Source organism: Onychomys torridus, chromosome 19 (genome assembly GCF_903995425.1).
Source record: "Onychomys torridus chromosome 19, mOncTor1.1, whole genome shotgun sequence".
Taxonomy (NCBI): Eukaryota; Metazoa; Chordata; class Mammalia; order Rodentia; family Cricetidae; genus Onychomys; species Onychomys torridus.
Window position 1 is genome coordinate 41,184,289 of NC_050461.1, and position 72,089 is coordinate 41,256,377.

At 44.1% G+C, this 72,089-nt stretch overlaps 1 protein-coding gene and 1 non-coding gene across 2 annotated transcripts; both read left to right on the forward strand.

Annotated features, from left to right (window-relative positions):
* The first annotated feature begins 19,076 nt into the window (after positions 1-19,076).
* Positions 19,077-49,021, forward strand: Stx11 (syntaxin 11). Its single transcript, XM_036169212.1, has 2 exons — positions 19,077-19,113; positions 47,526-49,021. Exon 2 carries the CDS (start codon positions 47,531-47,533, stop codon positions 48,392-48,394), a length of 864 nt encoding a protein of 287 aa, XP_036025105.1. The 5' UTR covers positions 19,077-19,113; positions 47,526-47,530; the 3' UTR covers positions 48,395-49,021.
* Positions 49,022-65,007: 15,986 nt separating this feature from the next.
* Positions 65,008-65,090, forward strand: Trnal-uaa. The gene has a single exon. It is a non-coding gene; the product is annotated as a tRNA-Leu (tRNA).
* Positions 65,091-72,089: the final 6,999 nt, after the last annotated feature.

A 72,089-nucleotide genomic window follows, 5' to 3' on the forward strand; every position in this document is an offset into this window, starting at 1 on the left:
GGCAGGTGGATCTTCGTGAGTTTGAGGCCAGCCTGGTCTACAGAGTGAGATCCAGAAAAGGCACAATGCTACACAGAGAAAAAAACCTCCAGCTTTGCTGGGCTTAGAACTCACATTATCAGGCTTGTAGGGCAAGCACTTTGACATGAATCATCTCACAGGCCCACTCTCCTTTTACTATTATATTATTACTATTATTATTAATAATCTATGTGTATGGGAATTTTGCCTGCTTGTATGTTTATGTTCCGTGTATGTGCTGTGCCCAATGAGGCCAGAATATTGTAACAGATCTCCTAGAACTTGTGGTACTGGGATTTGAACCTGGGTTCTTTAGAGGAGCAGCTAGTGCTCTTACCTGCTAAGCCAACTCTTTAGCCCTCACTCTCTTTTTATTAATAAACTCCAACCTTGCTTTACACTGAATGGTGCTGAAATTATTTCCTGTGTTATATATCAAGATGTCAGTGGAGATCTCTAAGAACCCTCTATGCAGCTTAGCAATGGATGTGGAACTTACATCTCCTGCTGTGGGAGACAGAATCAGGAAAGGTGTTGAGCAGGAAAACGAGGTTATCAATACAATCTACTACTAACCGTGCTAGGAAAAGGGCCAGCAGGGTGCAGGTTTTGAAAGACCCCCAGTGGAGATCTTCCCTCAGGAGAGACCCCAAACCCAAGGAACACACCGAGACCACGGATCAGATGCAAACAGCAAGAGGGTTTATTTGAATACACAGGTACCTGGGGCGACAAGTCTCTGGGAGGACTTGCGCGCCTTCCTAGGGGAAGGGAAACTTCTTATAGAATCCTAGGGGCAGAAGCACGGTTACAGAAGCGAGAAGCATAGTTACAGGGTTCCCATTGGTTGATTCAAATAAGGCCAGGGTGAACTTGGGGGCTATCTTTAATTTTCAGAAATGTGCAGCTGTTTGTTCTCCAAGGCCAGGTAGCCAATTATAGATATCTTGTTCTGACTCAAGGTTACTTTCCCAATTATCTCTCTCAAGGCCGTTTCTTAGGCTAAGTTACTGAGACGGGGGGGGGGGGGGGGGCATTTCAGTTTTAGGCAGACATATCCAGAGGCCGTTGTGGCAATTAGACTAGAGAGGTTAGTCCTAGTTAGCTTTCTATGGCTGTGATAAACACCATAACCCAAATCAATTTGTGAATAGAAGATTCATTTCACTTTACAGTTTAGAGCCCATCATGAGGGGAAGTCAGGGCAGAACCTGTTTACAGGAACTGAAACAGGGGCCATGGAGGAGCACTGCTTACTGGCTTGTTCTCCTTGGCTTGCTCGGCCTTTCTTAGACAACTCAGGAGAACCACTTTGTCCAGGAGCGGCGCACTGTCTGCAGTGGGCTGGACCCTCTCACATCAATCATTAACCAAGAAGATGCCCCCACTGGCTTGTCTTCAGGTCAAACTGATGGAGGCATTGTCCCAACTGAAATTTCTTTCCCCCTGCTGTGGATATGGCTCTGTATAAATAAAATGCTGTTTGGCCAGTGGCCAGGCAGGAAGTATAGGCAGGACAAGAGAGAAGAGAATTCTGGGAGGTGGAAGGCTGGGGTGGAGAGACACTGCCAGCCCCGGCCATGACAAAGGCCACTCCATGTAGTTAAAAGGGAGGTTTATTTTGTGGGGTAGCTTACAAATGAAGGGACAGGTTGCAGGGTCTGGGAAAGGTATGGCACAGTCCGGCAGTGTTCTCTGGAGAACACTGCTCGGTCTACCTCCAGCGTCCAGGGTCCCAGAACCAAGGGAAGCTTCTCCTGTAGATCCTGGGTCTTCCGCTTCCTCCCTCTGCCCCGCCTTGTGGGCGTGACCATTACCGAAAACTCAATGGGGGTTGGAGCTTCCAGGCCAAGGCTGGGATGGCTGCCCGCGACATCCCCCGGATCATCCTGACTTAGATCAAGTTAACCAAAAACTAACTGGCACAAGAGGGGACTGGGAACAGAAACAAGGCTGTGGGATGGATTGAAGAAACATGGGACACCCTTCCCCAGAGATGCCCAGGGTCCTTGCAAGTCTCTCTCTCTGTCTCTGTCCCTCCTTTCTCCCTCTTCTTCCTCTTCTCCCCCTCCATCCAGCCCCACTTCTTCCAGCGAGAAGGACTCGCCTTGTGAGACTGTCACCGTTCTCATATAGGTTTGTTCCCCTGTAACCGTGTGTCCACGCTTCCTTTGTTCATACCGCAGACGGTCACTTCAATAGATGAAGCAGATGTGGCCGAGGGACGTAGTTCAGCTGGTCTGGTGCTTGGCTGGCACGTATGAAGTTTCTCCAGAGCCACATACAATGAGAGTAGTGGTGCATACCTATAACCGCAGCACTCGGGAGAGCAGGCAAGCATCTCAACATCATTCTCAGCTGTCCTGACTCCACTTCTGCTACATGGATGTTAACGGATGCAGTCGTATGCAGGCAACCCCAGCTTCTGGGGGTTCAAGAAAGTAGTGGCCATATCATGCCAAGAAAAGAGCATTCCCCAACACTGCCATGTCCTCCGGCTTGCATTCTCTCTGTTCCTTCTCCCAGGATGGTCCCTGAGTCAAGAGGGGGATGATAGAGAAGTCCCATTTACAGCTGTGCATTCAACAGTTACTTATTCTTAGGCTTTTGACCAAGTATGAGTCTTTGTAGTTATTACGGCCCACTACACAATAACGCTTCTCTAATCAAAGCTGACTGCGGCACTAGTCTGTGGGCATAAACACAATCATTTAGAAGGCGATTTGATGTACAAATCATGTCCATATAGCAAAACAGTAGCTGTCGCTTCCCCATGAGGGCCTGCGACCTCCCCAGCCATGAGCTTTTGATCCAGTGCACAGTACCCGACATGAATTCCCTCCTGTGGAATAGGCCTCAAATATAACCAAAAAGTGGATTAGTTATCCCCATAACGTATTTGCCACTATTACATCGCCGTGTTCATTGTGTCTGGCTAGTCAGCAGTGTAGGACACAGGGTCCACAGCTGAATAAGACTGCTGATGGCAATCTCTTCTCCTGCACAGAGTCTCCTGGCACTATGAGGACTATCTAGCCGAGACAAAGCTTCCAGTTCAGCTATACTGTCTTTTCTGTGTCCTGTGACTAGGGGTTGTAGTGTCTTCAGCAAGGGGTCTTACCATCTGGTTCTGGTAGGCAATGAATAGCAGTGACAATTGCCATGTATAATAAATAATATGTACGCCTATGTCTATTTAGGTATTGTAAGTTCAAATTCAGTAATTACTCCTGAGGATATGACTTTGCACTTGTGCTTTCCTTTGACCTTCAAAAATTACTGCAGACTCACAGAAAGCTGTGCCAATAGTTTAGACGCCAATGTGTTCTTCTCCCCCAATGATGGCATCTTATATACATACAATAGCAAAACAGGAAATTGACTTTGGTGGGTTACTAGTAACTAAACTATAGTTACTCACCCCTTCCACACTAAAATCAAAGCCAATTCACCGTTATGTGTGCGTAGGTGAGATTGAATGAAAGTCTATTAAATGCACAAAGACGAAGTGAAGAGATCCGGGGGGAAACCCATGCTCTCAACAGCCATGGCAGGAAGTGTTTCTCATCCAGGCTGCAGCCAACAGAAGCTGGGGTGGCCAAGGATGCCACAGCTAGTGTCAAAAACCTAGTGTTATCTAGAGGGAACAGAGAGATGCCTGACTTTACCTCAGTTTGCCCCTTAGTGTTTTGTTAACAAGCACTAAAACTCAAAGCAGCTGGCAGAATGGCTAAGAATAGACCTAGGATGACAGAGAACTACTAAGCTAGTGCCAAGGTTAATGTCCAGTTCTGCCAAACTCTTCATTTTGCCAAAAGAGCCTAAAGTCACTATGTTGAAAATTAATCTGCCCTAGGTTTATATGTTTTCTTGAAATCAGTTCTTTGTGCCAGTGTCGACACATGTGCATCACTCACGTGACAGCTACTATTAATTTCCTTTTTTTTTTTTTTCTCAAAAGGAACATTGCTATAGCCTAGCAAAAAAAGGCTCCACTTTCAACAAAAGTGACATTCTTACTCTGCTACTCATACATTTTCTGCGTGTTAGTCAACTTCTGAAAGTGTTCTGAGTCACTGTAACTCAGGGCCTGCTTCTGAAAATGCAATTCAGCTGTTCCAGAAGGGAAATCAGATAAGGGGTTAATTTGTTATTTAAGTAATAGCACAGGGAGACACACAGCTCAACACAGCCAATGCCCTTTATTCAAAAAGTCAGTGGATTTCAACTCAGAGTCCAGGCTATAACAAAACCCTCCCCAAGCACACTGTTGCCTTTCAGTATGATTTAAAATGTCAAGCATATATTTGACTATTTAGAATGGATTTCCTTCCCACCTGTACACAAGTGTTTGTATCAAGACTGCTCTAGGGCCTTGAGCTAAACAAGCCTGAGGACTTTTCCGACCTTAAACAGAGCATGCTCAGCAATGCACAACTTAAACATGTTTGGGGATGCACCAGTCCCGAAAGTGTTTTCCTATAGGCTCCCTGTAAAAAACACCCTGCTTCCTTTGTTCAAAGACAGCCCTGCTTCCAGGAAAACTCCAGGAAGTTTCCCTCACTCTTTAATCTTTCGGTTGTATTGGGGTCCCACTTAGCTCTGCTTAGGAGACAAGAATGACTGTTGTAATAGCCAAGACTTGAGAAGGGGTCCTTCAGTTTCTTAGTTTATTAGAAAACTTTTAGAGTTATAGGCACACAAAAGAGTTTAGGAGATCTAAAATGACACAGTGTGTGGGAATAAAATGGATGGCGTGAGGGAATGTCCTAGCAGTAACTCTTTGAGCTCAGAGGCTCAAACTTTTGTATTTTTGATGTTTTTCCATATCAATTTTTTAATTGAAATCCAGTCTGATTCTTTGCTGCATAGGTAGAAAACCCTGTTAAGAGAGCACATGTGCTTATGACTAGGATAGTGTGGTAATAATGATGCTCATAGAATTAGCAATTGCTACTACACTCAGCAAGATACCCATTTCACCTTGCACAAAACCTAAGACTCAAGGAAATAATGGCTGTTCAGAAAAAGACAAGTTAAGTTTTGTTTTATAGTGAAAGTTTTTGGTTATGGAAAACAGATCCCAAAACAAAAACAAAACAAACAAACAACAACAACAACAACAACAACAAAAAACCAATGATAATGGCTTACTTACCTTCCAGGATCTGTCCTAAGTGGTCTGTCTGCATTAGTTATCACACTGAATCTCATAGTTCCTATATATGATGTACTTTATTGTTATAGTCTGAATGTGAATTGTCTCCTGTAAGTCTCACCTGTTGAACATATGATTTCCACTGGTGGTGCCATTTTTTTTTTTTTTTTTTTAAGGCTTGAACCTTCTTTGAGGGGTGGAGCCTAGCTGGAAGAAGTGGATCTCTGATAGGCAGGCTCTGAGAGTTATTTCCTTTTTGCTTTGTTGCTCTACTCAGATGTGGGCAAGCAGTAGGCTCACACCACAATGGACTGAATCCCCTCAAACCATGAGATAAAGTAAATCCCCCCATTCTTCAGTTGTTTCTGTCAAAGATTTGGTTGCAGGGATGATCAGAATAACCAACACACCTATGGTGCAGACTTTCTGCACGCTTTGACATCTCTGAAATCAAGATGCATCTCTCCACTGCCAGCATAGGTCAGGCATCAATCTGGATTGAGTGATTAATGTTTTCAGAGAATGTGCTTTTAAAAGGTTATATACTGCTTATACTATTGTGTGAGTGGGCGGGTATGCCCTCTCATGATGTGGTGTGTGTATAGAGATCAATGGATAATTTTGTTGAGTTAGTTCTTACCTTCCACCTTTATCTGGGTTCCCAGGATCCAACTCAGGTTGCCAGGTTTTTTGAGGAAAGGGCCATTCTTTACCCACTGAGGCGTCTCACCTGCCTCAGAGGGTGTGTGTTTATTTCAGGCAGACAACTTGATATAGCTTAAACTGGATATAGCTTTAAATCAAGTTATACTTTGTCCTGCATGGGTCAAGTGAATTCAAACTTTAAGTTTCCATGACTGGCTGGGGGGAATCCCAGCTGGCTGGGCCAGGGTATTCCACTCATACAGGGAAACATGGCAGGCAGATGAAGTGGCGGGTGGCGGTGTGTGGAACAGTCATCCACACCCAGGCACTGCATCCACATGGAGAGTTTATTATAATAGATGAAGAGAAAACTAGAGAAGAGGGAGACAGGAAGAAAGAGAAGGGAGGGAAAGTGGAAATGTGCACATCTTGTGGGAATGGGGAAAGAGAGAGAGAGAGAGAGAGAGAGAGAGAGAGAGAGAGAGAGAGAGAGAAGAGAAGAGGAGAGGAGAGGAGAGGAGAGGAGAGGAGAGGAGAGAGAGCAGAAGAGAAGAGAGAGAGCAGAAGAGAGAGGGGAAGGGAAGGGTTTTTTCCTTAAAATGGAGCTTTTACATCAGGACGTAGGGCAGCCCCAAGGGGTGGCTTCCCAAGGGGACAGGTCAGGATACTAACATTGGTTTCCAAGGAGAGGGTCAGAATACTAACAATGACTACCAATCTTCTGCAACCTCTGAGGGGAATTTTTTCCTCCTAGAGTTAATACTGAGATGCAAGTAGGGTGTGTTAGTTGGAATTTTCATCACTGTGACAAAAATATCTGAGATAAACAATTTAAATAAGGAAGCCTTTCTTTTTCTCATGATTTCAGGGGACTCAGTGCATGGCTGCTTGGGACTGATGTGACATAGAGTTTCATGGTGGGAGAAGATGTGGCAGAGAAGACTACTCACTTCATGGCAGCCACAAAGTACAGAGAGAGACAAGCAGAACAGGGTAAGATAAACTCTTATCCGTCTCCTTCTCCCTGCCATGGGCCACTCACTCCAAACCAGGCCTTACCTCCATGGTTGGACTGGTTACTTCTCAATAGTCCATTCAAATTTCAAATCCATCAATGGGTCGACCTTTGATTCAGTCTTATTCCTCGTGATCTAACCCTCTCTGCATGCGTCCTCAGAGACTCACCTAGAGGTATGGTTTTTCTAGCCTTTGAGCTATCTCTAGCATTAACCAAGTTGACAGCCAAGATTAATCATCACATAGGGCTCAAATTGGGACCATATGGTGTTCCCAAGGAGAAGATGTCAACAGATGAAACTAGGCAAGCCTAGGAAGCAGATTTGAGAAAGAACGTCTCCTCAAAACGTCTCCCCCCTCCCAGTCCAACTGATAAGCATGCTGATCTATTATGACAGTAGCAACACCCAAATGTGTGATAGCAAACAGAGCTGTCTTGTAACATTTCTTTCCAACCCCAAACACATATTTATATTCACTTGCCATTAGTACATGTGTGCTTCCTTTCCTGGTGACAACAAATCCAAAACAGAGCTTGCTTTCATGTCTGATGGAAGTGTGATTCTATGCTCCACCTTCTGAGGACATTCCATATGTACTTAAAACCTGTCCTGCAAGACCCTTGTGGCCAGGAACTGAAAGTCAGGTTAGAAGGAATATATGAGGTCCTTTAGCAAGGGCCTCATGACATACAAACTCAGCACCTATCACCAAGTGCCAGGGGTAACAGGATCAAAGAGTCATCAGAAATGGAGTCCTCCAAAGACACAATCCTGAGATTCTGGGAATCAAAAAGAAATGCAATCATTTGCTTCATTAGTATTTAAAAAATGCAAAATTGTCTATTCGCCAGTATTTTGTATAGTAATAGAAAAGTAATAAAATGCATTTTCAAACTTAAGAAAATGATTGAGACAGACACGTTTCCTTACTGTTCTTTCCTGTGTGATGGGTTTTATTTTCCCCTCTACCCTTTTATCCTCTATGTATAGAAGTCTTCTGTTATAGAGCTTCCATGTCAATTTATTTTCTTAATATCATATGAAGTAGAAGAACATCTTGCAATGAAAGATGTATATAGTTAAATAAAATGTATTAATAGTCCCATTTTACAGATTAGAGAATTGAAACACACAGAGATTAGTTAACTCGGCCAACATCCCCCCAAGCAGCATGTGGTGGTATGGTTGGTACTGAATACTGACTTCCCCATAAGCATCATGTTGTGGTGTAGTTGGTATTGAAGACTGACTTCCCCATAAGCATCATGTTGTGGTGTAGTTGGTATTGAAGACTGAGCTCCTCATAAACATTAGCTGAACGGTTGGGGATTTAGGTCAGTGGTAGAGCGCTCGCCTAGCACGCGCAAGGCCCTGGGTTCGATCCTCAGCTTAAAAAAAAAAAACAAAACATGAGCTGAGAGAGTCTGACAGCTGCTGATGAAGGATCATCACCCACTAACAGAAATATCAGAAGCAGACTTGGGCAGAGGAAGAAGACAGGCTGTGACACAGACATGCTGAAACCTTAGTCAACCTGGCAAGAAGTGCTGGGGCAAACAGTGCTCATCAGAGAGCCCCTTTAAAAGATGAAGTTGCACAGGACACTGGCTGCCTGGGGATGGTGTCCTTGCAGGTGAAGTGGCTAGGTCTGTGGCTAAGTCAGACCTGGAGTGCATGGACAGCTGGAGCTGCCAGCTGACTGCATTTCTAGCGGTCAGACATCAAGTTGTCTCCTGAGAGGTGGGGAAACACAAGCTTGATACAATGCCTGTCTACAGAAAAAAAAAAAACGTTGGATGGATGATTCAACCCAAGCAGTCTGGTTTCAGAGCTCACACTTGTGTGTGTATGTGGTTTGTAAACGTATTTTAAAAGTATGTGTTAATTATACACAATCGTGGGTTTCATTATGACATTGTGGAACATGTACATAATTAATGTATTTTGATTAAATTCACTCTACCACTCTCTCTTGTCCCCACCCACCTCCTTCTAACCCCCTCCATCTTCCCACCAGTCCCTCATTCCGTCTGACCCTTGACTCAACCTAGAAAAGTTCATCAGGGTTGCTTCCAGAAATCTGAATGATTTAGAAGTGGCTGAATCACTGGGGAAAATGTCACTCCTTCCACCAGTAACTATTGACTATTTCTAAATATCCAGTTAGGAGAGAACTTTGTGAGTCCCTCTACCCTCCATGATGGATTGTTGATGGGCTCAACATTGTGCAGGTCTTGTGTAGGTAACCCCAGCTGCTGAGTGTTCACGATGGCAGCGGTCATGCAAGCCCCAGACTCATATTTCTGAGTGCTGCCCAAAGGAAGCATCAGGAGCAGACCCTGGTGGGTCTTCAATGCCAGGCTGGAAACAGGCCCAGGACCAGTCTCTCTTCCTCTAGGCCACACTTTTTCATGTAGCACAGGCCGGCACTCCTCACTAGTGTTGAAGTTTGCAGTGGTCTGCTCGACCTACGAAACTGAATTTTCACTTTGCTATTTCGTTAGACTACATTCTTATTTTACATTTTATTTTCAAGAGAGTTTTACATTGACTCATCAGTAAATCATGGGTGTATGATTTGAGAGATGAGTATTAATTAAGAGGAAGTGTCATAATAATGATAACACAGAGTGTCTAGGTGGGAGTGGTCACTCATGGGAGTGTCCACTGCCCTCAGAGTAAAGAGACTCATGTCGATAACAGGTCCAAGACCAAACACCCAGCACACCTTTCTACCTTTAGAGTAAAGCTTTGTGGTTTTGTCAAAATAACTTTAAATCAGGTCTGGTTTGGGGGGGATCCTTCTAACTTTGTAGTTTTAATGTGGGGGTTGATTTGCATCTGAAGCTGTGAAACAGCCCACAGTCATAAGGTATTTACAGCATGGTCATGTTCAAGTGACATTATCTTTAAATAACTTTATAGTGAAGGCAAATTATCTACACTGGAAGCTGTGTGTTTTCTTTTCTTTGAGAAGGCCCCACTCCCTCGTTAAGTCAAAGAGATGTTATACTAGGACCATGGAAGTAACAGCACATGTTCAAATCAGGGCCAGCCCCCAAAGCTGGAGTGTTGTCGGTTATGGGCACTGATTGGCACAGGGGCATTTGTTCCGTACGTGTTCCTTTGTGAGTTCAGAGGGAGAGTTGTGGGGCAATGTCCTGTTTCTTAATCCATCTTTGTTCATCGCTGACTTGTAGGACTCAGGGTTTGAAGTAATTCCCTGCAGTCACCTGCTTTCAACACACAGCACTAGTGTAGTGGTGCAAGGCCAGGGGTCCCCTACCACAGCATCCTTTTCAGCCGCCCACGGTGAATAAGGGGAGAAATTGTAGACCCAGAGGAGTGGCTGACAGCTTCTCCTGGGCAAGGGTGTTGTTCTCAAGGCCACATCCTCGCTGGAAGAGCCCACCCTTTACATCTGTGGGTTCACTGTACACCTGTTGTGTGTGTGTGTGTGTGTGTGTGTGTGTGTGTGTGTGTTTTACAGGCAGCCTAGTTTGGCCTTGAACCGACCGTGTTGTCAAGGATAACCTTCAACTCCTGATCCTCCTGCCTCTAGCTTCCAACAGGATTATGCCCACCACACCCAGTCTTATGGGGTGCTGGGGATAGAATCTGGGGTTTCATAAATGCTAGTCAAGCATTCTGAGCTACATTTAACGGGTCTATATCCCCAGCTTCCACATCCTGTTTTCATCATATCACAAATTCACAGGAGACACAAGCCCTCAGCAGAGAAGGAATCTTTCGATCTGGGGAATGTGTGAAAGGGAAATGAAAAACAACTGAACTTATGGAACCATAACAGCAGGGTGAAATGGATCAGGAGGAGAAGGAAGAGAAGAAACCAGTGTTCAAACCCAAAGTAAGGCTTTCTGCTGGAGAAGCCTGTCTTTTCTAAACTCAAGGCAGGGCTTCACCTAAATGAACAAAGGGCGAGAATGTGAAGATGTTTTGCCCGTTTGTAAAAATGATACTGACTGAGAATAAATTACTCCCATTCAAGATCCACTTAAGAAAGATCTGGCTTCTCTTCTGGCTGTTATTCTTGGATCCTTCATCGGTCCGTAAGAACATGGACCTTTGTGCTGACCCTGAGGCCTAAGCTTTGTGTGAAAGACCTGGCTTATGCACTACAGTGTGTCTATATTTTTCTGTTCAAGTTTTAGAGCGAATATTAATTATGCATGGCAATGGGTTTCATTATGACATTTCCATACATGCACATAACACACTTTGATCACCAACACCACCACCCTGCGACAGCCCTACCCACCCTGTTTTGCTTTGATCAGCTCTGAAAAGGGCTGCAGTGTTGCATAAAGAAGTTTCCAGAAATTAGCATTGAGCAACAGTCTCATCAAACATTCAGCAGCTCAGGCAGACTCCTATCTGGGGGAAATCGGCTTTTACTAAAAGCCAATGAGCTGATATGCCATGATGTCTTTAGATGATAACTGAAAAAAAAAAATCCATTCTCTTTCACTGAGAACTTTTGTTCTCTTTCTCTGTGGGTACAACCAGAATGTGTTCAACTTCAGGTGTCTTACAATATGCAAATACACTAAGAGAAATATTCATTTATTAACATTTTTGCTAAAATAAAAATAAAATAGCATCATTTCCAGAGCTGACAAGGGTGAAATTTAACCAAAATAACACAGTGAAATCCATAGACTTTGAAAACATAACCTCGGAAAACCTGGTAGAAATGGGTAAATGCTTAAACACGTAATCTACCAAAATTAAATCAAGAAGATTTAATTAAACAGATCCATAATGAGTATTGAGACTAAAACAGTTCTTCGATAAAAGGTCTAGTCATGAAATAAATAAATAAAAAAAGAAAGAAAGAAAGAAAGAAAGAAAGAAAGAAAGAAAGAAAGAAAGAAGTAAGGAAGAAAGAGAATGAATCCTACGGCCCGTTTAAGAATCATATTTCTTTCCTTTTTTTTTTTTCTTTTTCTTTTTTTGTTTTTTTTGAGACAGGGTTTCCCTGTGTAGCTTCGGAGCCTATCCTGGATCTCACTCTGTAGACCAGGCTGGCCTCGAACTCACAGAGATCCACCTGCCTCTGCCTCTCCAGTGCTGGGATTAAAGGTGTGCGCCACCACTGCCTGGCAAGAATCATATTTCTTATGCAGCCTATTTTCTTCTCCCCCAGATAAAGGTCTTTCACGTAAAATTTAAGGTGGCTAATTCTGAAAAACAAATGTCCAAATATTATCATAAGACAAGATCACAGAGTCGGGCGGCAGTGGTGGTGCACGCCTTTAATCCCAGCACTCGGGAGGCAGAGGCAGGCGGATCTCTGTGAGTTCGAGGCCAGCCTGGTCTACAGAGTGAGATCCAGGATAGGCTCCAAAGCTACATAGAGAAACCCTTGGAAAAACAAACAAACAAACAAACAAACAAAAAAGACAGGGACACAGATGGATCTAGAGATCTAGTCTATCTAGTAGCCAAAGCACTTTCTGCAATGAAAGAAAGCTCCAGTGTGCACTTCCCAGCACAGTGATGCTCATCCTCGTGAGCAGAATGCTGCTGACTAAAGTGGCTGCCTACAGCTACGGTAAGAGAGCAGGTCTAAAGTAAGACAGGTCGGAATCCCAACAGACTGCCTCCGTTAACTTTATTCCCCAGGTCTTTTTCTTTCAAAAAGCACCGTGTGTGTACTCTGCAGTGTATCCAATAAGGAGAAATCAAAGACAGGCTACTGAAAGAATTATCGTTTGACCTGGTGAGTGTACTTTGGAGTGGAACTTCAAAAGAAACCAAAGTGGGGCCTGAGAGATGGCTCAGAGGTTAAGAACACCGACTGCTCTTCCAGAGGTCCTGAGTTCAATTCCCAGTACCCACATGGTGGCTCACAACCATCTGTAATGAGATCTGGCACCCTCTTCTGTACACATAATAAGTAAATAAATCTTTAAAAAGAAATCAAAGCAGGACTGAAAGATGTGTATGCATCCATGTTCTTAACATCCCCCTCCTCCTCCTTTTCCTTCCCCCTCCTCATCACTTTCCAGTGCTTGGATCCAAGGCCTCAAACTCTAGGCAAGTGTTCTTCCACTGATCCCTACTCCCTGGCTTTGGCAACATAATTCATAATAGCTAAAGGGTAGACACAACACAAGGTATTTTCCATAAGGAAAGTCAGGGGTAGGTACATGTGGTGGTATTGTGTTCCCCAAAAATATTGTGCACCCTAATAAACTTATTTGGGGTCAGAGACAGAACAGCCACAATATTAAACATAGAGGTTAGGTAGTGGTGGCACTTACACCTTTAATCCTAGCATTCCAGAGGCAGAAATCCATCTGGATCTCTGTGAGTTCAAGGCCGCACTGGAAACAGCCAGGCATGGAGACACACGCTTTTAATCACAAGAAGTGAGCCTTTAATCCCGGGGAGTGATGGCAAAAACAGAAAGATATATAAGGGCGTGAAGACCAGAAACTAGAAGCATTTGGCTGGTTAAGAATTTGGCTGGTTAAGCTTTGAGGCTTTGAGCAGCAGAGTTCAGCTGAGATCCATTTGGATGAGGACACAGAAGCTTCCAGTCTGAGGAAACAGGATCAGCTGAGGAACTGGCGAGGTGAGGTAGCTGTGGCTTGTTCTGCTTCTCTGATCTCCCAGCGTTCACCCCAATAACTGGCCTCAAGTTTGATTTTATTAACAAGACTCTTTAAGATTCCTACTATAGGTATACAATGGGTTGCTATTCCGATTTGGATGTATGCTCCAAGACGGATGAACGGTAAAGGCATTGTGCTAAATGGAATAAGCCGGTTGCAAAGGACATAATCCATATCAATAAAATATGATGGTGGTTGCTGAAGCCTGGGAAAGAGGAGAATAGGGAGCTCGTGTTTAATGGATACAGAGTTTTAGTCAAAGATGAAAAAGTTGCACAGCCATAGGGGATCACACCAACAGTGTGACTGTATTTGATGCCACTCACGTGTGCATCCTAAAATGGCTGCAGTATAAAGTTTATGTTGCACAGATTTCATCACATTCTAAAAGGCCAAAACACAGATTGTCTTCAAGGAGTTCTAAACCCAGCATGGAAGAGAAATGGAAGGTCATGATAACTCCACGGTGTAGAGATGCAGAGTTGCCTCTTAGCCAAAGGCTGTAGAAGTGCCTTGTACAGTTCAGATGGCTGGATCTTCCGATGGGTCTGTGAGCCCCTTAGACACCCCAGTAGTGTCTCAGACTCATCCGATCAACTGCCCTCTTGACAACTTGACAACATGAAGGTGTCAAAAGGGAAATTCTTAGGCTGAGGATGTAGCTCATTTGGTGCAGGGGTTGCCCGGCATGCATAGCTGGGGGGTATTCACCAGAGACTCCTCAGATATGGTTTAAGCCAATAGAAAGTCTTTATTAGCCGGCTGGTGACTACATTGGGTATTTGGGATCCCAGTGTAGGACTGAGCCTTTCTCAGGATGAGCATTTCAACACAAAAACCATGTTCTAGGCTGACATACTCCAGTTAACAAGAACCATTAGCCAGAAGCAGAACTCCAGAAGTCAAAAAGTAAGGTAAGTATATTTAGGGACTTCACAGGACGACAGACTTTGATGGATCAGGCCTTTGTTTTAGTTTTGGCAGGTGGTGGTGTCTACATGCTGAGTTTTACAGCCTTAATGGCACTTTCATTGTGGAGTCAGTTTGCTAAAGTCTGGGAACCTACCAAGGTCTGGGGCCCTGTTACATGCATGAAGCTCTGGATTTGATTCTCCACATAAACTCAGGCATGATGGCATGTGCCTGTAACCCCAGCACTCCAGGAAATTGCTCCAGAAAGGTCAGAAGTTCAAGGTCATTCTCCATACACAGTAAACTTAAGATCAGTTTATGCTACATGAGACTCTTTCTCCAAAAGTGTGTGTGTGTGTGTGTGTGTGTGTGTGTGTGTGTGTGTGTGTGTGTGTGTTTGGGGGATGACTGTCTGTTGGGGGAAAAATTTTGTGTAGTTTTGTATGGGTATGTAAATGTGGATGCACATGCATGAAGACAGTGGGTATCTTCCTCCAATACATTCTACCTTATTTTTTTCAGTTGCTTGCTGAACACAAAGCTCATCAGGGATCTGCCTGACTCCACCTCCCACCCCCATCCCAACTCCTTCATTCTATGCTGGGTTTACAGAAGCAAGACATGGTGCCAACCTTCTTACATGTATGCTGTGGATCCAAACACAGGTCCTCATGCTTTCATGGCAGATATTTTATTAATTGACCTACACTGTGGAACAATCCTTTTCTACACTTGTGGTTTAGAAACTCGTCTACATACACTATATTTCATTGGTTGACCTACGCTGTGGAACAATCCTTTTCTACACTATGAGTATGTATTACTCTCATTGGTTAATAAAAAGTCATAGGCCAGTAGCTGGGCAGGAAGTTAGGCGAGAAAGCCAAACTGAGAATGCTGGGAAGGAGAAGGGCGGAGTCAGGAATTGCCAGCCAGATACAGAGGAAGCGAGATGAGAATATCCTACTGAGAAAAGGTACCAAGCCACGTGGCTAAACATAGATAAGAATTATGGGTTGATTTAAGTGTAAGAGCTAGTTAGCAATAGGCCTGAGCTACTGGCTGAGCATTTACAATTACTATAAACGTCTTTGTGGTACTTTGGGAAGCAGCTGCCAGGTATTTGGGAGTTGCTTGTGAGACAGAAACTTCTGTTTACAACTCATATCCTGAGAGCCTGCCCCTCCACACACTCACACCCAAATGGACTTTTTTATACTCCTCTATTCCCACATTCTTACAACATTTGAGGTGGTCTTCCCAACTCTGCGCAAAAGCCCCTTTTATACTAGTTGCTCTGAGCAAACTTAGGACTTACTTTTGATTCCCCTTTCCCAAGCCCTACATCCTTTTACCAGTGAGTCCTCTTCTTGTGAACATGGCCAGAACTTGATGGCTTCTCACTTGTTCCATCACCATGGTTTTCTATGACTCGAGATTTTCCAGAGAAGCCAAACCAATGGCAGATACAGAGAGCTGTCCTGTACATATGCCTTGTGCATTGTAAGGAATTGGCTCGTGCATTTATGGACGTCCCAAGAGCCTCACCTAACAGACTGGAGACCCAGAAGATGTAACCACACAGGTCCAAGCTGGTCCTGAAGACTGTGGGGAGGGGAGGGCACAAGAGCCAATAGGGGAGTTCCAGTCTGTGCCTAAGTCCAAAGACAAGAGGATTCCAAGGTCTCATTTCAAAGACAGGCAGACAAAGGAATTGACCCTTAGCCTTCTTGTTTGATTTAGGCCTTCAGGAGTTGGTACAAAGTCCAGTTGCATCAGGGAGAGCAATTTGCTTTACTGAAGCCACCAATTCAAATTTAATTCCCATCTAAAAATCACCTTCATGGTCACACCTAGAATAACGTCTGAGCACGCTGTGACCCTGTCAAGTGGAGACATAAAATTAACTGCCACTGTTTCCCAACATAACCATGCACTTCTCTTTGGCTTTTAATCTATCCTCAGCAGAGCTGTGGAGGGTGGAAAAGCCATGTCATGCCACCCTTCTGCTGGAAAGTCTTCAGTGTTATCACATCTCAGTGGAAGCCGAATTGAGACCTTGAAGACTCACATGCCCTCTCTCCATCCTCCGCCCATCTCCCATTACTCTGCCCTTTACTTCCCACTTGCACTGATGGTTCTCCTGGAAGGCGAGTATGTTCCAGCTTCAGGGTCTTTACACCTACACCTTGCTAGGCCCCAAAGGTCCTCATCAAAGTACCCACAGACCCTGCTTCCTCCCTCAGAACGTAGAGCACCCATCTTTGTCTGGTTCTTTTTCAAATAATCAGGGCTAGAGGTTGTGGGTCAGTGGTAAGATACTTGCCTCCCATCCTTAAGGCCCTCTGTGTACACAGCAGCACACGTTTAAAAACTGGTTTTTAGGACAGTTTTAGATTTACACACACAACTGATGATGTCCCTTATGTTCTGCTCTAGGTTTCCTGTCTATCACAATCTTCCATTAACAGATTCATCCTGGCTGATGAGCCAGCCTCCCTGCTTCATCCATAACTAAAGGTCACGTTCTCATCACACTACCCTAGTGTTCTGTTTTCGTTTTCTTTCAAAGATTTATTTCTTTTTCTGTTATGTGTATGAATGTTTTGTCCTTGGGCACTCTGTGTGCCTGGCACCCACAGAGGCTGAGAGAGGCCTTGGATCCCCTGGCACGGGAGTTATGGACGGTTGTGAGCCACCATGTTGGTGCTGGGAAACACACTCTGTAAGAGCATCAAGGGTCAGGCCAGTCTCTGTTTTTGTTTAACTCCATCTCCCACCTGCTACCTCTAGGAGACTCTTATTAGTCTTCTGGTCCCTTTCTTTAAATTAAAAAAAAAAAAATTAATTTCAAAATTTTAGCTGGGCAGTGGCGGCACACGCCTTTAATCCCAGTACTTGGGAGGCAGAGCCAGGCGGATCTCGTTCGAGGCCAGCCTGGTCTACTGATTGATATCCAGGACAGGCACCAAAACTACACAGAGAAACCCTGTCTTGAAAAACAAAACAAAACATGTTTAAATTTTTCCTTTGACCTTTCAACGGCTGTGGGACCTGCGTCTGTTCTCCCACCCACCCACCCACCCACCCAGCCCCTGCCCCAAGTGAATTTGTGCTTGTGGAGGCCAGAGGCAACCTCAGACTCAAGGTCAGGACATTACCTTCTTTGAATCCAGGTCTCTCATTGGCGGACTGGCCAGGTGGCCCCAGGTGTGCTCCGGTCTTGGCATGAGTCAGAAACCACATTTTTTTGTTTGCTTTTGTTTTTCCAGACAGGATTTCTCTGTGGCTTTGGAGCCTGTCCTGGACTAGCTCTGTAGCCCAGGCTGGCCTTGAACTCACAGAGATCCACCTGCCTCTGCCTCCCCAGTGCTGGGATTACATGTGCCACCACCACCCGGCAGCAACCACATTTTTATGTGGGTTCTGGAGAATCTAACTTAGATTCTCAAGCTAAAGGGCCATCATTTCACCCGTTGAGCCGCCTCCCAGGCCCGTAGCTAGGGAGATTTAAAGTGTTTCAGGACTTCATCTGGTATGTCCGTCCTTCAAGAGAAGACTAGGGTATAGAGAGAAAAGCCTCGGGAGTGAAGTTCCATCTCCACCAGCATTTTCAGAGCGCACCCCACCAATGTTCTTTCTGGTCTTGAGCACTGGGTGAAGTGCATGCCAGCTCTGTGTGGTAAAAACTACTCTCCCTTTTTCCTACTACCCTTTGTTGCGGGCCGGGGGTGAGGGGAGAAAGCCCCTCTGCACGGCCCACAGAGTGCAGAGAGACACTTCGTTTCCATGAGAGCCGAGTTTCTGCCTTAGTTTCTTGGACTCGCTCTGCCCGGGAGATGGTCATTCTGGCCTCGCCATTTGTGGACCTACTTTATCAGACATCTTTTCACATTAGATGAGTAACTTTGGGTTCCCATCCCTCGCTATCTTGTCCCCGAAATTCTTCCTGCTTTGGGCATCCGGAGCTCTTTTGGTGGGTGGCTTCCTAGCATCAACGCGCGAATCATTGTTCTTTGCTGATGGTTAGTTTTCTCCGTGTTTGTCACGCCGTTTCCCACCTCCTCACTGTTTCTGAGTCTCCAGTAAGGTGCCAGGAATACTCCCTGTGAGTGCTCCACGGATCGCGGGCGGGACGGGGCTGGTGGAAGGCGGGGCTCAGGGTCTCGGTGCTCCACAGCCTCCGGTTCAGCCTTCCCGCTGGTCCTCGCTGGCGCAGCCACACCCACGCTTGCATCCCAGCCTCGGAAATACTCTGGACTGCAAATGTCATCCGTGGTGCCGGCGGGGTTTCCCCGGGGGAAGTCCAGCCGATCCCGCCCTGCCCTGAGTGCGAGGAAGTTCCCGAGTGGTCCACGTCGTCTCCCCTCACCTCCCCGCTGCCACCCGCAACATCTGGAGGCGCTTAGGCGGGGAAGGGGGCCTCGTGCCTCAGTTCCCGGCACCCCGCAGCGTGGCGACCGGTCTAGGGGAAGGAAGCCGCGCGCCTAGCCCAGGACGTCCCCGGGGCGGGGCCTGGTGCCCAGCTGTGCAGCCTCCGAGCGGCGGGGGCGGGGCCAGCGGCGTCCAGATGCGGTCGGTGTGGCGCAGGGCTCGGACCGCGGCTGAGAAGCGCCCCGGGAGCCGGCGAGTAGCGCAGGGAGCAGAGCCGCCGGGACACGCGCAGCCAGGTCCCTCCCGGCGTCCCGACCCTGGACCAGAGCCCCACCGGATCACGGTTCGTTCTGTTCTGGGAGTCCTCTTGGCTCTCTAAACTTTTTCAGCATTGGGGGCTGGCTGGGGGCGCGGGGCGGGGGGTGGGGAGAGGCTCGTGCTGGGCCAGGGCTGGGATGCTGAGCAGCAGCAGGTGGGTTTGGGGTGTATTTCTCTCTGCGCCTCCAGGTACCTTCAAGACGAGGCTCTTTGGGTTTCTCACCTAGAGCCGAATGCTTTTCAAATGTTTGGGAGTATAACGCTTCATCAGAAGTGCTTCAGAAATGACGAACGTGGACTGACTTTATAGAAAAGCTACTACCTGAGCCCGTCTTTTGTTTTCAGTTGAGTTTTGTTTTATTGAATGGAGGAGGTTTTTCGGTTTGGCCGCCACTTTCTCAAACACATCCGAATGGGCACTTCTCGACTTGAACTTGACAGTAAGACTCAGGAGCCAGGAAATACAAGAACATTGACACCTCCTTTGAAACAGCTCTCACGGCTGACTTTGAAGAGTTATTTTGGGATAGAGACCTGGTGGCTTTGCTTAGAGAACCACAACACGGAATCCTGTCGGCTTTTTGGCTCCACGAACCCCAGCTGAGACGTGCGTTTTACTTCCTGTGGCGCTCTCACACTTGTTCGAGCCATTTCTCAGCAGAGGGAGGAGCTGTTGTTTCTACACGGGTATCCAAAAATGAGTCACCGGGCTGCTCTAATTGCGAGACTTTGTGAATAAGCCTTTGAAAAGTGAGGTTGGATCCCTGTACTTAGAATACCACCAAGAGATGAGACCTGTCAAAACTGGGGCAGGAGGCCCAGGAAGTAACTATTCAAGTTTTCAGTTTCCTAAAACGTTTGACGGGACAACATGCTTGCCAGCCAGGGTCACTAGGCTGATCTGAGATAACCCTTAAAATCACATGCTTTGCCACAGAAACTCAATAGAAAACTAAGTTCATTATCCAATAACCATTTGGTTGTTATTGTCAATGCTTGGTAGGAATAGGGCATTTTGTGAAGTGCTTGTAAGTCACTCTGAAATTAAAAATATTTCAGATAGTTTACTTTTCCCCAATTAGTGCTTTAAAAGACGTTTACAAGCTTTTGAAGAAGGTCGATACTAAGCCAGATACTAAGACATTAAGTCTCACTGTGGCTGGACAGTGGCTCTTAGAAATGGGTTTCTTTATCTAGAAGCTCTGTAGAAACAGGAATAACTGTGTCCCCATAGCTGATCTGAGGTCAGCTCTAGACACCAGTTACAAGGCTCTGATCTGTTCCAGCCTCTTCAACAAGTTCCATGGGCACAGTGCTGTTCTGGCTCACAGCTGAGCAGATTCTATGGGCCATGAGAAATCTATACCCAAAGGAGGTGCCGCCATGTGGGGGATGAGTTGAAACCTTGAGATTCAGAGTGTCCTGGATCATTGCTGGGACAGCAAGGGAAGGTTGGAATTCCAGTCACTTGCTTGTCTTTGTAGACAGCCTATTTTTCGTTCAATACATGGTTTAAAAGCATATTAGTGAGACATGGCTTTTAAGTGTTTGAATTAACCGTGTTTCATGTTACTTAGTAACTGTGGAAGGGTAAACGCAGTCTGTTATCAGCCCTGGGCAGTTGTGGGCACTCACTCTTAGTTATGTGTCTTTTTAAAAACACAGTGACTAATGAGCAGTTCATAACTGTAGACCACTAGAGCGAAGCAACTTTCTGCTCATAGGCTTATACAATTGTGGCTCCTCATCTGAGGACTGACTTGATGTCCATGACTTTAGTTACCTGAGTTCCGATACACTAAATAGAAAATTCCAGGAATAGTACTATACTTTGATTTATTTTGTTTGTGACATGGTCTCATGGTGTAGTCCTGGCTGGGCTGGAATTCACTATGTAGACCAGGCTGACCAAGAATTCATGCATATCTGCCTGCTTCTGTCTCCTGGGTGTTCCTCTTAAAAGTGTGTGCCACCACACATGGCAGTAAGATACTTTGAGAGAGGGAATGCATTTGTACCAAATTAATTATGCCATATATATGCCGTTTTAATTGTTCTACTACTAATTCTTACTCTGAACACTTTATGAATTTCAACCTTATCTTAAATATGTGTGTACAGGGAGCAGCATAAATATGAGTCAGGCAGTCATTGACCAGAGTGTGTTGGGCAGGATCCCTGAGGATTAAGGTGGACCAAACTTCTTTTTTTATTATTTATTTATTTGTTTGTTTATTTATTAATTTTGGTTTTGGCTTTTTGAGACAGGGTTTCTCTGGTAGCTTTGGAGCCTGTCCTGGAACTCACTCTGTAGCCCAGGCTGGCCTCCAACTCACAGAGATCCACCTGCCTCTGCCTCCCGAGTGCTGGGATTAAAGGTGTGGGCCACCACTGCCCAGCTTATTCTTTTTTTTTCTTTTTGAGACAAGGTTTCTCTATGTAGCAGGCCTGGCTGTCCTGAATTTCACTTTGTAGACCAAGCTAGCCTCGAACTCACAGGAATTCACCTGCCTGGATTAAAGGCGTGCACCACCACCGCCCAGTTATGGATCAAACTTCCTCATCCTCTGAGGTAGCTAACTAGTAAAGGACAACTTCTCCAATTAAATCAACTTTAATCTCTACATTTTATCTCTCCCTCCACAGCCACGGAGTCATGTCGTCTATAAGAAAGGAAAGATAAAGTATATTATACATTTTGTTCCTGAGTTTTGGTCCAGGTTGACTCCTGACAGTGTAAAGAAGCTTCTCTTAAACAAATGAACCTGTGAGGTGGTGGTGGTGCATGCCTTTAATCCCAGCACTCAGGAGGCAGATGGATCTCTGTGAGTTCAAGGCCAGCCTGGTCTACAGAGTGAGATCTAGGACAACTAGGGCTATTACACAGAGAAACCCTGTCTTTAAGACAATGAACCTGACTGCAGACAAGGGTTGTCCTGGAACTGGAGCCGTAGGTGGTTCAGCAGAAGGAACAGCCATGCTGAGGATTGAAACAGCATTCTGTGGTCAGGAGACTCCAGCTTGTTTCCTGGGAGTGGGCTGAAGGAGAGCTGAGGGGAAGGCAGAAAGATGAAGGTGGAAAGACAGAAAGACAGGATCACAAAGACCACGTGCCACATGGGCTCCAGGACTTTATTCCGTGGGAGCCTCTGAGGAAGCAAACCACATCAGGTACATGTTTAAAACAAAGCAGGCTCTAAGGAGATGGCTCTGTCAGTAGACCGCTTGCCACACAAGCATGGAGATTTGAGTTTGATCCCCAGCACCCATGCAAAAGGTAGGCCCCTGTAATCTAAACCCTTGCTAAGTGGAGACAGAAGGGTCCCAGGGCTTGCCAACCTCCTAGTCTAGCTGACTGGATAAGTCCAGGTCCAGTGAGAGAGCTTAGGCACCCACAGGCGTGCTGACACATGTGTACCAACGCATACATACACATGAATAAACACCAACACACATACCCTTGGAACGGGCTGGCTGAGAGCTACATGGTCCCAGGGAGATGACTGTGATATTGAGTCAAGAACATGAACAAGGTTAGAATCAAGTGGTGGGGAGGTACAGAAAAGAAGGAAGGAGCCAGGAGAGCTCACACGCAGAACCCAGCTGCCCCTTGAGAAGTGGGCTGGGAGGAAGGGGGAGAAGATGAGACCTGTATTTCTGGTTAGTGACTGGGCTAGGAGCATCCCACCCAGTGGAAGAGCTAGTGTAAGCTAAAGGTTGGTGAGGCGCTCACGTACTACTTGTCACGTAAAATTTTACATGCCTTGTTGAAATTTTTGACCAAACAATGAATAAGATTTTATGCTGCTTAGTTTTTGTGAACCTGACCCAAACTAGAGTCATGTGGGAAGAGGCAACCTCAACTGAGTAATTTCCTCCATCAGGTTGACCAGTAGGCATATCTGTGGGACAGTTTAGTGATTAACAGTTGATATGGAAGGGCTAAGTCCGCTGTGGGCAGCACCACCCCTGAGTAGGTGGTCTTGGGTTCTGTTTTAAAACCAAGCTGAGCAAGGAATGAGGAGCAGGCTAATAAGGAGCATTCCTTCATGGTCTCTGCTTCAGTTCCTGCCTCAAGCTCCTGCCCACCCATCAGTGATGGGTTATGACCTAAGACAGGTAAGCCAAACAAACTCTTTCTTCTGTTACATTGCTCTTGGTCAGTGTTTTAGCATAGCAACAGAAATCAAACCTGCACCAATATATTGAGTGCTTGTGTGGACCAGGCACTGTTCTAGGCTCAATAAGTAGATTAAGTCTTTTGTTCCCCACTGGTATTCTGTGGCAAGTTCTCTAACTTCTTTAAGGAAGGTTAATGATTGGCAGCATTAGAAATTTATCCCATATACCTGGCTCCATAGTTGGCATTATTGAACTTTTCTACATGCTGGCATGCTTTCTGAAGAAATAAATGAATGAATAAATAACATTTTAGACTTTATACTAAACTCAAATTGCCATCTTTTTTTTTTTTTTTAATCACAATTCTTCCCCGAGCAGGAATAGCTCCAGTCATAATATGGACACTTCATGGCCCCTATTTTGCTGTGTCGCATCTTTCTCTTGTTTTCCTTCCAAGAAATATGTGACCTACCTAGGAATACAAACACCTGGGGGTAATCATAAACTCCCCCAGTGTGGTTTGAATGAGAACAGCTTCCATAGGGTCATGGATTTGAATACTTGGTCCCCAGTAGGTGGAACTATTTGGGAAAGATTAGAAAGTGTGGCTTCCTTCCTTCCTTATTTATTTGTTTGTTTGTTTATTATTTATTTATTTTGGGTTTTCGAGACAGGGTTTCTCTGTGTAGCTTTGAGCCTTTCCTGGAACTCACTCTGTAGCCCAGGCTGGCCTCGAACTCACAGAGATCCACCTGCCTGGCTAAGTGTGGCTTTATTTGAGGAGGAGTGTCACTAGGCGTGGGCTTCAAGGTTTCAAAAAGCCCATGGTATTCCCAGTTAGTGTTCTCTCTCTCTCTCTCTCTCTCTCTCTCTCTCTCTCTCTCTCTCTCTCTCTCTCTCTCTCTGCCTCATGGTCGTAGATCAAATGTGAATTCTCAGCTACTGTTCCAGCACCATGCCTATCTGCCTGCTGCTATGTTCCCCACCATGGTGATAATGGACTAAATATCTTCATGGAGACTCGGGGCATCTGAAGGTTCTCAGAGCTCTTACCCACAGAGCTGCTTCTTAAGGACTGAATGTTCAGTTTTTCCCGTTTCGTTGATGTGTTTGGTCAATAGAAAGACTGGCCCAGGTACTAATCAACAGGCTGTGGGTCTCATAGTGAGAGAATCACTAACAAATGCAGCAAGGGACATGAAAACTCCACATCTTACATTCCTGGCTTATGACATGCCTGCTGAGGCCTATTTCATCTTGGTTTGACTCTAAAACAGGTATTCTCCTGCCTCTTACTCGAAGAATCTCACATAGTGAACAGACTCTCCTGTACTCTTATCCTCTTGGCATTAGCTGGCAAATGTTACTGTCTGCTGAGATCCTGCTTTGTATTTGGGACACTTGAGTAGATTCCATTGGTTCTCACAAAGGTATTCTCACCAACAAGCCACCCACCACCAAGTCCAGCCCCAACTCTACACCATTCTCATTGTTTGATGACTCGACCTGCTCTGACTTGGGTAAATAGTTTTTCTTCAACACAGTATTGATCACCTTGACTTTGGATCCTTTAAAGATATAGACATTGAATTAATGCTGTACACAAACTTAATAAATGCACCAAGTTTAAAGCTCTAAAATGTTCGGATATATAAAATGTGGTGCCTTTCAATGTTGTCTTCCTGTGTGAATTAAATCTTTAGACACTTCTTCAGACTTATTAGGAAATTGATAGTCACTTGTATGGAGGGCACTATGGAGCCTTCTTGGGCAATACAATCCACCTGTCTCTTGGTTGAAATTCCTACAGCTGCCTGTGGTTCCTTAAGTACTTCTCTCAATAGAAAGTGAAAGATTTGCATTACTATTTCATGTGGGTTTGTTTTGCTTCCTCAATTCTGCTGAGAGTTCCCTGAGAGTGGGCCCCTGCTATGATTGGCTTTGGCAGGTTCCCTCAGAGGCTCCCCACACTTGGCCCCCACCCCCATGCTAGCCATTCTGTGACTTTTGCTGATAACAAAGCCATCTGTCAGAGTAAGCATTTGTGGTCTACTCTCTGAGCCTGTGGACACTAGTGTATGTCATTCAAGTTATTTGTAAGGCTTACTAACTGGTAACTTTTAATGCAAATTGCTTTTGGAGTTGGGACTCGCTAGAAGAGACAATGAAATGTCTTTAGCGTTCACTAAGGATGTTTTCCTTTTCAGTAGTTACTAAGATCCTCTGGACACAAGTCTCCTGATAAAGTATATCTTCTTTGTGTACTGGACTGACTGTCTTACTCCTCCTTCTCTTCAAAGACGCAAAGCAATATTCTTGGCAAAACTTCCTGGTTAATAATGTGACTTCCAGCTTTTTGGAATAGTCGCGGAAACAGGACATGTTCTGGCTTCAGGTTCAGCATCTGAACAGCGACAAACCTGCCTCTCTTCCCGACTCTATTCCTCACTTTCTGCTCACACCTATTGGCCTAGTGGCCCACAGTCTGATCATAGATGAAGTAGGACAGTTTATGAGATGAATTCCATAATATCATTGCACTGCCCACCTTGGGCCCTCTTTATTCACTGCATCAAACTACATGGAACAGCATCTTGTCGATACTTCTTGGCTCTTTGTTATTACAGAGTCCTTTCACGTGGCATAACAGCCTGGAAGGATGGAAATAACAAATAGTATCATTACTGTTATCACTGCCTCTCTCTCCCCAACACCTATCTAAAAATCTTTGAAAGGCCCTGAACAGTCTAGTGAACCCCACTGTGTGGCCTGTAGGTTATAAATATCAGAATTGCCTAGGATATTTCAAAATAAGATGGGGTGGGGAGACAAGAAGGAGGAGGAATGGAAGAGGGAAAGAAGGAAGAGAGGAAAGAAATTTCTGCCCTGGCTTTCTCCCATCTCAGATGGAGAGACGAGACATCAAATTCCTTGAAAAGCTGTGCTTGAAGGAGGGTCCCCTTATAGGAATCAGTAACTACTAAGACAGGAAGTTCCAGAAAGTCTTCTGCAGAGTAAATGTTGAGGTGCTGGCTTTAAACCTTAATGACCATCTAATAGCATGAAAGAGATAGCTTGGGAAGGAAGATTAAACATTCATAGATGCAGGAAAACACATTGTGTTGACTCACAGAAATGGGTAATAATTTTTCTTGGAAGGGGAAAGCACTTGAGAGCACATTGATTTTTGAATCAGATCTTTGCAGGAAACCTCAGTCGCGGAATAACCTGGTAGATGAGGGCACTTTGCTGTTTTCTTCATCCCCGAGAAGGCTGGCAGGTGTCATTCCTGTGCCCTCCATGCATGCTTCAGGCCCCTGTGCAAATTATCTCTGCCTCAGTTTCCTCTCCTTTCCCCTGTCAAGATAACTCCTAGTAAGCCACTGGGAGTTACCTTAGGCCCAATGTTCTCTAAGAAGACTTCCTGTTCTCAGAGTCTGACATTCCTCTGAGCATCACCTAACATTCATCTCTCTGTTTTCAAGAGTTTCACCACTGTGAGGGCAAGGACTGTCTCTTTCACCCAAGACTCATGAAAGTGACTGAAAAGAAACGTTCTAGTGACCATGTTTATTTGAGAACAATTTATCAAGGGTCCCCATGGTAGATGCTCTAGAGAACATTGCAAACACAGCGGTCACAGACTCAGGCACAGCCCCGGACCCCATGGAGGTTGTAGGCAAGCAGAACCTGAACAGCAAGAGACTGTGTTGTAAACTGATCAGCAGGGCAACATGGTGAATATTAGGAAAGAGGAAACAAGGGGAGTGTCAGTTCATAGACCCAGGCTGAGGTCAGAGGAAAGGTCACATTCGAAAGAAGCCCCGTTCACACCCAAATCAAAGCTGGGAGGGTGGCTCTCATTCTAAGGTGACCCTTTCCAAGGAAGGGAGATGGGCTGTATCTAGATCAAAGTTGAGATTCCTTCACAAGTGCACACACATTTGTACATGTGTGTGTGTGTGTGTGTGTGTGTGTGTGTGTGTGAGAGAGAGAGAGAGAGAGAGAGAGAGAGAGAGAGAGAGAGAGAGAGAGAACATGTTGGGAGGGTGATGCTGCAAAGGAGAGAAGAGATTCCTTCAAGTGAAGAGTGAAATCAATAGGAAGGAACAGAGAAGGAAGTTTCTGAGTGTTTCATGCAATCGGCTCTTGTTAGAAGTTGGTCTTGACGTCCCAATGTGTAACATATAGTGGCAAAAATCAAAATCAAACAAACAATTTAGAGCTCAGAAATGCATGCATTGGTAAGGTAGACTTTTTTAAATTAATTGTAAGAATACAGGGCGAGCAAGATGGCTCAGTGGGTAAGGGCACTTTGTCACCAAGCCTAATGACCAGAGTTTGAAACCCAGGACCCATACGGTGATGAAAACAGATACCCACATTATGCATACCTACACACAAAACAAATAAATGACCGTGGGGCTGGGAAAGGCAGCTCCACAGTTGAAAGCACTTGTTGCTCTTGCAGAGGACGCCAGACTGGGTTTCCAGCATCCGCATGGCTATTCACAGCACAACCATTTGTAACTCTAGTTCCAGGGGATCTGACACCTTCTTCTGCACTCCTCAGGCACCAGGCATGCGCATGGTACACACACACACACACACACACACACACACACACACACACACACACACACACGCATGCACGTAAAATAAAAATAAATCTTTAAATAAATAAATATAATAGAAATAGCTTTTAAAATATTTTTTTTTAGAGCCAGTTGATGGTGGCACACGCCTTTAATCCCATCACTCGGGAGGCAGAGGCAGGCAGATCTCTGACTTTGAGGCCAGCCTGGTCTACAGAGTGAGTTCTACAGGCACCAAAACTACTCAGAGAAACCCTCTCTCAAATAAACAAAACAAAGTGATAATTTTTTTAGACTCACTATTATCAACAAAGAGGTTGCTGTGCTTGGTGCAGGAGCATCACCCTTGAGTTTTTGTCCTAAATGACCCCAGGGGTGAAGCCCATGTGCTCAGCGCTGTGTCTGTTCTGAATTCTCGTCTGTGAACTCAGTTTCCGAGCAGAAGAGAGAGGTTGCAATACCTGTGTTGCAATGGAGAACCTCCTTCCAACTATGCAGCTCAGGCTGGGTCCTTCCTTTTTCTTGTTTTCTGGCCAGTTCTTGATCTTTTCTTATTGTCCTGCTGGCTTGTTTTTCCTCCTTTATTACAAGCTTATCTGAGGACAGGAATGATGCCTTCTTTGTAGCTAAAGTTTTCTCCAGTCCCGCCTGTGCCCACAGCCACTCAGACCCAAGTAAACACACACAGGCTTATATTTAAAATTGTATGGGTGGCTTAATGGCTCAGGATTCTTGCTAGCTAGATCTTACATCTTAAATTAACCGATTTCTTTAAATCTATACCTTGCCACTTGGCTTGTGGCTTATTGGTATCTTTACATCTTGCTTCCTCTGTGTCTGGCTGGCGTGTCCTGACTCTGCCTTCCTGTTCCCAGAATTCTCCTCTCTCCTTGTCCTGCCTGTACTATACTTCCTGCCTGGCTACTGGCCAATCAGTCTTTTATTTATCAACCAAATGAGAGCAACACATTCACAGCATACAGAGCGATATCCACAGCACTTCTTGATTTTTTTTCTTAACTATTAGGATTTAATGTTTCAATGGCTGATCATGATGTATTACTCACTTTACTGTGGCTGTCACAAAGGACACTTGAGGAAGAGACCATTTATTTTGGCTTTGAGTTCCAGAGGGTTAGAGTCCGTGATGGTAGGAAGCGTGGCAACATGTGGCAGGTACGTGGCTGGAGCAAGAAGCTGAGAGTTCACATCTTGAATCTTGAACACACCACGGAGAAAGTAAATTAGTAGGAGGTGGGGCTTTTTGTGGCACAAATCTTTAGAGGGTCTTATTAATAAAAACAAACCTGGTGCCAGGTATTGGGGTGAATGCTGGAAGATCAGAGAAACAGAACAAGCCACAGCCACCTCACCTCACCAGTTCCTCAGCTGATCCTGTTTCCTTAGACTGGATGCCTCTCAGCTGAACTGTGCTGCTCAAAAGCCTAAAAGCTTAACCAGCCTAGTTCTTGGTTTTCACACCTTATATACCTTTCTGCTTTCTGCCATCACTCCCTGGGATTAAAGGAATGAGTCACCATGCCTGGCTGTTTCCAGTGTGGCTTTGAACTCACAGAGATCCAGGTGGATCTCTGCCTCTGGAATGCTAGATTAAAGGCGTGAGTGCCACCATTTTCTGGCCTCTGTATCTAGTTGCTGTTCTGTTCTCTGACCCCAGATAAGTTTATTAGGGTGCACAATATTTTGGGGGACACAATATCACCACAACTTTTAACTCTGAAAGCCCACCGCCAGTGACATACTTCCTCCAGCAAGGCTACACCACATAATCCTCCCTGAGCAGTGTCGCCAGCTGGGAGTCAAGTGTGCAATAGCCAAGACTACAGGGGACATTTATCACTCAAGCCACCAAACATTGTTAGTAGTATTTTGATTGGTAAATCATATTTGTGTATTTATGTGGTACTTTGTGACATTTGATGTACATGTGCAATTGCCTGATTAAATCAAGCTAATATGCCCCTCATTTTGTTTGCTTACCTCTATGACACAAAGTGTAGACATAAAATTTAAATTTAATTCCTTCTTTTTTATTTACTTTATTCATTTATTTGCATGTGGTATATGTATGCATACACACACACACACACACACACACACACACACACACATACAATGAGTATGTGGAGACCAGAGATAGACATCCTGTGTCTTCTACTACTTATTCTCTACCTTAATTTTTTAATTTATTTTTGGACAGTTTCATATATATATATATATATATATATATATATATATATATATATATATATATATATATATATAAAAAATAAATTGAATTTTCCCCTAAAAACTGAGATACTTTTTAGTTGTTAAAATTTGTGCCTTAAGGAATCAAATTATAGGCATTTCATCTTGTCTTCAAAGGTTAACATTTGACAGTGGGAATGTCCTACTTAGTCAGCATGTCTTTGTTGATATCAGACTGGATAATTTCTCAAGTTATTAATTACTCTGAACTGAACCTTGAGCGCTATGGGCATTTGTGTATCTGGCTCGCTGATACTTACCTATCTGTAGTCCACCACTGTTACCCTCAGCATAAGTGCAATGACTGTTTTCCATTTTTATTACTTCAGTGTAGTCTTAGTAATGAAAGCACAGACAAGCTTGTATTCTTATTTCCCTCACTTTGGGCTAAGTTGCTAAGTCTAACTAGCGCCTCATTCTTCTTTTCTGCCGTGTGAAGATTTCTGGTTTCATGGCCTTTTTTTTTTAAAAAAAAAAGATTTATTTGTTTATTATGTACACAGAAGAGGGCGCCAGATCTTATTACAGATGGTTGTGAGCCACCATGTGGGTGCTGGGAATTGAACTCAGGACCTCTGGAAGAACAGCTGGTGCTCTTAACCTCTGAGCCACCTCTCCAGCCCAGTTTCATGTGCTTATACTTGCTTTTCTTTTCCTCTGGGATTTCTTCATACTGTTATCATTATTCTAAAGGACAGAAAAAGATTTGTGAATTTTCTGCCAGCGTTTCTCTTGTTGATTTTGCATTTTTAACCTCTGAGACATATTAGAGTTTATGGTAAAGATTATGGAGAATTCAGTTTGTGCCAGCCAATTATGACAGCCTGATTTGTTTAAATTATTATTTTTCTGATGTATGTGTGTTCACTTACCAGTGCTCTGTATGTAATTGTGATGTTTCTTGGTATTTTACTCATAACCATTTATCTATATTTTTATATTACAGAGTGCTATTCTCTTCATCATTGCTTTATGATAGATGTTGTGTCATTCAGGCCCTCCTTTACTTCCTATTACTGAATTTTTCAATTTAAAAAAAATAAGTGGTCACTAGTTGAGAATTATTTGTGTGTGTGTGTGTATGTGTGTGTTTCACATGTGTGTGTATGTGTGTGTGTTTCACATGTGTGTGCATATGTGAGCACATGGAAACCAGAGATCAGGTGTCATCCTCTGGTGCCATTCCATTTGGGTTTTGTTGCTGTTGTTTGTTCGTTTGTTGTTTTTGTTTGTTAGTTCATTTGTTTGAGACAGGCTCTCTCACTTGTTTTGGAAATCTCTGATTGGAAACCCCTGATTAGGTGAGGTCAGCTGGCCAGCCGGCCCCTGGGTCTACCTGTCTCTGCCTCACCAGAGCTGGGGAACAAGCTTGTACCACCAGGCCTGGTTTTTTGTGTTGGTTTTGGGAAAGGGACTTTAGTCACTTGGCTGATTCAGCCATCACCCCAGCCCCATGAAAATTATTTTAGGATCACTGTCTCCTCTTTTCTCCTTTTCCATGTCAGGGTTTCACTGTATAGGTAGAACTCAAATTCACTGTACGCTTGCCTCAGCCTCCCCAATGCAGAGATCACATGAATGCACATCTGTAGCCAAATTTCTAAATGATCTTATTAAATAAAAAATGCAGAGCCAAATATAGAGGTGAAAGCCTTAGATCAGGGAAATAAGGAAAGCCATCAGCCAACCTTACCTCACAACTATGCAGCTTCTAAAATGAGAAATGCTTCTTATCTACCCACACCTTTATTGCCTTGTTGTTCTGCCCTGTCATTGGCTCTTAGCCCAGCTACCTCACTTCCCCTTCCTACAGAGCTCTGTCACTTTCTGTCTGTCTGTACAGACCTCCAGGTCTCTATGGTTGGTACTGGGATTAAAGGCATGCGTCACCACTTGGGCTCTGTTCCCTAGTGTGGCCTTGAACATACAGAGATCCTGCCTGCTAAGGGATTATGGGCATGTACTGCCTGACTTCTTTGTTTACTTAAAATGGCTGGCCTTTCCCCCCTGATCTCCAGGCAAGCTTTCTTTATTAACGCACAAATAAAATATCACCACATTTCAGCACAAATAAGATATCACCACACACATCACAGATGGCTCCAGGTAATTTTCCTTTCCAGATTTTAATTTACAGCCTTGTGGGAAGCTTGGGTTTGTTGCAATTAAAAATGTGAAGAGTTTCTGATTCCCTTGTAAGTGAATTTAACCGTTTATTCTGAAGTGGAATCTACCCAGAGACTTTAATGTCAGAAAGGGGCACACTCAGCAGGCAGACAGTTTCTGAATTCTCTCTTCACCTACCCCCCCCACCCCCCCTCCCGGCCCCCATCTTTTCAAGATGGAGTCTCTCTATTATGCCACTCTGGAACTTTCTGTATATATCAGACCAAGCTGGCCTTGAACTCACAGAGATCCTCTTGCCTCAGTCCCCTGGGTGCTGGGATTAAAGGGGTGTGCCACCATGCCTGGCACTTCTGAAGTCTTAGTCATCCTACACTAGCCCAAATTCATAGCATTAGCCTTTTGGTTAGTAATATGGACTTCAGAGGCGAGTCTTCTTTCCTTCATCCCTCCCAGCCTCCCTTCCTCCTGGCCTTTCTTCTCCTCCCCCTTCACCCCCTCTCCCATTCTTTCCTTCAAGGAGGAAGTCTATTGAATACACTGTAAGCGAGCAGTTAGCTGGTGAATAGCTAGAATCCTGCCTACAACCTCTTCGTTTTTTTTTTTTTTTTTTTTTTTTTTTTTTTTTTTTTTTTTTTTTTTTTTTCAGTACTGGATATAGAACCCAGGACCCTGCACAGGCAAGAAAACCACTCCATCACTGAAGTATACCCCTGCTGCCTCTTTACATTCTCTTTTGAGATAGGGTCTCGTTAACTTGCCAGTCTGGCCTTGAGCTCAGTTTTAGCTCAGGCAGGTCTTGAACTTGTGATTCTATTACCATAGGGACACCCTGCCGAATGGATGAGATTATAGGTCTGTGCCTTTCAGCCCAGCTTGCTTGTTCTCTCTCTCTCTCTCTCTCTCCTTCTTTCTTTCTTCCTTCCTTCCTTTATTCTTTCTTTTCCTTTCTATTTCTCTCTCTCTCTTTCTTTCTTTCTTCTATTTTTTAACTTTTACCAAACTTATACGTTTGAGAAAAGCCAATTAAATCCATAAATGGAAAAAAAAAACTCAGTATTTTTTCTTGTTTACACCAAAGACAACCACATCCAACCCCTTGATGTGTGTGTCTTCAATCTCCAGATAACATGCGTCTATCACAATTTTCTGATATCTCAGTTTCAGGCATTGATGGTGCTTTGGCTTATTTCCACTGCTCTCTAGCCAGACACATACCCCCATCTCCAGTACAACTCTATCGTAATTTAAGCCAGGTCAACATTCAGTGATTATGAGAACACTAATGGAAACAGGACCTCATATGACATCATGGGTATGTCCTGGAACTCACGGTATGCTCTGCTTTCCAGCTAGTTAGTTACCTTTTTCCTTGTTCTATTCTTGTTAGCTTGGCTTTCTTCTCAACTATGGAACTCCAGATTGTCTAAATTGCCTCTCAAATTATGATCCACTGGAATTCTGATATCTTCATCTTCCTGCACAAGCCCACGACCTCCTTCCTCATCTAGAAGATGGACAGTGTTTCAGTCAAGTGCCCAGCTGCCATTTTAGACCTTTCCTCTGCCATCCTACTCAGTAAAGTTCTTCCTGTACAAGCATGAGGGCCTGACTTCAGATCCCTAGCACCTACACGGAAGAGCCAGGTATGGCAGCTTGGGTCTGTAATCCCTATACTAGACAGGCAGAGACAGGAAAATGTCAGGCACTTGCTGGCCAGGCATGCTAGCTGAATTGCTCCAGGTTCGGTGAGAGACCCTGTCTCAAAAAATAAGATGGAAGGTGATTGGCTTCCACACATGCACACATGGGCACATGCATTTGTGTACAAACATGTAGATGGAAGTTTTCCCAGGTACCGCATCCACTCAGTTGCAAATAAACATACCGAGGCTTATATTAATTACAAATTGGTTGGTCTAGGGCTCAGGCCTATTGTTAACTAACTTTTTTGACTTAAATTTACCCATTTCTATTAATCTATGGATCGCCATGTGTCTCATGGTTTTACCTATGCTCTATTACATCTTGCTCCCCTGGTGGCCCACAGCGTCTTCCTTGACTCCACCTTTTTCTCTCTGTATCTTTGTTTTGATTTCCTGCCTGGCTCTTATCCTGCCTTACCCTAGGCCAAAGCAGCTTTATTAATTAACCAGTGGTAGCAACACATTCTCACAGCATACAGAAAGACCATCCCATAGCACAAACATGCACACAGATGTGTACCCATACACACAATTACAATAAATAATAAAATAATAAAAAGGAAAGCTGAGCCAAAGACTTTATAGATGCTAAGTCATGAGGCTATCAGACCTCAGACTGGCTTATATACTTCATGATTCTCTTGTGGCCTCTGAAATGTGTGGAACTGGAATAAACCACTTTAGGATTCTTGAAGATAAAAGCACATGTGAACATTCTCTTCCTTTCTAGAATTTTCTTAACTTTTCCAGATGGCTCTCGCCATTCTTCATTTTATTTATTTTTACCTATGCAAAGTTTTTGTTGGTGGAATGTGCCACATGGCTTTCTCGGTGACCCCGTGGGTTGTCCCTGTCCAGAAGAAACCTCACAGAATCCTCTACTTCACCAGAGAAACGTGCTCCACATCACAGTTCCAGGGTTAGTGCTTTTGAACATGTTTGCTGAATATTCATGACTTGCTGGGATAAAAGGAATCTGGAAGCAGATGTTTTAGATTTTTAATCCTGGGTTATTTTATATTTGTGACACATATTTAATAGATGATGGAAAATCTTCACTTTTTAAAAATGATTTATTTCTTTTCACTTTATATGCATTGGTGCTTTTGCTGCATGAATGTCTGTGTGAGGGTATTAGATCCTCTGGAACAGGAAGTAAAAACAGTTGTGAGCTGCCATGTGGGTGCTGGGAATTGAACCTGGGTCCTCTGGAGGAGTAGCCAGTGCTCTCAACCAGCTAAGCCATCTCTCCAGCCCTCCCCCCATCTGTATTTTTATATCAAATAATTCGCTAAGTTTTGTCTTCTTACAAAGAGTTAAACAGGGAAAAAAGAGAGAGATGTTAGAATGTTTGGAAAAGAAGTTATTTAAAACCTCAAATAGGGCTGACAGGATGGCTCAGTGGGTAAAGGACTTGCTGTGAAAGTCTGGTGACCTGAATTCAATCCCTGGGACTGATTTAAAGGTGGAAGGAAAGAACTCTCTCTCCTAAGATTGTCCTCTGACCTCCAGATATAGACATATAGACGCCCCCCTCCATAAAATAAATGTTTAAATTTGAATAATATAGTAGCTTGTAGATGTTAAGGTCACTTTTGGCCATAGAGGAAATAGGAAGTAAGCTGTTAATGGCACTGTTTGCACATGTGGTTACCAGACCTGCATTATTTATTTGAATGGATTAAGGTCCCGTGAATCTCATGAACTGATAAAAGCAAAGACAGAGTGTTTGCTCTTTCTTGTGTAAAAGCTCCTCCAGGGCCATCCCACTGAGTCCTCTCTCAATCTAGGCAGCCGGCATTCACACATGGGAGAAGGTAGCTAGCGAGGAAAGGCGACATAGGCAGGCTTGGAAAGCACCCGTTTCTTAGGAATTGCATCCCTTTCTTGAGAATCACCCTGTCTACCTACTGGCACCCTGGAAGCCTGAGGAACCTTAGGCGAGGGCTAACAGTGGCACAGGAATCAGAACATGACTTCACGTAACAGCTAGGGCTGCTCCTTAGGCCATTCATACTTCGATGTGTAGATGTGGCATTCTAAGTGGACCCCTGGCTCTGAGGATAATTTTTCTGTCACTTTAACATTCTGAAGGATGAGTCCAGTCACATCAACTCCTGATAGGTTTTAGAGACTTACTTGAACTCCCATTAATTTTGGTTCTTTTAGCATGGTGAAGAAACTCCCCCAGTGCATTTTTTTTCTGGCACTGTGTGGCTGATGCAAACTGTTTGGAAGGTTGCCCCAAACCTGCTGGCTGCTCTTTATTTGGGTGAGCTGAACAGAAGAATTGAGGTACACTCAAAACTATCCACTTCCATTCCAAAACTGGCTCTTCAAGTTCTGCAGATCTCTTATCAGACTGAACCCTGGCCAAGGTTAAAGCTATCTCTGTGCTCTCCTGACCTCATGGTTCTTCATCTCCTGTGCAGCATGGGCACCAGGAAGCAGTTCCCTGGCTCCTTCCTGTGCGGCATGGGCACCGAGAAACAGTTCCACAGAGCCTTATTGTCTCCTCATTGTGACTATGATTTTCAGCAGGGAAGACAGAATTATCCTCTGATTTGTTAAGAAATGTGTGATGTTTGAAAAATGAATGTGTGTGCCTTATATGAAATTTTAGATAAAATATGAATAGAATATCATAAATGTAATGTGTAGTTAAAAAATATATACCTTGCTGGGCGGTGGCAGTGTACGCTTTTAATCCCAGCACTTGGGAGGCAGAGGCAGGTGGATCTTTATGAGTTCAAGGCTAGCCTGGGCTACAGAGTGAGTTCCAGGAAAGGCACCAAAGCTATGTAAAGTGTGTGAGTGTGTGTGTGTGTGTGTGTGTGTGTGTGTGTGTGTGTGTGTACACATACATATATATATACCTTATGCCATTATCATCAAATAGTATCATGATCATCAGGATAGTTTTTTGGAATATTGCTTATATCTTCATTTCAAAGTATAACAAATTTTCATTTTAAATGCATGAGAATTAACTTTCCATAAACTATGATTTTTCTGGGACTCCTGTTAGCTTCCTAAACTGGGATTAAAGAAAAGTACATTTGGGAGGCACAGAATAACCCAAAGACAGTTGTATCCGTGAGTATCCTTACAATAAAGCACCCCTAACTAGCTACTTGTCGTTTCTTATGTTTGTGAGGGTCTCATGAGTTGATCTATATAAGCCTTTCACAATAAGCAAGCTCTGGATGGATCTTCCTTTGATCATGTCCAGGCTCATTCATTAGTCCCTCTCTTCGTGTGGTCCCCATTCTCCAGAAGGCTAGCTCCAGCTTTCTCACAATGTCCCCAATAGGACGAGGGGCAAGCCCCAGTGGCTTGTGATATCCAGGTATCTTTTTTGTTTTTTTCTTGTTTTTTCTTTTGTTTTTTTCGAGACAGGGTTTCTCTGTGTAGCTTTGTGCCTTTCCTGGAACTCACTTGGTAGCCCACGCTGGCCTCGAACTCACAGCAATCCACCTGGCTCTGCCTCCCGAGTGCTGGGATTAAAGGTGTGAGCCACCACCGCCTGGCCCAGGTATCTTCTTCTGTCACGTGGTCTACTGTCTCCTGGGCAAAGCACTATTCATTAGCAAGTCTGCAGTCCAAGAACAGAGAAACCAACAGTATTTCTTGATGAGTCTAAGTAACCACTTAACCACAGTTTTGCTTTCCGTGGCTTTTGTTACTTGTAACCAACCGTTGCTGCCAAAAATGAAATGCAAGATTCCAGAAATTTTCTGTAACCTTTACGGCATTATTGTATTTTTCTATTTTGTTTATTTTTAGTTTTTATTTCATGTGTATAAGTAGTTTGCCTGCGCGTATGTTTGTGTACCACTCACATGTTCGGTGCACATGGAGGTCAGAAGAGGGCCTTGGATCCTCTAGAACTGGAGTAATAAATGTGTCTAGCAGCTAGTCCTGTCTAATTCCTATTGCACTGATGGTCAATGGAATTGAAGAGAAAGCTCAGCTTTCCCAGTCATTGCCTGAGAGGAGTAACAGTGTTGAGTGAGAAGCTTCACAGATCCTGCATCACACACAGTTCAAAAGTGGGGATAATGAGCAGCAGAGTGGTCAGCACATTGGAGCTAACACAAGGAAGCAATGGAGTACACCAATGCATTTCAGAAGAGAGTCTCCAACAGAAACGAACGAATACTTTGGCAGTTGGAGGGAGAGACTTCAGTGACTGTGAAGGTCACTTCTCTGGCAAACCTCATGCATTGACATCACTGGAAAAACTCAGATGTTTCTTCAAAAGAGTCAGTCAGAAATTTCATATATATATGTAGGTTGTCAGGCTTATGCAGCAAGCATTTTTCCCACTGAGCTATCTTACTTGCCTAAGAATTAAAAGGGACACATTTAAATGTTTTTAATTTGTTTTTAATTCTTACACATTTTTAAACTAAAATAGAATCCTATCACTTTCCTCGTCTAGTCCCCCGCCAGTACCTTCCCTCAACTCCCATCCCTGTCTCCTCCACTCCAAAATTTATAGTCTCTTTTTTAAAAATTATTGTTGCATATATATGAGTGTGTGTGTGTATATATACATATATATATATATATATATATGTGTGTGTGTGTGTGTGTATATATATATATGCATATTCACAGTATATAAATACAACTTGCTAGGTCCACTTTTTATTATTTGTGTATATGGTTTCGGGGCTGACCACTTAGGTAAGATAACCAGTAAGGGGGCTCCTCCCTGGAAGAGGTTAATTCTCCCTCTCTCAGGTGAATTGCCTATAGTTCTGGGGGTGGTACCCCATGAAGCTTTCCCCTTTCCATGTTATCATGCCCATTGATATTGCCATTGTTCTGGTCTTGTTTATGCAGCCACACCTAGGAGAGAATTTTACAGCAAGTATTTGTATCATTTCTTCTAGCCCTAACTTGTATAATTATACTCAATCTCAATGAAGAGTCTCTAAAACTCTCATGTTGTACTTTGAATGAACCCTATGAAAAGGTTGAATATGTTTTTGGCAAATGTACTTAAAAAAAAAAAAAAAACAACTCATTTTCTTTTTCAAACTACCTTGAGAACAATAAGAAAGTATTTTGAGATCCTAATGTTTAAAAGATAGAAGAATAGTTCCTTGCCAGTGGTGGTAGCACATGCCTTTAACCCCAGCAGAAGTGGGCCGATCTCGGAGTTTGCTACAGAGCGAGTTCCAGAGCAGCCAGGGCTACCCGGAGAAACCCTGTCTCAAACACAAAACAAGCAAAGAATACTTTCTTCTCTTTTTAATATGCCACTTTTTAAAGTCAAGAAACAGAGCAGAGCACCAAGGATTAGTCCGTTGAGTGAAATGATTATTCATGGATTTGAGTCAACCTGTTGGGGAAAGAGCCTTTGTTGTCTTTTAAGGGTGTGTGCTTATGGGTGAGCTAGAAAACAACTTTCGAAGCTACTGAGACATAGTGGAATGTCCTGTTCCCAACCATATGACTGCAGCGTGGGGGTGGCTGGGCAGGAGGGGCTGGAGCAAGTGGTTGAGCAAGGTCTGTACAGGGCGATCGCAGCTGTGCAGGCCATGACCTCATCAAGCGTGGGCAGGGCTGGAAGTTAGGCATACCAGGCAGTGTGCCCTGGCACAGGCTGCACCCACCAGAGAAGGGATGATATAGGAGTTTTTCTCAGGGTCTCATATGGTCCAGCAAAGTACCTTTTTTGATCTGTAGCTATCATCTCCTTTAATAATTATGTAAAATAAGAGCTTGACAACTCTTACAGTTCAGCGGTTCAGTCCATTATTATCATGGCGGAGAGCATGGCGGAGAGCAGGCAGACATAGTGCTGGCTGTATCTTGACAATACAAAAAGTGACCACTTATGCTCTATTAGGGACAAGATCCTTTCTGCTTCATCCATAGCTGGATACAACATATACTACAAAGCACCTCTGTCTAAATGTGTACTTATGTTCATATTGGAAGGAAAACACTAAACTTTCTAACTTACACTGTGATAGTCTCCATAGGCCATAGGGAGTGGCACTCTTAGGAGGTGTGGGTTTTGTTGGAGGAGGTGTCACTGTGGGAGCGGGCTTTGAAGTTTCCTATGCTCAAGATACCACCCAGTGTCTGAGCCCACTTCCTGTTGCCTTCTGATCAAGATATAGCCAGCACTATGTCTGCCTGCTCTCCGCCATGATAATAATGGACTGAACCGCTGAACTGTAAGCCAGCCCCAATTAAATGGTTTCCTTATAAGAATTGCCATGGTCATGGTGACTCTTTACAGCAATAGAAACCCTCACTAAGACATCCATGAAAGCAGAATGAAGTCTGAGACCTGTGTTTATCGTACATATAGAAAGGAAGGCCCCCACATGCTATAGGGTTTGTTTCCCTCCCGTCTTCCCCAATTCACCTCTGTATCAAACTCCCCATGGTCTGATCTGAAGCGCCCTCTGCTCTGCATTTTGCATACCCATGTCTGATTTTTTTCTCACTACAAGTCAAAATACTTGTAACATTGCTGTGAAACCAGAAAGGATTTTACTTGTTGGTATTAGGCAACATTTCCTTGATGTATAAATTGGTTTATCATAACGAAGTATGACAGTCTGAATGGCTTCTAGGCCTGTTAAGTTTGCTGACCACATTCAACCAAGGGCAGCTATGAATGGAGCCCAGTGCAAAACCCACAAACTCAACTTCAAACATTATGAGACAGCTGGTTTGTTTGACTTTGTTTTTGTCTTTTCAATCCAGTATGTAGCTCTACGGTGTGAACTTTGTAGATGGCAGCATCGTATGCCAGTGTCAAAGGCTGGCTGCCCCTGGCACCAGAAACGTGTTTCTCACAGTTCAGGGATGCTGCAGATTCAATGTCAGGGTGTTGCCAAGTTTGGTGGTTTGAATGAGGTGTCCCCCAATGTCTGGGGCATTTGAACAACGGGTCCCCAGTGGATGGTACTGTTTGGGAGGTTTAGGAAGTATGGCCTTGCTGGAGAAAGTACATCACTAGAGATGGGCTTTGAGAGTTTCAAGACTCACACCATTTGGAGTTTGCTTTCTCTGCTCTGTACTTGCTGGTCAAGATGTGAGCCTTCAGCTTGCTGCTCCTGACACCATACCTGCTGCTTCCCCACCATGATGGACTCTTATCCCTCTGGAACCATAAGCCTAAATAAACTCTTTCTTCTATAAGTTATCTGGGTGTTTTGTCACAGTAATAAAAAAAACAAAAACAAAAAGAAAAACAAAAAAACCTAATGCGGCAAGGTTTATTTCTTCTGATGTTTATTTCCTTGGCTTCCATGTGAACTCTGTCTTCTCCTAGTCTTCCTCTGAGTGTGCAAATTTTCTCCCACCACAATCCTTATCAGCTGTGTTGAATTAGGATCCATCACCAAAGACTTCATTTTAACTTAATTACTTCATTGTCAGCTCCAAATACAGAGGCATTCTGACATGCTAGAGTCAGGACTTCCACATATGAATTTGGGATGAGGCATAGTAAAGGTGGAACGATCCACATGAGGTAGTTACTGACAACCATGCTGGTTAAGACAATTTGAAGTCCTTTTTATTGATGGTCAGACCAAGAGTGGGCTTGTGCTTCTGAAAAGTCTCTTGGTGCCCAAGCTCAGGCACACAGAGTTTTTAGAAGCCAAAAACCACAAATACCATAATTTACATCAAAGTTAGATGAGGGTCAGTGTAGCCTTGAAACGTTCATTTCTGGCAGAGCATAATAATAATTTTAGAAACGGCATGACAATCATTTCTTTTGTATATATTTTCTAGTTATTTTGGTTTACTTTAATTATTTTGGTTAATGCGTCTGGACCATGGTCAAGGCCATGGGAATCTCAAATGTCTTGACAAGGCAGACATGGCCATTGGGGGATGGGGTAGAGGGCTGAGAACTGTCCAACAAATACAAAATGGAGGCAGGACGGGATGGCTTTACCTTTGCCATTCCAAAGGGACATAATGTAGAGCATAACAATCAAAAGTGTTCTTTTTTTTTTGGTTGCTTCAGAGTGAGTGTGCTTAAAGAGTCTCCTTTATGAGTAGAGTTAGAGCTACTCATTGTGTTTATGAAAGTTTCTTTAGGGATGAGCAGGGACAGTGACTCTTGTAGTTGTTCTTGGTAGCATCTGGTGTATTAGTTCCGTAGTTGCCATCCACATTCATTGATCTTCTTGAGTCCTCCTTCCTGGTAGGGCAGAGAGAGTGTGTGTCTGTGTGTGTGTGTGTGTGTGTGTGTGTGTGTGTGTGTGTGTATGCATGTGAAAGCCAGAAGTTAACATTAAATGATCTCTAAAATTTCTCTCTGCCTTATTTTTTGAATAAAGTTCTCACTGAATTTGGAGCTCTGGGTGTAAGACAAATTGTTAAATGGCCTTATTAATTAAAAAAACAAAACAAAACAAAACAAAAAAACAAACAAAAAAAAAAAACCTGGAGCCAGATATTGGGGTAAATTCTGAAAGATCAGAGGAATAGGACAAGCCAAAGCCAACCTCACTTTACCAACCTTCAGTCTCCAAAAAGACCTACTTCCTGTGTACCCACACCTATATTCCTTTCTGTTCTGCTAACTCATTTCCTCTCTCTGCCCAGCTACATCACTTCCTCTTCCTGGCCAGCTCTGTCACTTCCTGTGTGTCTGTACAGACCTCCAGACCCTTTTGGTTAATTAGTGTTGGAATTTAAGGCATGTGCTACCATGCCTGGCTCTGTTCCCAGTGTGGCCTTGAACTCACAAAGATCCAGACAGATTCCTGCTTTCCGAGTGATAGGATTAAAGGTGTGTGCTATCACTGCCTGACTTCTATGTCTAATATAGTGGCTGGCTTTTCCCTATGATCCTCAGATAAGCTTTATTGGGGGACACAGATAAAATATCACCAAATCCGGGGATTCACCTTTCTCTGCTGTCCCAAGGCCATGATTACAGATTTGCATCACTGAACCCAGATTTTCACATGGATGCTGGGGAATTTCAACTCAGGTCCTCTTACTTGGGTGGCAAGCACTCTTCCATATCTAGAAAATAGCAAGATTTTATGGGCCAAATCCAACAGTAGGACCCAGATCCCAATGTCCCATGTATGTAGCTAGTAGAGTCACGCCACCCTTCCTTTTGAATCCTGTTAGACAATTTATTAACGCACTTCAAGGTGCCACAGGACAGTGAAGCCCTATCTCCATTTCCAATGCCCTTTTGTTAGTGTCTGCCTTAACTGTTCACATGAGAGTGAAGGGATTCTAACAAACCCCTGTCATTCTTGCTTACTACACCAGTACGGCTTCTTGAGTGTTTTCACGACTTACCATTTCCTATGCAGCCCCTCTCCATCCTCAGAAGCCAGAAGGCAATGATTATGAAACACACCATATTTCCGGGAGAGGGGAGAGGCCAAGAGCTAGCCTTTTATTTCACTGTTGGATCTTGGCCCTTTCAGTCTGTCTTCAACCTGGGGCCCATGAAAGTTCTCCAGAACTGCTCAGCTTCTGGGATCACAAAGCATCTACAATAAAAATCTGTGGAATGGGCTACAAATTTGACTGTTTACTAAAATCACGAGGAGCCCGTTCTAGAAGCCCCAGGACAGCCAGCTGCTGCACTGGAAACCCTCCAGGTGACGTCACTGTTTCCCTAAGTCTGAAACACACTCAGGCACCATCATCTCTTCCTTCTCTATGTGCGTCCACGTGAAATGTTCTTGCTCAACCAAAGAAGGGTTAAGCAACCAACCTCCCTTCACTCCCTCCTTCTCTTCCCTTCATGTTGTACTGAGATCTCTCAGGCCACATTCCATGCCTGCATGAAAGGAAGGTTAGAAGACATAAGCAGATTTCTGATCATTAGAAACCATTTCTAGCACTTTCCACCTGAGCATGAATTAAAATAGAAGTCACTTTAGCAACTTTATGAACAACTTACCAATGTTTATTGTTACTGCTTGCCACCGTGAAACTCCGGGTCAGTTGAATTGTCTGATTTGTTTTTATCAGTTACTATAGTTTTCTCTTTCAGGATTTCATGGTACCTATCAACCTACTGACTATATAGCTTATTCTGATGCTCTTGTGTGCCCTCCTCTGTGTTTTGATGTGCCTTCAGCAAAGATACATATTTCTAATATCTCTGAAGACACTCTCAAAATGGAAAACTCTTGGTTCACACACACACACACACACACACACATACACACACACTGTTGTTTTCTGGATGCTTGCTTGCTGGCAACTGGGAGAATTTCTAAGTGGATAAAACGTATCCATCTTGGTCTGCGCTGTGCAGGGAGGGTGGGCAGGAAGGCACTGGGATGGCTCCTGTTTAACACCTGCAAAAGGGTCTGAACATCCCCTCTGCCCTTCTCCTCTCCTTACAGATCAGGGACTTGCAGTGATCTTAGATCTTTACTAATTGAGGACCTTTGGTGTCAGGTGGTTAGACCCTGAAAACAAGTCACTCCTTGAACATTTCCTGATACCATCTTCTTGGTGCTTTGGACTCTGCTCTGCTCTTCATGCTGACAATGAGGTGGTCTTCTCCCATAGTTCTTTCATAGCTTTAGGGGAGCAGTAGAGAGCGTAGAACCTGCCTATGGACAGAGTCCTAGAAACCTGACATTTATGATTCTTTCCCTCTGCCAACAATTACCTTCCATCATAATGCTTTGCAAGGCTTGGCCAAGATTCAAGGAAAGCATACATCCGCTGTTCTTGCTATGTCCACCAAAATGTATCCATTTCTTTTGTTTGTTTGTTTGTTTGTTTGTTTGTTCGTTTTTTGAGATAGGGTTTCTCTGTGTAGCTTTGTGCCTCTCCTGGAACTCACTTTGTAGACCAGGCTGGCCTCGAACTCATAGAGATCTGCCTGCCTCTGCCTCCTGAGTACTGGGATTAAAGGCGTGTGCCATCACCGCCCAGCAAAATGTGTCCATTTTGTTCACCCACTTCTTGGAGAGTAGAATGTACTGGACACTAACTTAAGCAGATGGATGTGGCACCCATTCTATGTTAGTTAGCTAGTGTACTTCCTCAGAAAACACAGAATGTCAATATAATGGCCATGCGTAGATTATACAATTAGTTATAAAATCTGTATGGATCTCATAAAATGGTGGGGAATATAGAATAGCAGGAGGAAGTATTAATGACAACCACATTATCCCATGACTCAAGGAAAATTGCTATTAACATTTGGATGCATCTTGCTCAATCTAGTTCAGACAGTCATGTGGGACTGCTGCACTTCTCCCTAGCTACCTTTTCTACCCGAGAGAACATGTGTGCTTTTCATCTCATTAGATGGCTTCCTAAACTCTATGACTTATGGAGTAGCCAGTAAGTAGCTTAGCATTGTGTGTGTTGAAGTCATTTTTGAATACCTGCAAAGATAATATGATTGCTTTGTCTTAGCAATAATTTGTACCAACCTTGTGAAAGGAGCAAAGGTTTCTGTTGCATGGTGGATAAATGAGACTGTGTTATAGTATTGCTGTAAGACTGTATGATTCAAATTCTCTGTATAACGGGTTTTTAGTTGTGAAAGATGTCAACATTGCTTACCATTAGAAAATACCAAGAAAAGGAGCCCAAAACTCTCAACTTTTTTTCCCCAGTGGGGTCTGGCTCTCTTGCCCAGGCCGTGCTACTGCAACTCATGAGATCAAGTGTTCATCCTACCTCAGCCTTCCTGGTAGCTGGAACCTCAGGTGCACACCTCTGCGCTTGACCTTGATGTCCAAATTTTGGTTTTGAATCACGTTACTATTACTAGAGTTGCCTTTATTTTGGTGTTGTTTTACTTGGCCTGTGTTTCCGTGTGTGTGTGTGTGTGTGTGTGTGTGTGTGTGTGTGTGTGTGTGTGTGTGTGTGTGTGTGTACCCGGGTGGGAGGGTGCATGTGCATGAGTGTATGCAAGTGTGTGGAGACCAGAGGTTGATGGTGGTGTCTTCCTCAGTCACTCTCCACCTTAGTTTTTTGAAACAGAGTCTCTTGCTGAAGTTAGAGCTCCCGGATTTGGTGATTTGGTTAGATTGGCTGGCCACCAAGCCCTGGAGGGCCTCCTGTCTGTAATCCCAGCACTGGGATTACAGGTGCACACTGCCACATCCAGGTTTTGTAGAGATGCTGGGGGTCATACTTGAATCTTCTGAGCCGTCTCCCCAGCACCTTTACAGCATTTGTCTTATTTATTTATATACTTATTTACTTATTTGAGACAGGGTCTCACGATGTAGCTGGGGCTAACATGGAACTCACTATGTAAACCAGGCTAGCCTCAAATTTATAGAGATATGCCTGTTGTGGAATATTATTTTAAGATGTGCTACATTTGTTTATGCTGTGGAACATTTGTTTAATGATGCAAAGGTGTGTTGCATTATTTTATGTTGCTTCTGTTTAACTCTATAAAGCTGTGTTACTTTGCCTGTCTAAAACACTTGATTGTCTAATAAAGAACTGAAGAGCCAATAGCTAGGCAGGAGAAAGGATAGGTGGGGCTGGCAGGCAGAGAGAATAAATGGGAAAAATATGGGAAGAAGAGATCAAAGAGTAAGAAAATGAGGAGAAGAGGACTCCAAGGGCCAGCCAACCAGCTACACAACAAGCCATGGAGTAAGAAGTAAAGAAAGGTATATAGGATAAAGATAAAAGCCCAGAGACAAAAGGTAGATGGGATAATCTAAGTTGTGAAAAGCTGGGTAGAAACAAGCCAAGCTAAGGCCAGGGACTCATAAGAAAGAATAAGCCTCCATGTGTGTATTTATTGGAGAGCTGGGTGATTAAACCCCCCAAAGAGCAGAGAACAAAGTATAAAGAGTAAAACAACGAACTACATATACCAGTCTTTGCCTTAGGATCAAAGGCACATACCACCATGCTCACTGAGCTCTTTGGTTTGTGTTTGTGTGTGTGTGTGTGTGTGTGTGTGTGCCTGGATATGTGCACATGAGTGCAGTTGACCAAGGAGGCCAGAAGAGGGTATTGGATCACCTGGAGTTAGAGGCAGTTGTGAACCAGCTGACTTGAGTTCAGGGCACTGAACTCAGGTCCTCAGACAGAGCAGAACCTCATTCTTAACCACGGAGTCATCTCTCACACAGCCCCATGTGTGAGCATTTTTAAGTGGCAAATACATCAAGCCAACTGTACTTGTTATGTTCTTTTTGAGACAGGGTCTCTCTATGTAGCCCTGGCTGTCCTGGAACTCACTTCATAGATCAGGCTGGCCTCAAACTCACAGAGATCTGCCTGCCTCTGCCTCCCCAGTGCTTGGATTAAAGACATGTGACACCACTGCCCTGCTTGTGTGTCAAATTCTTGACAGAGAAACAAAAAGCAAGCGAAAGCAACTGATCCCCAACACCATCTAAAATGTTAAATGACTGACTGAGTTAAGGGCACCTGTGTTATTGAACTGCAGATGTGCAAAGGCTGTGAAACATGGCAAGAGTCATCTGAATCATAGTATTTCTTTACTTGTCAGTAAAGTTTAGTCTCTTTAATGCACCCAGGGAAAAGGAATTAGGAGCACTGAGCAGAATCATTTCTTTACTTTGAGATTAGGTCCCTCTGAACACAAAAATCTGTCATTGCAGGATCCTAACTGCTGTCTCTACTTGTAGGCAAAATGAAGGACAGGCTTGCAGAACTTCTGGAGTTGTCCAGGAGCTATGATCAGCAATTCCCAGATGGAGACGATGACTTTGACGCTCCCCACGAGGACATCGTGTTCGAGACTGACCACATCCTGGAGTCCTTGTACAGGGTCATCCAGGACATCCAGGATGAAAACCAGCTGCTGATGATCGACGTGAAGCGCCTAGGGAGGCAGAACGTCCGCTTCCTCACGTCCATGCGGCGCCTCAGCAGCATCAAGCGGGACACCAACTCCATCGCCAAGGCCATCAAGACCCGGGGCGAGGGCATCCACCAGAAGTTGCGTTCCATGAAGGAGCTAAGCGAGCAGGCGCAGGCCCGGCACGGCGAGCACTCGGCCGTGGCACGCATCTCGCATGCACAATACAGTGCGCTGACCCTCGCCTTCCAGCAGGCCATGTACGAGTACAACCAGGCCGAGATGAAACAGCGTGACAACTGCAAGATCCGCATCCAACGGCAGCTGGAGATCATGGGCAAGGATGTGTCGGGCGAGCAGATCGAGGACATGTTCGAGCAGGGCAAGTGGGACGTGTTCTCCGAGAACCTGCTGGCCGACGTGAAGGGCGCGCGGGCCGCGCTCAACGAGATCGAGAGCCGCCACCGCGAGCTGCTGCGGCTGGAGGGTCGCATCCGAGACGTGCACGATCTCTTCCTGCAGATGGCCGTGCTGGTGGAGAAGCAGGCGGACACGCTGAACGTCATCGAGCTCAACGTGCAGAAGACCCTCGACTACACCGGCGAGGCCAAGGCACAGGTGCGCAAAGCGGTGCAGTACAAGAAGAAAAACCCCTGCAGGACCATCTGCTGCTTCTGCTGCCCCTGCGTCAACTAGCAGCTGGCTTGGGTCTTCACCTGACCCGTGCCATGTCCAGGGTGCCAGCCAAAGGCATCCTGCACTGGGCCGAAGGAGAGGATCCCCGATGCCTGCAGAGTTCAGATTAGAAAGAAAGAAAGTTGGGGTTGGGATGCAAGATTTGGAACCCGGCACTTGCCTAGAAGGATGGTTGCTAGCATCCACTGCAGGCAGATTCCCACTGGAGTTGTGTGAGGTCGTTGTAAGATACTTAGCACTCAGCACCCACGTGGAGGAATGAATGCCGTCGCTAAGGTCAATGTCTTGAAGACAAAAGGAGGAAGTCAAATGAGCATACGTTAACAATATGAGCACATTGTCAAAATTTGTCTTTGTTTGCCTTCTCTGGAAAGTTCCTTGGTGCTATTCGATTTTGCGTGGCATTGACTTGGGTATTTCTTAGTTCTTTCGAGTGGCACTGACCTTGGGTAAAGTGGATTTCATTCACTTCTGATCATCTATTTATGTTGTGAGGTCTGCCTATGGGGAAACCTTACCTCAACTCTCTGACCCCACTTATTAAGCCACACTGGACATATATGGTTGCCTTATCTCTCTAACCTTTTATAAATTCCACAAGTTATTTATATATACCTACATATATATAAATATATATATATATATATGAATAACTTTTCCAAATATTTTAAGCACCAAATACTGAACAAGCACCCAAGTTGAACTTTTTTTTATCACTCACGTTTTATGTATTTTTCACAGATAACATTTATTTAAAATTTATCTTTGCGCTTAATTTCATGTGAATATATGTGTAAATGTAAACTAATATTCAGCCACTTGTGTACATAATGGCCCATTGGATTAACTTTGCTTTTGTAAATTCTGTATTTAAACAATAAGAGCGTTTTTTTTTCCCCCCGAGTGTTGCTTTGATTGTTCTGAGTGTATTTCATTCCTGACTGCAGGGTCCACTTGGGGTCAAAGTGTATTTTCAACACCTGTGTGCTGTCATTAGTGAGGATAAATGGGGACGTTTGAAAACACACGTCACAATTAGAGGTACTAAAATCATGTTCTTGGAAACAATAATTTATCTTACTGTGAACCATTCCTTACATACATTAAGGCAGAGAGATTTAAAGTGAAATCCTGTTTTTCAAATAAACGTGACACTATAACTATCTTTTTCTATATTTGTATCTTGATCCATTGAAGATAATTGTTATTTTTTTCAATTATTGATAAACTCCCCCCCCCCCCGCCTCCTAACTACAATATATGCATGAAACTCTCAGCAAAGGAATTTCTGTCAGGGTGCCCTGAGTTACCTTTTTCAGGTTTTAGAGATTTGCTTTCACTTGAAAACTTTGAGGTGATGTTCCAGACCCTGGTCACACACTACTGGTATGTCTCCTAAATGCACTCTGAATTCCTTCTACATGTTATCTACATGTTATCTACATGTTATCACACGAGTGATAGATAAATCTTGAGTTCCTAAGAAGGGATAGATAGATAGATAGATAGATAGATAGATAGATTGATAGAGATAGTGATAATTTATTTATTTATTTGAGTCAGGTTTTCTCTGTGTATCTTTGGCTGTTCTGGAACTGGATTTGTAGCCCAGGCTGGCCTCGAACTCACAGAGATCCACCTGGCTCTGCCTCCCGAGAGCTGGGATTTAAAGGCGTGTGCCACCAACGCCACCCAGCCGCTTCTATTTTTTACTTTAAGAAATAGATCACAATTTAAGGAATCCATCGTGATCATTATGAAAGGCCCCATTGTTCCCCTTTCTGCTTCCCCTGTTGAATCAATCTTAGGGGAAAATATTTGAGAAAGAACAGAATTTCCAGGGTAAATTACAGCTATTGCTGTGTAACTGTCAAAGTAAAACTAAAAACCGCCCAAAGAATCACCAATATAATGAAAGAGAAAAGAGCCTGCAAGCTACATGAATTTTGCAAATTCCTACGCTGTCCCGAGGATTACTGGTCCTTGTCAAGTGAGAGTCCATTCCCACAGATGCCTTGCCCTGAGGAAACCCACTGGACAGGTAGTAACATGCTGATCTGAGACTAGGCTGCACGGCTCCCAACACTAGCCCTGTGGATAGTTTTGCTTTCATAGCTCCATATGAGAAACGAACAAACTGAGGTCCCCCACCCCACCCCCAGTTCTTCTTACTTAGACTTGCCTGGTTTCTTTATCAGCTAACTACTGGGATGTTCCCCTTTCACTAAAGGAAAGGCGGAAGCTTCCACACAGCCCCAGTACCCAAGGTTTTTTGTTGTTGTTTTTTGTTTGTTTGTTTTTGTTTGTTGTTTTTTTTGGGGGGGGGTCCGAGACAGGGTTTCTCTGTGTAGTTTTGGTGCCTGTCCTGGAGCTTGGTCTGTGACCATTTCCTTCATGTCACACACAAAATGGCAGAAGGATAGTACTGACTCCCATGGGATGTTTACATCCTCTCTCTCTCTCTCTCTCTCTCTCTCTCTCTCTCTCTCTCTCTCTCTCTTTCTGACAGCCCTTATTATGTAGCTCACACTCTCAAACTCATGATCCTCTGGCCTTGGCATACTGAGTGCTGGTAAACTGTTTTAACACAGTTAATGGCTACTTCTGAGTAGGTAAATGATAGAACTTTTAGATATAGCCAAGCAGACTAACACAGCAGGTTATAGGTGAGAACTCCAGAAATGAACAGCAAAGTTCCTCATCCAGGGTGTATTGGTATACACAATAATATGGGTAAAATGTTTCCAGAGCCACTCTTTCAAAACAGAAGTTACTTGACTCTCCACCACAGCGATTTGGAAAGAGCATGTTGCTTTTTTTCTACTGGTGCCCTCACATTTGCTTAGAAACAGTATCTACAAGATCCGAGGTTCAAGCCCCCAATATTCCCCCCAAAATACGTGGCTTAAAGTTTTCATTGTTGTGCCACTTGGGGAGGAAAGAGTCTATTTCAGCTCACAACTCAGGCTACACTCCATCACTGCGGGAAGTCAGGGCAGGAATTCAAGGAAAGAGCCTGGAGGCTGGAAATAGAGCAGAAGCCATGGAGGAGTGCTGCTTACTATCTTTTTTAGACTACTTTTTGTTTGTTTGTTTGTTTGTTTGTTTGTTTGGTTGGTTGGTTTTTGTTTGTTTGTTTGTTTTTCGAGACAGGGTTTCTCTGTAGCTTTGGAGCCTGTCTTGGACTAGCTCTGTAGACCAGGCTGGCCTCGCCACCACCACCGCCCGGCCTTAGCCTGCTTTCTTATACCATACAAGACCTCCCGCCCAGGGATGGCATTACCCACAGTGGGCTGGACCCTTCTCTATCAATTATTAAACAAGAAAATCCCTTCAGAGACTTCCCCCATGGGCCAGTCTAATGAGGCATTTTCTCAATTGAGATTCACTCTTCCTAGATAAATTGATCATCTGTAAAGTTAAAAAACAAACAAACAAACAAAAAAACCTATCAAGGACAATACCCACAGTTTGAAGTGAAATGTCATACGGAAATGTTTTCCAAACTATGTATAAAGTTAACATCTCTGAACTACTGAAGACGGTGGGCCCTAAAATTAAAACAGATTGTATTTGTTGGTCCCCTCACTGCCATGACAGAATGACTGTCAAGGAGCAACTTGGTGGAGGAAGCATTTGTGTTGGGCTTCATGGTCCTGGGGGATATGGCCTATCATAGCAAGGAAGTCACAGCAGGAGTGGAATGCAGCTCTTCACACCGTAGCTGCAGCCAGGAAGCAGTGAGTGATGAAAGCTGTGAACAGCGGCTCCCTTGCTCCTTCTTCTACAGCCAATGAAATGGTATCAACCACATTTAGGGTGGCTCTTCCTACCTCCATCAACGTAATCTAGATGACGGTTCACAGGCATGCCCAGAAACTTTTCTAGCTCCTCTCAAATTGATAGTCAAGAGCAACCACCGTATCGGGAATCGACAGTTTACACAGAAAGCCCCACCTCCCCCCCCCCCATCTCTCTCTTTTAATTTTTTAAGACAAGGTTTCTCCTTGTAACTTTGGAGCCTTTCCTGGAACTCACTCTGTAACCTAGGCTGGCATTGAACTCACAGAGATCCACCTGCTTCTGCCTCCTGCGTGCTGAGATTAAAGACAAGCGCCACCACCGCCTGGCCCCTGCTCTCTTTTTTCATAGAAATTTGCAAAGTGTTTCCAACTGCAGTGTGCACCCTGTCCACTTGCTGTTAATATGACGGTTGGAAACAGTTATAATCAGAATCATAATCGGACTTGCTCTTTTTGTTTTGTTTGTTTGTTTTTGTTTTGTTTTGTTTTTCGAGACAGGGTTTCTCTGTGTAGTTTTTGGTGCCTGTTCTGGATCTCCCTCTGTAGACCAAGCTGACCTTGAATTCACAGAGATCCGCCTGGCTCTGCCTCCTGAGTGCTTGGGGATTAAAGGCGTGAGCCACCACCACCTGGGTCTTGCTCTTAACAGCACTAAAAAAAAATCACTGCAATTAATGCAGCACAGCTATTAGCAACAGAGTATGAAGAAGCCAGGAGGAAGTCATCCCCACACCATATTGTCCTCAGTCCCAATACATGTTACGGAATGGACAATTGTCCTTATATAGAAGAAACTTCTGCTCTAAGAGTGTATGTTTTCTTTAATATTTTAAGTTATTCATTTGTTTGTATAAACACAAAGATACTTTAAATAGATGTCATCAAATGACAGCAACTGGTAATTTTACCCTATATTTTTTTCAAATTAATTTTCTATTTAGGCTACAAAATAATATTTTTTTTCAGTTAATATACATGGTAATGGGACTCAGTGTGGCATTTTTTGTACATAAACGTCATTTTATTTTGTTTTATTCATCCTTCTCACCTCACTCTCTTCCCACCTCTACCCAGCCTACCCACCTCTTGCTGATCCTGTTCCTCCCCTCACATAGAAACCCTCCCCTGCCCCATCCACTGCCCTCTGCTATCAGGTCACATGTATTCTAGTACTCTGTTTTTCTTTCTTCCTCTTCTCTCCATTAAAATATTTTCCTCCTCTCTTTTATTTATTTATTTATGAAACACACACACACACACACACACACACACACACACACGCGCGCGCGCGCGCACGCACACACGGGGTGGGGGCGGATGAAAGAAATTCAAATCTAGACTCTGAATGTGAGAAAAAGCATGTGGTGTTTGTATTTCTGAGTCTGGCTTATCGCTGAGATTTTGTTTGTTTGTTTGTTTTTGTCGAGACATGGTCTCTCTATGTAGCCCTGAATGTACTTAAACTCAATCTGTAGACCAGGCTGGCCTTGAATTCACAAAGATCCTCCTGCCTTCTGAGTTCTGGGATTAAAGACGGCAGGTATCATCACCATGTCTAGCCTGAGTCTGGCTTATTTCATTTAACAAAATGATCTCTACTTTCACCCATTTTCAGTGCAGCAATAAAAACAGACATTCAAGAATCTCTGTTATGTGTTACTCAGAGGCCTTCAAGTGTATACTCCGCAGTGGTATTGTCGATGTTGGCTGTCAACTTGACTGGATCCAGAATCAATGGAAAGAGAAGCTTCTGGGACTGTACTTACTCCTGTGAGGCGCTTTCTCGGTCAGGTGGGTTGAAGTGGAAAGACCCTCCGTAAATGTGGACAGCACCTCTGGTGACAGCCCAGGCAGGAGAATATGTAAGAAGGAAATGTTTGCCTGCTTGCCTTCACTCTTGCTTGAGAGTCCATCTACTCTGCTGCTGCTGCTACATTCCTTTGCTGCTATCCTAACTCAGCTCCATCACACTGCTTATGTGACTGAAGACCAGCAGCTCTCCAGGGATCCTCCAGGCCTTCAACACCACATTGGAACTTCTGAGACATTCAGTCTTGTGGACCAAACAGCTCCTGGATTCATCAAAAGGCTACTGGATTCTCAGCCTTTCTGGTGTGAGGTAGCCACTGTTGGAGGGCTCAGACCATATCATGTAAGCCAATCTAAGAAACCCCATATTCATCTATCAGCCTGTTCCTCTAAAGAACCATTCTATTTTCAATATTTCTAGTTACATTCATATTGATCATATTGACCTCCATAGAGCCTGCACTGGTTTCCATTGCCACCATCAATGTATAAAGCACCCCCACCCTACCCTACCCCCAATATACTCATGAGTTGTTGTTGAGTTTTGTTTTCTTAATGATATCCATCTCACTGGGGTGAGATAGAATATCGAAGTGGTTTTAATTTGCATTTCCCTGATGGCGAAGAATGTTGACTACTTTTCCAAATATTCCTTGGCCAGTTGTCTATGATCTGAGAGATTGAGAACTGTCTAATCATTAGTCTGTTTCTTTAGTGTGTAATTTGATATTTAACTTCTGCATCTCTGCTAACTCCCTATCTGGTGTACAGTTGGCAAATATTATTTTCTCATTCTGTAGACTGACTCTTCACTCTGTTGATTGGGGGGGGGAGCTGTTCTTTTTCTATTTATATGCTTTTTAATTCATTGACAGACTCATGCTCTCCATTTGGTGGCACCATTTGTAAGGTTTTGGTGGGACAGCCTTGCTTGAAGAAATAGATCACTAGGGGTGAGCTTTCAGATTGAAATTCTTGGAGCACTTCCAATTCTCTCTCTGCTTCATGGTTGTGGCTGAGGATGTGGGTTCTCAGCTTCCTGCTCCAGACCCCAGGTCTGCTGCTTGTGCCCTACCTCCCCCAACATGATATAGATTCTTATCCCTCCGGAACTGCAAGCCAAAATACACTCATTCTTCTGTAAGTAGCTTCTGGTCATGGCGTTTTATCACCATGACAGAAAAGCCAGTGATACAGTCGTAGAATGAGATAGCTGTTCTGTTTAGGGCTGAGGAGTCCACTGTCTCTTATTCTCTTTGGCTAGTTATGAGCCCCTATATTAACATGGTCTACCTGAAAAAGAAGCTTCTCTGATGAAGGCTGAGAGCAGCACTAATTTATACGTATAAAGTTAAGTATTTAGAAAACAGTTTGATAGCATGCTCATTTAGCAAAACATTAGTAGTACGTTGTTCCCGAGGGTCCATGACCTTCCCGGATGCAGGTTCTTGGCCAGTTTATAGTACTTTTCTGGGTAGTGGTCCTTAAATCTAATCATAGAGTGGTTGGCTGGACATTCACACCACTATCACATTCAGCAATTGGTGTTGTAGTTCACAGGGGACACAGCTAGGTAAGACAGTCGATGACTTTCCTCCTCTAGAAGACTGCATAGGACCTTTCAACACTCTGACAGTTAGCCAGCAGGGAGGAGACTTCTAGGTGAATTCCAGCTTGATTTCTCTATGTCCTGTGATCAAAGTGTGTGGTATCTTCAGCAATAAGGTCTTTTCATCAAGTTCTATTAGACAACCAAGAGCAACATCAACAGTCTCTGTATTGTTTGGGACCCCCTTATCTAACAACTCATAGGGAATTATCTCAGGGAATTTTGTTTTATAACCTGTGGCTTTTGAAAGGAGCATTATCTCTCCTTTGTAGGGTGCCTCCTTCAAACTCCTCTTTTCTTTTTTCTTTTTCTCTTTTTATATGGGTGTTTTTCCTTTGAATGTCTGTGTACTGTGTGCACCTACATAGGCTGGAAGAGGAGGTCCCTGGAACTGAAGTGGTAGGTGGTTGTGAGCCACCATGTAGGTGCTGGAAATTGAACCCAGGTCCTCCTTAAGAGCATCCAGTGCTCTTAACCACTGAGCCATCTCTCCACACCCCCCATACTCTTTTTTCTTTAAGTTACATATTTTTACTACACTTATAAAGTAGTAAGTTTCCATATAGCATTTCACACATCTTTTTTTTTAGTTATTCCTCCCTCAATCCTCTCTGAATGTGCCTGGTCTGGGCTCTTGTGCAGTGTTTTAATTTTATGTAACTCCACTGGTTCTTCTGAGCCAAGGTTCGGCAAATCACTGGTGACGTTTTATGGTGTGCTTTTTTTTTTTTTTTAAATTCATTTAAAATTTTCAAAATCTCACTTTCCTTGCTGAATGTTTCTCTTCTGTGTTATCTGATTTTTTTTTCAGTGCTATAACAACATACTGGAGACTGTGTAATGTATAAAGGAATGAGGTTTCTTAAGCTCATCAATCTGGAAGCTGGAATACAAGATTGAGTCGCCTCAAATGCTGAGCTTCTGGTGAAAGCCTTGTGTTGCTCCTTGCATAATGGATCAAGGAAAGGAAGGAAATTTATGTGAAGAGAGAGGGGACAAAGGAGACAATATTCTTTTTTGGGGGGGTGGGGATTCGAGACAGGGTTTCCCTGTGTAGCTTTGCGCCTTTCCTGGAACTCTCTCTGTAGACCAGGCTGGCCTCAAACTCACAGAGATCTACCTGGCTCTATCTTGCTTTGTAGACCAGGCTGTCCTCGAACTCACAGACATCTGCCTGGCTCTGCCTCCCAAGTGCTGGAATTATTCTTTATATTCAGCAATATTCTTTATAACAAGCTATTCTCTGTATTAGTGATAAACAATCCTGTCTCAAAAAAAAAAAAAAAAAAAAAGGTAAACTCACTTCTGCATGGAAACCTCCCGTCTGTTCATTGTGGTTCTACCCTCACGATGCAAACATGTCCTACTTGGCTGACTCCTGATACTCACTGCTTCGTGGACACCATGCCTGAACATGAGTCTTGATGGGGACTGATACACTGAAATCATAGCGTGAATGACCTGGGGAACAGGCGATTCAAAAAGGCTGAGCAAAGAGTGAAGGTCTAGGGCGGATAACGCCCATCCCGGAAGTCATAGGTTCTTGAATCTCAATCTCGGTGTCCAATGTGAGATACCTCATGAAGAGTTGTTGTCCAGAAAAGCCCCAGAGGCCCCAAAGTAATACAGGGTATTGCTGTTCTTCCCGGTTGCCCACCAGAACAGGACAGTAATAAACCATTGCCAGATACTCTATATACTTGGTTGCCGAACACAAAGAAACCATACTGGGGTTGAGCTTCCTCTAGGCTGTCTTTTTATCATATCAGAAGTTCCTACACTGGGAGCTGAGAGGAGAAAATTCAAAGGTGGTTTTTTTTTTTCTAGCTCTGGACCTTACATCCGACAATACCACTTGCCAGGCAAGACGTGTTTACTGCTTTAACAGTGGAACAACTGTTACAGGAGTATCCAACTGATCTCTGATTGACTCTGAGGCCCATTTCACAATAGAGAGTCATGCCTGATACTGTGAATTTGGTCAAAGGCCCGTGCTCAGGGGAGTCATAATCACTGCTAGTGATGATGACCTGTTACTTTGGTTTTGCTGAATTGACATGTCAAGCTACCTCTTACATACTTATGTTTATTACCATAGACTAGCGCTAGCCTCGGGTTTGATCAAAGAAGCTTCTATTTGAAGTGAATAGTGGTCAATAAAGACTCTTGGCTGGTCAAGGTTTTGAGAACAAGTGACTGTTGGGTGTTCAGTCTTAAATGGGTAGCGATGCTATTCCCTGCAAGGGTCAGGAAACATCCCAGAAGAAGGGAGGGAAGTAATTAAGAGTCAGACAGTGTCAGGAAGGCTATGAAATGCCATGGCACTCAGAAACTCACAGCTGCCCACAGAAGACTGAGCTGTCAAATGTTCAGTCACAGATGGGAGAGGGCCTCACAGGACTCAGGCCTGTCCAGGGGTAATAACAGAAGGTAGGATTTCTGCAGAGGGGCTGGAGAGGTGGCTCAGAGGTTAAGAGCACAGGCTGCTCTTCCAGTCGTCCTGAGTTCAAGTCTCAGCAACCACATGGTGGCTCACAACCATCTGTAATGAGATCTGGTGCCCTCTTCTGGCCTGCAGGGATACATGCAGACAGAACATTGTATACATACTAAGTAATATAATACTAAAAAAATGATGAATGAATGAATGAATAAGATTTCTGGAGAGGAAGTCAGTGTACTCAGTGACGTAGCCACAAGTGAGTTAATGGTGTTCCGATGAATAGCTCCACGTCCACGCATGTAACCAGTTAAATCCAGGGCGTCACAAAGAAAAAAAAAAAAAATGGGATGGAGACTTGAGGTGGGGATTAAGAATGTGGGGGTAGATGTGAATATGAGAGAGTGTGTGTGTGTGTGTGTGTGTGTGTGTGTGTGTGTGAAATTGTTAAAGAGTATTTTTTTTTTTTTTTAAAGACAGTGAATGTGAAGAGCTAAGGCCCAGTCGCTGACTAGTACCCCTGTCTCAGAGCCCAGGAAGGGCTGTTGTGAGGCAGAGCTTGGGAGAGATAGTTTGGAAAAGGTATGACTCAAACAATATGCATAGAAAGAAATTGTAAAACCATTTCATCTGGAAGGGATTTTTTATTTTCTTTTATTCAAACCATATAAAAATATTTTCAAAAAATTTGGTGGGGTGGGGTGGGGCTAAAGTAGAGATCAGTAGTAGTGTGTGCTTTGTATGCTCAAGACCTTGGATTCCATCCACAACACACACACACACACACACACACAGAGAGAGAGAGAGAGAGAGAGAGAGAGAGAGAGAGAGAGAGAGAGAGTTGGAGTAAAAATGTATTGACTTAGGTTTAACCTGTTCTATTCCTTTTTTTTTGAGCTGAGGACTGAACCCAGGGCCTTGTGCTTGCTAGGCATGCACTCTACCACTGAGCTAAATCCCCAATCCCTATTCCTTTTTAATATTTAATCTAGTTAGATAATTTATGCAAAATAATTGACTGCCTTCTCCCAGTTTTTAAAGGCTATGTTTCAGGTCAGTATCTGTGTCTTTCAATCCTAAAATAATGAAATTGCGTATGAGAACCGCCTGAGATACTAGCCCATTCCTGTGTATATTTCTGCCCCAGGCACCCCATATGCACTGCTTAGACCCACAAAGCTTTTTAGTGCCAAAAGGCCTATCAGGAGCCTGCAAGATGGCCCAGTGGGTAAAGACACTTGCTACCAAGCCTAAGTTCAATTTCCAGAACTCAAACGGTGGAAGGAGAGAATCAACTCTCACAAATTGTTTTCTGACATCCACACGCTGCCTTTCACATATGCATCACACACACACACACACACACACACACACACACACACACACACACACACTAGTCTGCAGGACTTAAAGAGCAGGGAGTGGATGCAGCGAGATCTTGAGCTATACTTATTAAGCTGGGAGCTTAGTGGAGTTTTGAGGCACAGACAGATGTTTCATCCAGGTGGCAGGTGTCTCTCAAGCATCCCCACAAGGGAGAGGGCAATACAAGGAATGTCACCCCCGATAAAAAGGAGTTATTTAGCCTTCACATGACAACCTCAGGAATTTTTCTTGCTCTCTCTTGCACACAGGAATGTTTGACTAGCTCATTCTTTGCCTTGCCCTGTGGTTTGCGCTGGTGCGGCACATCCTTAAATGGACATAGTGACATGGTCTCTTCATAATCTTCAGCCACACTTCGCAATCTGATGGATGGTGGGGAAAAGCCTGTCCAACAAGAAATGTCACTTAGTGGTAAGGTGTTAGGGCGTGCATTTAGGAGAAGAAAGTCGACCATCAAGGAAAGTTAAAAAACCCCTTTCTGCACCTCATCAAAAGGACTCTCAGCACCAGCCATTATCAATGTTGAAATAATTATTCAACGAGTTCCCATTTCCAGTGGGAAATCACAGTATCTCTTGCTAACTCTCTTGGTTTGGCATTAAAAGTGGACCTGCAGCATGCAATGCAGGACGTGCAACCCATACAGACCCCTCCCTTCCTTGTGGCTGCCAGACAAAACCACTTGGTGTAGATACTTTTAAGATAATCCAGTGGGATTAGTGAATTGGTGTCTAAAATAAAATAAAAATAAAAGGATGAGCGTCATGACCGGTGCCTGTAAACCCAACACTTCAGAGACTCAGGCAGGAGGATCGCCATGAGTGTAAAAGCCAACCTGGGCTAGGTAGTGGGTTCCAGTCAGCCTGGGAAATGGAGGGAAAATGAGTCTCAAAATAAATATTTAAAAAGGGGCAGAAGCGGAGGCTGGAGAGATGGCTCAGAGGTTAAGAGCACTGGCTGCTCTTCCAGAGGTCCTGAGTTCAATTCCCAGCAACAGCATAGTGGCTCACAACCATCTGTAATGAGATCTGGCGCCCTCTTCTGGCCTGCAGGCAGAACACTGTATACATAATAAATAAATAAATCTTTAAAAAGGGGGGTGGGGCGGAAGGAAGGAAAAAAGAAAGGTGACAGAAAATAGAATATATATCTGGGGCAGAGTGCTTAGAGAAAAGAAGGAAAGAAAACAGGTTTTCTGTAAGAAGGCAAGAGAATCCCAGATCCTTCTAGGTTTACCCGCAAGCAGATGAGCCAAAACCTAGAAGAGAGGAGCTGAAAAATGAAACAGAGAAACAGACATTCCTGGGGGGGGGGGGTGGGGACACTCCGTTTTGTTTTTGTTTTTTTTTTTTTTTCAAGTAATTAATTAAACCAATAGAAAGTGAAAAGGGCGAAGCCACTCAAGTATCCAGGCTGTTCTGACCACGTCCTCCCCACTGTACTGCTCTATAGTGGATGAAACAGGGAGAAACAATGTGTTAATTCTATTTAGTCCATTGTTTCCGTATTTGCCCTACTTTTTATTTTGGAAGGGGGAAAAAAACGGTTAAAGACATGCATTGTTTTCCAAGCTTTAAGTCACACAAAGCCTTAAATACAAAGTAAATACTGTGGTTTATACCTCCAAGGAAAGCTTGTAAATCAGAGGTCTGCCCTGTAGCGATGGAGTAACTGAACTCCTCCTTTAAATTTGCAAAATAGCAACAGCAAATACTCACACATTGGAAATTATAGTAGCAACTCAACTCCTGACTTGTCTGCCCAAGGAAAGAGCCCTCAAAGTGCACACTGTGTGGGCTTGGCTCACAGGGTGTGCCATGGGTTAAGCTGCACACATACACACACCTTTTACCGTAAATCACCAGCTAGATTAAGACAACCGGGGAAATGAGGAAGGGACATTTGTTGCCTCCCAGTTCTTGTTAAAACACTTGCGTCATGTGGCTTTCACAAGACTGGAATGAATTTACCTCCTTACCCTGAGTTTGCCTCCTTGTGGATGTGGCGGTCCTGGATACTGTCCTTTATTCGTTCCTCTTGGCAGGTGATTTTGTTCATCTCATGCTTTGCTGCTTTTTCCTGACAGTTTCCAAGCCCTGGTTGAGAGAAGACTGGCCACGGATGACCCCACACTTCCTTAACATGTATAACAGGGAATAGCACACCATCCCAGCACCACACAAGGTATCTTCTGTGTTGTCAGCACATGTAGGCAGCGGGCACCCAAGCCACACCATTTTCCTCTGACTGCCCTCATTTTAATCTTTGCGAGGGTGAGGTGGTGGGAATGGAATGACTTTAAGGACCAGAGGTGTAGCTTGTTTGGTAGAGTGCTTGCTAGTGTACACAAAGGCCTGAGTTGATCCCCACCACCACATAAGTCTACACATGGTGGTACAGGCCTGTAATCCCAGCACAGGAGAGGCAGATCAGAAGTTTAAGGCCATCCTTGGCTACATTAAAGAATTTAAGGCCAGCTCGGGCTACCTGAGGCCCTTACTAAAAGACAATAGCAAACAAACAAATAAAACAAAACAGCGCTGCCATTTTGGGGGCCCACTTGGGACCTAACATCTTGCCTGCCAGAAGCAACTGGCAAACAAAACCTGAATCACAAGATTTCTGAGTGTAGGTTTCTGTTTATTGGCTGCCAATCCTTCTGTTTACCCAGAGTCCATCCTGAACTGAGCCCATTCAGGGCATTGTCAGCAGCACATCATTTGGGAGACCTGCTTTGGACCTAATATATTGTTGTGACAAAACCCCTTCAAGATGCAACTTAGGGAAGAAACGGTTTGTGTGGTTTATACATCAGTTCATCACTGAGAGAATTCAGAGCAGGAACTCAAGACAGGAACCTGGAGATAAAAACTGAAACAGAAACCACAGAGGAACATTGCTTACTGGCTTCTTCTCGTGGCTCACTCAGCTTGTTTCTTCATACAGCCCAGGACCACTTGACCAAAAGTGTTACACCCACAGTGGGGTGAGCCCATTCACATCAATCATTAATCAAGAAAACTCCCCACACACCTGTCTATAGGCCAATCTGATGGAGGAATTTTTCTCAAATGATGCTCTCTCCCTGGATGACTGTAGCTTGTGTCTAAGTTGGAAAAAAAAAAAAACAAAAATAACACCTAAGCAGCATACTGGAGAGCATTACCTTAAGTGAAATAAGCCACACTTAGAAAGACAAATGCACATTCTTTCTCTCATGTACAGACTCTAGAGTTAAACCTCTCTTTTCTCCCCACCCCGTGTGTGTAGGTAGGGGGGAGGGGCAGAAAGGGAACCATGAGAGAGGAAGAGGGAAGAAGAAAGGACAATAAAATACATCTGACACGAGACAGAAGGGGGAACTACTGGGGGAAGAATGAGATTCAAAAGTAGAAGGTCATGGGTCACAAGGGAAGGACCATTGAGAAGAGGGAAGAGCTGTGGGAAAATGCCACAATCAAATTCATTGCTTTGTACGTTAATTTTAACACCAATTTAAAAAAAAAAAAAAAGAAATTTAAAACAATGAGCTGAGACCCAGAGTACTCAGACATACAAGAAAGTAATAAAAGCATAAAGTGGTAATATAGCCATTTAGCTTTTTTTTTTTTTTTTCACTAATGCTGTATGTAATTAGAGGAGTCAGCTGCTGTGCCACCAGCAGAGCCAGAGAGGGTCTGTTCACACCAGCATCACCATAAATGCAGGAGTACCATATGCCACTCTACACTCGGTCATCAGAAACCCCCGGCTTCATGCTACCTGAAGAGATCATTGTTTCTTATGTGACCCTGGTGGAAACGCTGTTGTATAGAACATGGCTACATTGAGATCATAGATACACACCAAAAAGCCTTAATTCTCCATTGTCCCCAGTAACCTTACCTGTATCGATACAAAAACACAGCACTCACTTCAAAGGGAATAAGAGAGTTTATTCTGGAGCTAAATCTGAATAGCCATAGCCCCGGAACACAGATTTACAATACTTTGAATACCATGTTCCAATGTGGTAAGAGTTTGTGAAGTTTTTTGTTGTTGTTGTTGTTTTGTTTTTGTTTTTTTAATTAGAGAATAAAAGAAAGTCATAAATCACTTTTCAAAAACATTAATGGGACTCTCAGGGAGACTGTTGCTACAAAGCACAGTATCTTTGCTGTTTGCTTCCGATGATGTCTGATGATATTCTTATTTCTTGGGCTGGTGGAGTCTAGAGGTCTCAGTACATTTCAAAAGGATTTACTCACAGTCACAAGAATATTAGGTCCAACACAGAGGTGGGCAATGAGCAGCTATTCAGAGGACTAAAAATAGCCCAGAATAATCATTCAATTCACCTTGTGGGATCTTTAACACAGGTGCGGCTTTTCATTTTGTCTCTGGGAACTTCAATCCACACATCTCTTTATGGCATCTACCAGGAAGGACCCCGAGCTGTACACAGACAGGATTGGTTGACTTCACGTACACTCAGCTAGAGGGGGCAGAGGAAGCCCCGACCGAGTGAAAGCCAGAGTGGGTCTGTCCTTTCTCCATCACATCACCTCTCCTCGTCAGGGTCCCGGGACCCTAGCTTTGAAGGATGTAGAAAGCATAGTAGAAGCCACATTTGGGTGGCTCAGGACGCAGGAGCAGACCGATCTATGTCAATTTACAGTCAAAGACAAAAGTCACCGGCCCTGTACCAACAGGCTTTTGCCGTGACAACGTGGGGTGGTCAGGGCAAAGCTCTGCTACCAGCTCCCTGTCTGCTGCTGCTGGGGAGCACCTAGGCTGGACCCTGGGGTGTTGGGTGATGGCCAGTGTCATGCAAATAAGTCCCTGACCCCTAAACTGCCTCTTGTTGAGGGTGTTTTATCACGGCAACGAAAACGAAAGTAGAACACGGAACAAGTTTTTAAAAAACAAGGGAACACGGCCCTCTAGGTGAACCGCAGCGTGGCAGGAACCCGGGAGGCCTTGACCCTGCATTTGAGATGCTGCAAAGGGGTCATTAGTGCCTGCAGCCAGCAGGGAGGGAAATGAGGGACTGGGCCACACTGCCTTGCCCGCACAGCTTTCTCCAGAGCCTCCTTCCGGCGTGGCTTGCCCCACGGGCGGGAAAGGAAAGCGGCGCCCAGGTGCAGGGCCCCGGCACCTCGCTCGATCGAGAATAAACACACTGAGACTTTGCCCCGCGGACGCGTCCCCACACCACCGCGGGGACTCGGTCACACTCCAGAGCGCAGAAGTTAGCCTGGGGGTTTGTTTGCGGCGCCCGCGCACCTCCAGGGTGCGAGCCGAGCCAGCGGGGCCCAGGCGCCCGCCCGCCCGCCCGCCCGGAGCGCTGCCCCGCGCGCCGCTCCTTGCAGTTGCAGTTTCGTCGCCGCCGCCAAGAGCTCGGGGCGACAGCGAGCGGCGGCGGCGGCGGCGACACGAAATCCGGGCGGGCGGCAGCCACCGAGCCTCGGGAGCTGGGCCGCGCCGGGCGGTCCGCGCCGGAGTATCCTTTCGGAAAAAGAAAAAGCAGGAAGAGGACGGTCGTGTAAGCTTTGTAGGAAGTGCAGAAGCAGTAGTGCACGCCGGGACCAGGATGGCCGAGTGGTTAAGGCGTTGGACTTAAGATCCAATGGACATATGTCTGCGTGGGTTCGAACCCCACTCCTGGTATAGGTGTAACTTTTGTCCCTTTCCTCCCTTTCTCAAGGGTAGCAGATTTTTTTAGGTCCAAATCCCTTGAAAAATTAGAATTCTGATTTCCAGTTGGAAGAAATGCAGTTACGGCCTCCGTAGGTCGCTGCTGCAAGCCTGGTTTCCCTCGGTGCAGCAACTCAGTCTCCGGCGACGTGTGCATGGCTGCAAGGGACTGCAGACCTCGCTAGCTGCCCCTGTCTGGCCGGAGGAAGACGGGGAGGCTTGCTATCAACTAACTTTTTGCAAAAGTATTTTCCCACAGAAGGAAAAGGCAAGTTCGCCTCTGCCTTTCTCTGCCTCTGTCCCCACTCCCCATCCCCCCCTTTTTTTCTCCTTCCTTCCTTTTTTTTTTTTCTCCAAAGTGATGCAACCCTTCAGTTAACTCCAAAAAGGCACCATTGTTCTGAAGACCCACAATTTGAAATATTTTCAGTATTTTTTTTCTAATTTCTTCCAAAGTATTTTTTTAATCAAAGCAGCCTACGTCGATCTTAAAACAAAATTTGTAGGTGCAGCTCCGGGAACTTCCCAGCCTTTTAAATACTTTGAGCATAAGACAGTGATTAAATCCCTTAGTACAACCATAAAACTTAGGAAACATTGATCATTAGCGCTGATCATATATTTCCATCTGATCCCCAGGCCTCTCAGTTATCTGGAGTCGTAGAAATAGTCTTTACACGGAAAGGCTGGGGTTCAGATGATGTGTTTCATCTACTGGCTCAGAACCCTGTGGGAAATGTTATTAGTAGATTTAAACAGTGACGCCTACTGGTAAACCTGAGGAACATTTATTTGTTTAGCTAAACCTGAAACTTTTGAATAACTGTGTTTAGGAGATTAAGGCAATGTCAACCTCAGAAAGTTATCTTCCCCCTTTAAATCTTTGATAACTAACCTTCCATTTAAATAGAATCACTCATCACTGAGATAACTTTTCATGAGCATTGTTTTAATTGTATGATAAAGTCCTTCCCTGGCTTTATTATTTTTGTTTCAATTAAACATTTTCTTTCAAACTTTGAAGATGATTATAAAGTTAAAGGGATACATATATATGTATATGTATATATAGTATATTATATATATTACATATGAGCCATTAACAATTAGCCTTAAGACACAGGTATCATGGTCACTTTGAAGACTCCTACACAAGAAGCTTTCTTAATCCTCCTTAGTAGTAAGCTGGAGCTTGGGGACTTTGATTAATTAGCTTCTTTTGACTTCCACTTTTATTCATTTATTTTATGTCTGCTCATGCCTGCCTGATTGTATGCAAGTACATTCACTGCACAGGTGTCTGGTGCCAGCCCAGGAGGAAGCCATGAACCCCAGAACTGGAGGTATAGTTTATAAACTGTCACGTGGGCACTAGGAACCACACCCAGGTCCTCTGTAAGAGTCACAAGTGCTCCCCGCTGCTGGACTGTCTCTTCAGCTCCATACAGCCCCGTTTTCTTTCTTAGGTACGGTTTCAATTAGTCAATGAACCAATGAGGTGCCGGCTATGCACCTCATGCATGTGCTAATTATTCACATGAAGTAAATTTTAATGCCCCAAGCTCTAACATTTTTATTAGAATATTCACAGCACAGAATGATGTATTTCATAAGGACACTTTCAAACATATATATCATGTGTTTTGTTTGTATTCACTCCTGTCACTCTGCCTTACCCCACCCCCACCCCACCCCATCCCACCCACCCCCACTCCCATTCCCTTCCTCTTCCCTTATACTGCCCCTTCCACTTTTAGACCATATATATATATATATATATATATATATATATATATATATATATATATCCAATTCCACACGAGAGAACCTGTGATCTCTGTCTTTCTGAACTGTTTTATTTAAGTTAACATGATCTCCAGTTCCATCTTTTTTTTTCCCTGCAAATGGCATACTTTTGTCCTCAGATATGGCTGAATAAAACTCCATTGTGCCGGGCAGTGGTGGCGCATGCCTTTAATCCCAGCACTTGGGAGGTAGAGCCAGGCGGGTCTCTGTGAGTTCAAGGCCAGCCTGGGCTACAGAGCAAGATCCACGAAAGGTGCAATAAATAAATAAATAAATAAATAAATAAATAAATAAACAAACAAACAAACAAACAAACAAAAAACAAAAACAAACAAACAAAAACCCACCCTTCATTGTGCATGTACACCGAATATTTTATAGCCACTCATCTATGCTTTAATGCCTATGCTGGCCCCTCTCCTTAGCTGTTGGGGGAAAAATGAAGCAGTAAACATGTCTGTGCATGTGTCTTTGTGGGTGCTGACTTCGACATCTTTGGTAAATACCCAGGAGTAATACACTATATGATGACTCTATTATTTGAGTTGCGTGTGTGTATGTACCTTCTATTGTCTATTTCCATAGTACCTGCGACTAATTAACATTCCCACCAGCAATGTATTAGGCCTGCCACATCCACCATAGCTAGCATTTGCTTGATGTGTGTGTGTGTGTGTGTGTGTGTGTGTGTGTGTGTGTTTGAGACAGTGTTTTTCTATGTAGTCCTGGCTGTTCTGGAACTTACTATGTACACCAGGCTAGCCTTGAACTCTGTGATCTGCCTGCCTCTGCCTCCTGAGTGCTAGGATCAAAGGCCACCACATCCAGCTTTTGTTTTGTATGTTCGTTTGTTTGTGATTTCTTAATGGTAGCCTTTCTGGTTGGGGTGAAATGCAATCTCAAGATAGTTTAGTGGTAGAGATGCCACCAAAGAGACAGAGAGCATACATCTATTCATTTTTTATAATTGGACACAAGACCATTGTGAACCAATCTGGCCTAAGTTAAATTTCCATCAACTTAAATGACAATATTCCTAGACCTTTTGTCACTCAGTACCTGCAAGGGAATGATGGTTGTTTATGCCATTTAAAAAAATGATACAAGTGAATGGCATAGTGGTGACCACCTTTAATCTCAACATTTGGATACAGAAGCAGGTAGACCTCTGTGAGTCTGAGACCAGCCTGGCCTACATAGCAAGTTTTAGGCCAGCCAGGACTAGATAGTGAGACCCTAGTGAAAGAGAGAGAGAGAGACAGACAGACAGACATATTGAAATAGAATTCTAGGTGATAGATATCAGTATTGCACACAAACTAAAGTTAACACAGAGATGTGTGAAGTGACATCTCAATGTGAGCAGACTGCCCTGGGCAGTGATGGTCTGTGACTGGGACACAGGAAATGAGTCAGTCTGGGTCAGCTCCATCCCCTCTCAGCCATCTCTGTCCAGGGTCAGCACTGGGTGCTCACCAGTGTGAAATGGGAACTATGCCTAGCAGAGTGCCTCTAGAATTTTATGTGCATTCACTATCCACATGCTGAATAAGTAGATGACCTCAAAAGCCACTGGAAATATTTCACACCTGATCCTGTACAGTGTATCCTTGAGCATCCTCTTCTAGGGTATGTGGTAAAAATGTGCCAGGGATGCCTTTTAACTGGGTTTGGTAGACACTCAGACACAAAAGTTCCTTCTGAGCTGGGCAGTGGTGGCTCACACCTTTAATCCCAGCACTGGGGAGGCGGAGGCAGGTGGATCTCTGTGAGTTCGAGGCCAGCTTGGGCTACAAAGTGAGTTCTAGGAAAGGCGCAAACCTACACAGAGAAAACCTATCTCAAACAAAAAACAAACTCAAACAAAAAACAAACAAACAAAAAAAGTGATTTCTGTAAAAGAAGATCGCATAGTACAGATCCCTGGGACAGGAGCCCTTCGGGGTCCTAGAAGGCTGTGGCAGAAGTCTCAAGGTCAGTCATGGGGAGAGGAAGTGTAGGGAAGGTGTGGTTTGCACAGGGGGAAGCAGGCCGAGGACTGACTGGTTTGGGTAAGGTCAGCAGTGTGGTACCCCTAAGAATTAGCAAACTCTGAAAGGGACATCCTGCTCTGTGGGGGAGGTCCCAGGTCCCAGAGCTTCAGCAATACAAAGAAGAGTTCCCACCATGTGTGTCAGGCTTCCTGCTACAGTTTTTGTTTGTCTCTCCCTTTCTTCCTTCCCGACTAGATAGTGCCAAGGTTCAGAAGCCCAAAGCGGAGAACCTTCAAGGCACTTGTGAGTTATTTCCATCTTAGAAGGTTTTACCATGAGCTTGAGCAATTCACATCTCAAATTGATCTTCAGGGTTAGGCTATAGTTTTGTCCATTTCTTTCTTTGCTATCTATAATGTAGTGAGGTTGCCAGTTATCTGAAAAGGTACTTCCTGTCCCTCAGACAGAGTCTCACTACTCAGCCCTGGATAGCCTGGAACTTACTTTGTAGACCAGGCTGGCTGGGAACTCAATGGAGATACTTCCTTTGCCTCTGCCTCTCAAGTGCTGGGACTAAAGGCTTGTGCCACCACACCCGATAAAAGGTTTCTTTTAAAGTTATATTTTAAAATGGATTATTAACAAAAATTAATGAGGGGCTGGAGAGATGGCTCAGTGATTAAGAGCACTGGCTGCTCTTCCAGAAGACTGGGTTCAGTTCTCAGCACCCACATGATGGTTCACAGCTGTCTGTAACTCCAGTTCCAGACAAAAAAAATTTTGTCTCAGCTCTCCAATTTCCCCTCCTACAGAAGTCCACACCAAAGTCTTGTTCTATTTTATTTTATTTCTAAGATTTATTATGTATACAGTGTTCTGTTTGCATGTGTCCTTGCAGGCCAGAAGAGGGCACCAGATCTCATTATAAGTGGTTATGAGCCACCATGTGGTTGCTGGGAATTGAACTCAGGACCTCTGGAAGAGCAGCCAGTGCTCTTAACCACTGAGCCATCTCTCCAGCCCCAGAAGTCCTGTTTTACCTGAAGCACAGTGGCTATGCCTTAGTCTACTGCTATCTTACCCAGCAATTGTAGCTCCGCAGTTACTAAGACTCAGGAGTCAACGGCTGGGGTGAAAACCTGCGAGCTCAGGGAGGCTGAGTCGCAACTACCTAAGCCCCTCTCCTTGCTGGCGTCAGTGGAAGAAATGGGCTTCCCCTTCACCAAACCAGAAAAACCTGTGCCACTCCAAACCCCACCCTACTACCTCCTGTGTCTCTCTATCTCTCCCGGGTGCCCTCTGAGACTCTATGATTACTTTCTATCAACCAGTTGCTAATGCAGCTTCCTGGCCAAGGTTATGTGTATTTAATGAACACGAATGCAAACTCGGGGTTCACAGTGTGATCAAATATCCCCCAACGTAGAAGTAAGCATGCTTGTAAAACCCACGGTATGGTTAGTACATGCCCCGTGAGGCAACACAGAACTGGGATTAGCAGTCACATAGCACAAGAGTTTTCTGGAGAAGTGAGTGTTTTTTATTTGGTGGGTGTTTTTTTTTTTTTTTTTTGGTTGTTTGTTTGGTTGGTTTTAGATAAGGCCTCACTATTTAGCCCAGGATAGCCTCAGACTCACTGTGTAGCCTCAAGGCATTCCTGTCCCCCCCCTCTCTAGTACTGAGTGAAAGGACCAGAGTCAGCACAAGATACACCAAGACCAAGTTGTCAGCACAAAGGAGATTTATTTGCCCCAGAGGGACAGAGCGCTGGGAATAAAAGACAAAGCCAGGAGACAGAGGACAAGGGAGAAGAGGGGCAAGGGTGTGGGGGAAGGGATATTTGTCCCAGACAGGGAGCAAAGGACTGACTGTGGACAAAGAGGAGACAGACAGACGTGGCCCATAGGCAAAAGGTAGTCCACAAAGGGAAAAGGGAAAACCCTGTGTTAGGGTGAGTTGGTTTAATTGGACATGTTGATTAGGGCAGCCAAAAGGGGGCTTTTGATTGCTGGACTTTGGTAGTCAGCCTCAGGAGGAGGAAGTGGCCAAACAGGGGAATGGACCTTGGGGGCTAGCTTGAGGAATGTAATCTAACGGTTTTTAGCAAGGCAGAGAAGGGTAAAAGGCAAGACCTGTCAGCCCCATGTTTGCCGATGCTCAGGACTGTAGGAGACCTTCCCTGAGAATCCAGCCCTGGTGTTTCATGCCCTGCTCAGTGTGAGTTTTAACCTTAGACCCATCCCAGTCGGCCAGGAGTTTGGATTCACGCTTATTAGTCAGGCTTTTTGGTTCTTCAACTCTTTGTCATCTCACCTATAAGATCTTTATAACAATTGACTCCGAGGGGCCAATCTGACACTACTGTAACGTTCAGCAAGCGCTTGGCAGGTAGAATGGCCAACAGATTATGATATCATTGGACTGATGGTATTGACAGATCAATTTTTATATAATGTCCAGGTTGCTCATGAAATCTACCACTTGTATCTTGCATTCCCATAACAGTTACAGGGCAATAAAATACGATTTAATTTCAAGGATAGGGATTTTGGAGAAAGGCATATTTTGCATTTTTCTGATTTGTTTTTTGAAATTTTTGTGCCATTTAACAGCCTTTAAATGCCTATTTTTTTCCATCAGCAGCAGCTTGTTCAAAGGAAGAATTTAGGGTAAGTCCTTAAATAATGTCTTGTTTAAAAAAACAGTAATGTTCTGAAATCTAACTTGAAAAGGGAAGAAAAATAAACTTGAGTTTTCAAATACACAGTGAGTGAGTTTATTGTTTTCCCCTGGGTCCACACCCACTGGTTAGTCACAAATAGCTATATTAAGAATGTTGTTCACATTTTTTAAACACTAGCAGTTCTGACCCACCCTAGTTCAGTGACTTAAAATGCAACCTGACTTTAATATTTTTATTCTACATTAGGAAAAAAGAAGAGATTTCTATCACTGAGAAGATGTAAAAATTATCCTGTTATTTACATGATCATGTAAAAATTATCATATCCTATAGGTATCATTATCATATCACAATCATAAACATTACCAATAATATCCTGCTTTCAGGTGTGGCAAGGTCATTTATGTGTGGCTGCCACTGAAGTCCATTACACACTGTCTATTTTACTTGACTAGGTAACATCCTTTGTCCTCTTGGTGCAGGACAAAGAGCAGCTCATGAAAGTGTCCT

Bases quoted from the DNA above. Each gene is read 5' to 3' on its own strand.
- Stx11 (XM_036169212.1), top strand. From the start codon at position 47,531: ATGAAGGACAGGCTTGCAGAACTTCTGGAGTTGTCCAGGAGCTATGAT.